The sequence below is a fragment of the Plasmodium gonderi genome (assembly GCF_002157705.1).
Source record: "Plasmodium gonderi DNA, contig: Chr10, whole genome shotgun sequence".
Taxonomy (NCBI): domain Eukaryota; phylum Apicomplexa; class Aconoidasida; order Haemosporida; family Plasmodiidae; genus Plasmodium; species Plasmodium gonderi.
The window spans coordinates 1412508-1484596 of NW_021628935.1; the positions used below are offsets into that span (position 1 = coordinate 1412508).

Here is a 72089-nt window from a genome sequence, read left to right on the forward strand (position 1 = left end):
GTTTTCTCCTTTTTTGAAAAAATAAATACCAAAAATTTATAAAAATTTTCGTTTATTGGGATTTTTGTGGAATGTAGAGAAGTTATATATATATATTCTCTGGGATTGATATTATCTGCTTTTAATGTTATACTCATATATAATATATTTTATTGTTTATGTTTTGTATGTATATTTTTACCGCCAAACATTGTGCCTAGAATTACCAGTGAAAAATACATGGATTAAAGAATTCGCAATTTTTACATATATAGAAAAAAAAAAAAAAAAAAAGCCTTTAATTGATAAAATATCCACGACTTTTTTTTTTTTTATCGCACAAATTAAAGCAATAATGAAGAAAAACACACAATTAATTATTTTTTTCTTACTATCATTATTTACCTACAAAAGTGTAGCTGAAGGGAATATTGATATACCCAATGACAATGATAACACTGTGATTACGAACAATGGAAATAATGGAAATGGAGATGATAACAATGGGCCATCGCACATTGATGGAAACAACAATAATATGAATGATAATGATAATAATGATTCTAAGAAAAAAGAAAATGATTTAACAGGAAATAAGAATGATAAAGAAGACGAAGCAAATGGAAATGACAAGAAAAATGAAAATGCAGATAGTAACAATGCTAAGAACAATTCAGATACAAATGCAAAAAATGATGATGAAAACAAAATGAATGAAGAATCTTTAAAAAAAATTCTTAAAATTGTTGATGAAATTGAAAATATTCAAGCACTACTTGATGGAAACTATAACATTTTTGATAAATACAGCGTAAAATTAGTTGATGAAGATGACGAAGAAACTAATAAAAAGAAATTAATTGGAGAATATGACATTAAAATGTTAAAAAAAATTTTATTATTCAGAGAAAAAATATCAAGAAGTTGTGAAAACAATTATATTAAGAATATACCAAACTTATTTATTAAATGTGCTAATGTGAAAGATCCCAAATTAAGTAAATCTGTAGAAAAAATTAAAAAAGGATTAACTAAAAATAATATGAATATTGAAGACTTCATAATAGGTTTATTAGAAGAATTATTTGAGAAAATAAATGAAAATTTTATACAAGAGGATTCATTTGATTTAAATGATTATTTACCAGATATTGAACTAATTAATTACATACTTACGAATGAAACCCCTGAATTAATTGCTGATCTTTTAAATATAATAGATGCTATAAATTTCAAGTTAGAATCTGGATCCATCGAAAAAATGGTTAACTCAACCCAATCAGGAGCCCATTTAAATAGCAAAATGAAGGAAGACATAATTAATTTATATAAAAATTCTGCAGCCAAATTTTTTAAAATTGGAATTGATAAAAAAACAAAGATGATATATCCAGTACAGGTAACACATAAAAGCATCAACATGAAAGAATTTGCTCTTAATTTCCTTGACAAAAATAATGTATGTGAGCATAAAAAATGTCCATTAAATTCCAACTGCTATGTGATAAATGGTGAAGAAACATGTAGATGTCTCCCAGGATTTATTGCTGTCAACGTAAATAATGATTTTAACTGTGTGAGAGATGATACCATTGACTGTAGCATACATAATGGTGGCTGTGATGAAAATGCCACATGTACACTTATAGACAAAAAAATTGTATGTGAATGCAAGGATAATTTTGAAGGAGATGGAATATATTGCTCCTATAGTATTTTTAATTCCATCAACAGTTTCATTTTCTTAATCATACTGCTTTTGTGTTTATATTTATTTTAGGTGAGTAATTTTCGCAGTTTATGTATATGATTACTCTTTTGTGTACAATTCACACGTATGTAGTTGGGTAATTATTTTACATTTGCGTAGCTGTGTAGTTTTTTTTTTTTTTTTTTTTTTTTTTTTTTTTTTCACCTACATGATATGTACATATATATATATATATAATATATTTTTGTGAAGTGCCTTTTTTAAAAAAATTAAATAAAAATACACTATTATTATTTTTTTCTTTTATTTTTTTGAAGCACCTGCATTACCATAATAGTAACTAATTGCTATTGTACGAGGTTTATGAAACCGCATATATATAGTCTCTTTTTTTCTGCACAAAAGTTGTTATGGATGATTTTATAATTTTACATTTATCTTTGAATTTATTTATTATACGTTATTATTATTTTCCCAAACTTGTACTATGCTTTTAAATGTTCATGTAGGTTTTTTATATTTTACGAATTTTTTCTCGATTTCACCAAATTTCAACTTTGTTGATCACCGTTTAATTGTTCCACTGTAACAGCGCTTATGTGCCAGCCATGGCACCATCCATTGAAATATTGATCATTTTAATATTTAACACCCATTTCCATTTTAAGGACATCATGGTATTATACAACAACATTATATTTACCTCCTTTTTTTTGGAAATGTTACACGATTGTTCAGTTCACACGTTTTTTTATAGAGCATTTAATTGTACACACCACGATAGGTGTTCTTAATTTCGATTTATCTTTTATGATATTATTTTATTTTACCTTATTTGTTTATATATTATTTGTTTATTTATTATTTATTTGTTTATATATTATTTGTTTGTTTATTTAATTATTTGTTTATTTATTTTTATTTTATTATTTTATTTGTTTTGTTTTTTTTTTTGCACTCAAAAGTGTGACTCATTGATACTTCATGGAACCTCACTATATCATACACTTGTAGGGCATATTGTGTTAACAAATTTTTTCAAATTATATTAAAAAATACTAAATCAATTCAGCAAAGGGGAAAAAATAAGAAAACTTGATACCAATGTTGGAAAGTGAGATAATAAAAGAAGAAAAGGAGGGGGAAAGGTGGTTAACACAGGCTAGCATGCCACGAATGTGCAGATTTGTGTAAAGGTTTTAGGATAACTCAGAAATAAGTGTTATAGGGAAGAAGTGCTTTCTTGTTTTATCCCGTTTCTACATTTAACTGTTTTTTTTTTTTTTTTTTTTTTTTTTTTTCCCGCAAAAAAATAAAATAAAATGTCTTTAAGTGCGAAAAATGAAAAAGGAAAAAAGGTATGTACACTAATGCTTAGACCTTGAAATATTCCATGTGCTTTTAAATTTCAAGAAAGAGTGCAAATTTTTTATAAAATTAACTTTTTATCAAGTGTTATGAAGAATTTGTGCAACTTGCTCTTGAGTTAACACAACTTTGTAAAACATGTGTAAATATCTTTTTTATGTAGTAAAATTGTGTTGTAAAAAAAAAACAAAAAAAAGACACAAATAGACAAATGTGAAAAACATGTTACGAATTATTGATTGGTTTCTTAAGCTTATTTTTATCAACTATTAAATGTAGAAAAGGAGGAAAAACTAAAAGAGGAAAAAAAAAAAAAAATTCAATCGGTAAATGTAAAAATCATGTATGTATAAGAGATTATCGCCAATAATGACCTGATAAATTTGTTAAATTTTTTTTTTTTTCTTCATTTCGTTTTTTTTTTTTCTCCATTTCTCAAGTCATAACTATTTTTTTCTCATTTTTATGCGAGATTATATGTTTTTTTTTCTTTATATTGCTGAATACTCTGAAGTTAAAAAATATCTCTTTCCACAAATTACATACTTATTACAATGTGTCTTATGAATTCATTTTACTTTTTCCCTTCATATTTTTGAGTTTTTTTTAAATGATTCAAATATGAATATTACATTAAAAGCATTATATGAGTCGTATATAATTTTTTTTTTTTTTTTCCATTCATATAAATAAACAGAACAAAAATTGCTCCTTATAGAGAAATGAAGGGTGTGTTATGCTTTTTTTTTTTTTTTTTTTTTTTTATTGAACTGTTTACGTATGATTCTGCATAATTTTCTTTATTTCAAAAAAAAAAAAAAAATACATGTCTGTATTTAGTGAATGTGTGTGTGTGCATGCGTGTATAGATATATTTACATACGCATTTTTCTTCAGTTGCTGTCACAGTTGCATTCATTTTTTTTTTTTTTTCTTTTTTTTTACGTTCAATATGAGTAGTAGAATGGTTCACTATTACGTCTTGGAAACAAAACTATTAACTGTTTACTCGTAGAGCTAATCATTTGGATGTCCTACATTTTTTAACGAAATGATTCAAGTTGTAGTGGATAATAATTATTCGATTTGTGCATTCCTGCTTTGACGTTTGTTAATAGTATTTTATTTTTTGTATTTTTTCCTTCTATCTATTCGTTTAATTCGCTGAAGGAGAGGAAGAAGAGAAAAAGTAAGACAATTCATTCTTTGTCTTTTGTGTAAATTGAGATGAACCATGAAATTGTGTAGTTGAGTGTTTTTTTTTTTTTTTTTTTTTTTTTTTGTTAAACATTCTTTTGTCTACTCCTTTGTACGATAATTATTTGGGAAATATTTTTTGATGAACATTTACATGTTAACTGTCCTCTTTTAATCACCTTACAATTAACAACCTCTCCTTCGAACATTTTTTGGTGGTTACATCCCTCCGTTCCTTTTTTACCTTTTTTTTTTTTTTTTTTTTTTTTTACTATGAGTCATTTTGTAAACTATGGGAAACAGTTGCAAGAAAATCATGTACGCCAAACGTAACAGAACACCACCTGACGATTTCAATCAGCGTTTTGATTTCCAAAGCGATAACAACTCAAGTTGGGACAACCCAAGTTACTATAATGAGTTATATATCCGAAATTTTAATTGTGAAAACGAATTTTTAAATAATAATAATAACACCTTATCATTGGACAATGAAGGAAATTTCATGGCAAATAATTCGTTAGTATATATTAATGAATTGTATGATATTTTAGAAAATGAAAATAAAGTGAAGATAAAAAAAGTTGATAACTCAGATATAGAGGAATTTCTTATTATAGAAAAGCATATTAAATTAAAAAGGAAAAAGAAAAAAATTAATCCTTTCAAAAAGAAAAAAGAAAAATTTGGAAAAGATGAAGAAAATAATAAATTACCTTTGCACAAAAGTGATGGTAATGATAAGTATAAATTTGTTGTGCCTTCTTTTCCTGGGGATTCTTCTCAGAATAAAAAAAAAAGTAAAATAAAAGATAGAACACATTCAAAAAACACAGAGTTGGAAACATGGTGTAGTTCTTCAAATGATAATAGATATGATATATTCGAGGAGGACAGAAGGCATATACTGAAACAAAAGCAACAAAAAGAGAAGGCTGGTGCAAAGGGGAGTGATCAGAAGGGTGGAACCAAGGATAGTAATAATGATAAGTCTAAGAATAAAGTTCATAATAATGCTAAGACTAAGGATAAAGTTGATAATAAGGCTAAGGATAAGAATAAAACTGATAATAATGCTAAGGGTAATCCGAACGGTAATACTAACAACCTACGTAATCAGCAGAATATGGATCACGAGTTCAATCTAAGATTTGAAAACAGTGAAGAATTAGATTCCATAAAGGGAAAGGAGCTCAACAATGGAACCAAGAGATTTCGTGAACCATTTCCAGATTAAAAGACGGTTCTATATGAAAAATGAAGGAAAAGAACAGAACGTTTAAGTGTGTAAAACATTTCCCTGTTTCTCTTCATTAAAAGGGATTATGTAATTATAAATATATAATGAATTTTATGTGTGTATTCTAACACTTTTCAGTAGTCCTATACTGTCAGTAGTGGTGAGAGTTAAATGTTTAGAATTTTAAAAATCCTACTTTTTTTTTAAGCTAACTGGTGTTCATTTTTTTTTTTTTTTTTTTTTTTTGAGCTTTAATTTCATCCATGATTTTGTATTTTTTTACACAAACTTATGCGATATTTATTTTTCTATTATTAATTTAAATATTATAAAACATAATAGTATAGATGCTAAAACAATTGGTGACATATTTCAAAGTTAAAAAAAAAAAAGAAAAAAGAGTGTGTTGGGGGATATCATGCTCGAAACGGTAATAATATATGTAACTGTTTGGGTAACCATAATCTTTATAATGAAAAATTAAAAAGAAATTGAAAACTTCAATTAAAAGATATTACGAAAAATAAGACATCTGAATTATGTTATACGTTATTAAAATTAAAGGAGTGTAGAAAGCAAAATGAATGTAATTTTGTGTTATGGTTCATTTAACAAGGAATGTGTGCGTGGGGGTGGATGGGATATTGAACCTTTACACATAGTATAAAATGTATATATATATATATATATTTCCACTGTTAAGAAATATATTCATTATATATATCTTGCGCAGGTTGAAAAGGAGAACAGAGCTTTGGGACCCTTTTGTATACTAATATGTTATTTTATTTTATTTTTTTTTCTATTCAGAAACGGCTCCTTAAAAATATACAAATGATCGTTGTGGTAGGATGGACCGTTTGAAAAAACAGGTTCATACACAAATACTGCAAAACTGATAATTATTCATCTACTAACCTCTTTTTTTTTTTTTTTTTTCTCATATTCCGTTTTTAAATATAACTATTTTATGTCAAAATGTCTATCACAAAAGATTTATTTTGTTTGTTACAGCTTTTTGGAGCGAGGGATGGGACATATTATTTGTTGTTTTTGTGAATTCCATTATTCTTGTAATGTATGTACATATATATATGTGTGTATAGAAGAGTAGGATATTATTTTATGGGGTTTACCCATTCCTAAATTACACGATTGGTCAATTTGTTCGTCATCATATTATGGATATTCCTTCAGGTGTTTCAATGATCTGATAGTTTTCCTTTGTAAATGTATCTGCTTAACGATTTTCTCAACTTCTGTTGGCACACCATGAAAGGAAAATAACCCAAAAAAAATCGGCAAAAAAAACAACAGTAGCTTGATAAATCCTGGGAACAAAAACAAAATTAATTAATGTTAATGGTGTCCAAGTCATCAAAGAAATGAAGAAAACTTTCATTCCAGTATTTGCAATTTTGTCAATAATTTCTGACTTCCTTTGATTTTTTAACATCCCATTATAAAAAAAAAAAATGGTTAAGTGGATTGGTCCAAAAATAAAATTATCAAACATGGTAGGTATAAATGATTTATATAAAAAAGTATTTGGTTTTGATTTTATAAAATTGGCTAAAATTTTCCCGTACCACCATGTCATTAGTGGCCCCTCTAAGGTAAGGCCAATTGTTGACATTCTAAGAGTTCTTAATATATCATATTCATTATTATTACTATGTGCTTCCATCATTTGACAGGCTATATCTGCAATGAAATACAAAGTGCCCGCTATCACACAATTCATTAATAATAGGTGTTTTTCGAATAAATTATTAAATACTTTTGACATTTTTTTGGAATAAATGGAAAAAATTCCTTTCGGAGGACCACCGTTTTTTACACTATAATGTATGTTTTCCATGTTTCGAATGTGTATTTGATTTCCTTCAAAGTGTGTTTTTCCAACATTAGGTATAGCACTATTTTCATCCTGGCATGTGTGTTCAGTAGTTTGATTTACATTTTCGATTATGGCTTCGCTAGTGCTCTCGCTAGGATTGCCGTTTCGTTTGCATTTTTTCTCATTCGTTTTTTTTCTCATTGTGTGCATGTCTTTCCGTACTTCTATTTGGAAATATCTATTCTTGAATCTCATATTTATGATATTATTTGAATTTCTATTGGTGATTACCTGTTCTCGTGTTATTGTGGCTTGACTTGTGAATCTTTGACTTTTCATCCTACCCTTAATTATATTGTTGTGCACCACCCCATCATGTGTGTAATTTGTAATATCAATTTGGTGAGGTGCTTTACATGTATCCCTTTTTAAATAACTGTTTATTGTATGGATTATTTTTTCACCCGTATGTTGACAATCATTTCTTTTTATTTCAAGCGTTTCAAATTGAGCTGAATGTATGTTTGTAGTAAGGGAACCCCTGTTGTTTTTTAACATGACACCTCCACGATTTAGTAATTTTGAATTTGTGCATCTTTCAAAAAAGTATGGCCTTTTAAAATTGTAATCTGTGCGTAAGCAATGTTAGAAATAAAAAAAAAAAGAAATTTTAAATAAAGATATTTGTAAATATGTTCATTAAATATACAATTGGTAACATTAATATAGTTTTTTATAACAGACAGCTGAATAAACATGGATATGTTGAAGATTCATATATTAGTACACATATATAAATGCTAATGATTAGGTGTAGAATAATTGTGGTAAAAGAAAATGGACAAAAAAAAAAAAAAAAATAAAAATAAAATAAATAACGATAATTCGTTTATGCTATGTTGAGCACACAAATTTATAAAATGAATTTCTCCCAATAGACTATTCACACACAAAGAATTATATAGACACATATTCTGTAGTGGGAATATGTAGTGCAAAAACATTTTGTAGAAAATGATGAATTACCTTTAGCTGAGGTATTTACATATTTGAACAAAAAATTAATGTGTTTTCTCTTAATATCCATGTACGCATTTATCAGCATTATTTACTTATATATTTACTTTCTTTTCTTTTTTTGCTAATTAATGTATTCTAATAAGAATGTGTAACAAGCAACAGTTTTTACTTAAGCTTCTTTCATGTATTAGTATTTATATAGGTGTTAAAAAAGTATATTCAATTTTTCTTCTTATTTTCTATATAATTCACGTTGCATGGAAAAACTAATTTCGAATACTTGCCCGTTTTTCTTGCATATAAAAGTTACAAAAAGAGGATTGAAAGCAAAAGCAGAAATGAATGGTGTGAAATTTTATATAAATATAATATGGTATAGTTTCCCCTTATTTTTATATGTTAATTTCCTGTTCTGGTAAAACGTGAATTTCAATGATTCGAAAAAAAGCCATCTTCACTTTTGTTATATTTTTCATTATTTTGTATTAAGCGCATAATGTTGTACTTTTTTTCTTTTTCTTCGTTATGTGACAAAAAAGAGTGTTGTGTTGTAACGTTCCTTTTTTTTTTTTTTTTTTTTTTTTTTTTTTTTTTTTTTTTTTTTTTTTTAGGAGTTTTAAGCATCGGGGTGTGTTTATAATGAATAGGGGAATGTGAAAATTTTATTTTTAAATAATATTTTTTTTTTTTTTTTTTTTTTTTTTTTTTTTTTATAAAAAATTTTTTTTTTTTTTTTTTTTTTTTTTTTTTTTTTTTTTTTTTTTTTTTCTTTATTTTTTTCTTTTCGTATATAGGAGTTTTAAGCATCGGAGTGTGTTCATAATGAATAGGGGAATGTGAAAATGTTACTTTATGAAAAGTTTACTTTACCCACCAAACCGAAAGATGAAGGAAGAGAAGGGAAGAAGTGTTAAAAAAATGATTATCCGTTAAATACTGCTATGCTAAAAAAAAATTTTAAATTGGCAATTTTTTTTTTTTTTTTTTAAAGGAGCTATTTTATACCTCATACTGGGAGTCCTACGAATTGGTTGCCACAAAAGGAGGATTAAAAAAAAAACTTATCGAATTTGAACATTTTTTTTTTTTTTTTTTTGTACACAATAAATGTAGCATTCTTGTTTTTACTTTTTACTTGCATGTGCCTTTTTGAGGACATTACATTTTTGCATTTTATCAAATTATGCATACATTTTTTTGTGAAAAAGAGAAGCATATATGCACATAGCAGTTCGAAAATAGATCCCCTCCTACCACAACACGTTTTATGAGGCATATATGGTTTTACAAACACATCTCTACCATTAAAATGTATGGACGAATTGTTTACATCATTCATTATATGAAGTGAATAATTAATCACAGCGATATCATGGTTTCCAAAAAAAAAAAAGAAGAAAAAAAAGAGATTACAAGAATGTCCCACATATCTCTCTTACCCATTTTCTGGGACTTCATCTGACACGTTCACATTTTTTGTATGAATAATAGAATTTTTTTTTTTTTTTTTACTATCTGATGAATGGTTTCCATGAAAATTCATTTTATGAGTAACCCTAGGGAGAGTCATTTTTTTTAATCTTATTAAGTCTTATTGGGTTTTACATTTGTCTTTATTGTTTTCAAGTTGTGCCTAATTCTGTATATTTTTGCGAAATGGCAAAGGTAAACATGTGAACAACGAGATATTGCTATTAAATGTAATTTGTTAGTAACATATTACTTAAGCAGAAACAGGGAATTGTAGCATGTGCTAAGCATATTTCAAATCGTTAGTGTTTTTGTGTATGTTTTTGCAAGTTAATTGTGATTTGCTCAAAAGTGAATTTTTTTTTTTTTTTTTTCTTCTATGTAAAATTGGCTTTATGATAAAATAAAGGTATTCACTACGTGTTTTAGAACTAATATTCTTTTCAGAACTGACAAAAAAGGAAAGAAAAGGTGCTATATACACTCATAAACGCATATATATATGTACACACATTAACGCATACATATATGTACATTTTTATATACATAAAATATGGCATGACCTTTACATGCATTGATTTTTCTTTTTTCCATATATTTATTTTTTGTTAGAATATAGAATGAATTTGGTTGACTATGAACTTTCCAGCGACGATGAATGTGATGAGGCATCGAGGGAAAATGAAAAAAACTATTGTGACTCATCAAAGGAAGGAAATAAATCCATAGAGAGTCAAAAAATTGAGTGCAATAAAAGTAAAAATAGCATTAACAATAGAGTGCACCACTCTGGTAGTAACAAGACTGATAACGGATGTACAACGGAAACATTTAAGGGGTCCCAAATGTTGAAGTGGGATTCTGAAAAAGAAAATGCATCAGTGGTGGTTAAGACATCAGACTTAAATAAAATGCCTAAGAATGACATTGAAGAGAGAGAGAAACACAAATATGAACGACCTAATTTGGGGAAAAATAATTTGGAGGATCAAAGGAAAAAGGGGAAGCTGAAAGAAGCACCATTCGCCAATAAATCAAAAGATGTAGAATCTGTATTACATCAGGAAAATGACAATGAAGGTGTCTATAAAAAGGAATTAAACTCTGAAGGGAATAGAGAGGATCGGAAGAACATGAAGGATAGGAATATACACACAAGCGGAATATTAGCAGACGAATATACAGACAATAGAACTACGAGACGTGTGAATATCCTAGAAAGTAACAATATTATGAATGTTAATGTTAACGAAGACAATTTTGATGAAATATTTTTCTTGCCTGAAAATGAATATTCAGATTGTGTAAATGAAAAAATTGAGGAATTGTCGAAGCTGTATGAAATCAATTTAACAATTAATAAAAATATAATAAATTCCAATGAATATAAAAATCCTTGCATTTTGGAAAAAATTATGGAGATTTTTCATATTGATGTGTATTCATCTAATTATCCGTTGCATATTTACAACCCCAACGATTTTTTATCAATCGATTTGTTCAACGAAAGAACCGAAGAAACGGATCAGAAGAAAACGAAATGGTCGTAAACATAGAATAAAAAGTTACGCGATTAATAATATTCACAAAGCTGATTTGTATGAGAAATACTTTTGGTAGATGTATTTTCCGTTTATACAGGGATAAACGTTAGATGTTGAAGATGAATATATATATGGTGCGTATGAGGAATCATAAACGTATTAACAAAGAGTAAGACACAAATAGAGTAGATGGTGAATAAATAGATAAACAAATTAAAGGAAACAAAAAAAAAAAAAAAAAAAAAAAAATAGGAACAAATGTGTAAAACAGGATAAATATGGTAATATAGGGGGAGAATAATATAACACACACAATTCATAGTACAGAAAATAAATGAATACAAATGTTGTATATTTGATTAAAGGCAATTTTATCGTTTCACTTTGTAATCTAAAAGAATTTGCAGAATAAATATAATTTAATTATTCATAAAAATATATCTATTATTGTAAATGGTAGAAATGACATCTTTTATGTTATTCAAAAATGGAAAAAAAAAAAAGAAAAGAAAAAATGTTTTACACCGAAAAGGCGTCCAAATAAGCACAAATCCACACTTTATCACAACGCGTGGCCTGCTGTATGTACAGTTTACAACATATCCCATTTTGTGATGACATCATACAGATGGGCATTCTGTTCTAGCTTTTAAAAAGGAGATTATATTAAAAAAAAAGGAAAAAAAAATCTCGATAGTGATGCGGATGGCAATGCCTTCCCTTTTTTTTTTTTTTTTAGTTACATATGTTTCGCATAAGATATGAATCCCTCATATAGTTGGGTTAACACCATAGGAAAGATAATTTGAAATATAGGAAAATTTATCAGGAGAGCCTTGCAAATATTTAAAAAATTCATCAAAATTGTTGACAGCATTTTGAGCTTTTTCCTTTAGTAATTTCTTCTCATTATCCTTATTTCGACATAATATACAATCTTCATTTCCATTTAAACAATAAAAATGATATGAATGATTGCATAAGAAATGAATAATTGGGGCGGATAATACTTCTTTACAAATGGAACAATATGTATTATCAATTATGTGGAAATTGTACTTTTGTTTTAATTTTTGTTTTTTAATTTTATATAATTCTCGTTTATCTCTTAATATTTGTGCATATTTTTTATTTATATTTTGATCCAATTGATTCATATAGGAAATCACAATTTTCTTTATACACCCATAGTTTTTGTTATATTTTTGTAAAATAGATATCAGATGTAACAACGATATGGATGATTTTTTGTTTAATATTTTTATAAATCTGGTTAGGTATTTTTCATCATTTAGTAAAGATAGATAATAAAAAATATAGTTGTGGTATAACGAATTTTTTATTTTTAGGAGATGCATACAAACGTTAAATAAATTTTCCTCAAACTTTTTATTTGTAATATGAAATAAATTCTGAGTTTGTAAAGAATAATTATTACTGTTCTGCAATTCTGCTAGTGCCTTTTGTTCTAATGTAGCTAATGAAATTTGTTTTACGCAGCTCATTCTAAATTTTTTAATCATTTTTTGTGTTTTAAAAAGAAAAGACATATCATACTTGTTCATTTTGTTGGAAATATAAAGAAGCCCTTTGTTGTAATTATAAATAGACAACAGAATGGCAGATAAGAAGGTTATATTTTTATCTTCATTTTTTATCAGTTTATCAATATTGAAGATTAGGGTGTGGTTATTTTTTTCTTTTTTCTTAAATTTTTGTAATAGGATCTGCATAACAGTAACGAATAAAATATAATCGTATTCTCCATTAAAAATGTCAAATTCTATCTTTTTATTACTTACTATATTGACTCTTTCTACTTTATCGATGTCCTGTGTTGATTCGTTTAAGGTATAGTTATAATTTGTTTGTTCATTGTTCATTTGTTCCCTTGCGTGCTGCTCTCGTGTATATTTTGGGGATTCGTTAATTGTATCATTATTCGCTACTGTGTAATTATTTCCTTCTATTATTTCTTTTTTTTTATCAAGGAATTTAAGAATAAAAAGGAAAAGAAAATCTATGTTGTCCAAAAATAGAGGGATAAATATTGTTAAATTTAAGTTATATTTTTTGATAATTTTTTTTAACAAATAGATTGTGAGTTGTGGAAAATATTTAATGAATTTATATCCATATCGAAAGAGTAAAATACATATATTTTCTACATCTAATTTGAATATATATTTTAGGCTTTTTTCATAGTTTTCAAATTTATCAATTAGGATGGAGATGTATGTTAAATGATCTTTATTTTTTTTGGAAATTTTCAAAACTACATTGTAATATCCAACATTTGATAAAAATTTGTATATTTTCTGTAAATTTATTTTGTTTTTATTGTTCTTTATAAAGGAGATAATTTTTTTCTTTTTACATTCCTTTTTATAACAAGAGAGAAGCATCATAGTATGTTCATCATTAAAGAGGTTAATTTCATGCAACTTTTCTAAATATGCGGATAAATATTGATATAATTCTAAATTTAAATATTTATAAATAACATTAGCAGTTTCCAGATATCCTATCGTGTTTATATAATGATGCATAGCCAATTCATATTGCTCCTTTTCAAATAAAAAATCCGCATATATACTATGAACATAACAAAAATTAACACTATGATAATTTTGGTTTAAATTAGAGTATTTTAATAACCAGAGAAAAAGCTTTTTCTTTTTAAATACATGAATAATTTCGTTCATGTTTTTTTCTTTTATAACTGTTTTTATTTGATTTCTACAATTTTTAAAAACCTTATTTAATTTAAACAGTTTTTCAGAATATGTGTGTTGTTTGTCTTCTAGGTTATTATTTTCATCATTTCGTCCATAATCTTTTCGATCTAGAAATATATCATATTTCAAATCACCTTTCATAAGGTTACTATTATTATTGTTGATACTATCATTATACATTTTTAATATGTCAAAATTTTTCGATTTGTTATTTTCTGTATCTTTAAATAAGTTGCTTATGCTATCACTTTTGCTATTTTTTGCATTGTCTATATCTCCAATGGTATTCCATTTCATTTTCAATTGTTCGTAAAAATAAAACTTATCTACTTTTACTTCAGGTTGGTTTATATATTCATCAATAATTAAAAAGAGCAAATTGTTAAAATATACTATATTGGTTATTAAATAATTAAATGTACCTCGAAATACCTGGAGTTTCATTTCTTCATATATCACATATATGTTCACGTAGAATTTTCTACTTACTTCTGTAAGAAGAATTAAATAAAATTTCACAGTAAATAAATTAATTACTTTATTCTCTAGCAAAATACATTCCAGACTTTTATTATTTAGGTCTAATACATATAGCACTTTTAAAACATTGTGGCATATGTATAGGATGTTTATCTCTTCATTATATATGGACAACACGGGTTCATGAAAGGGTGGTATGGCCTTATCATTATTGCTGCTAGATGTTTTGTCTGTGGCGTTTTCATTATCGCTGTTTCTACCAGTGCTACTAGCACTACTGTTTTCATGATAAGTACTTTTCTGAGTGCCATTGTCTAATGTGATGCATTCTATAAATGTAAAGCTAATGATGGAATCCTTTATGAAAAGTCTGTATACATTTATCGAAGACTTTTTCATTACTATAAAAATGTCTTCTTTACACAGAAACATATTTTCATACACATTTTTTTCCTCCTCTTCTAGTAATTCATTTTTAGTGATCGTGTAATCATTATTTATACAGTAAAATAATATTTTATTATTTTCCAAGGTAATTATGTACCGGAGACATTTCGATATTAACGTCTTCTTTATATTTTCGATTTTTTTACTTAGTTGTATTTTTTTCAGCAGGATGAAATTATGTGCCCTGATATTGTAGATGCTACATACTAATGTATTCTTGCTTTTCCTGAAAAGGAAGAAAAAAAGGGAAAAAATTTATAAATATAAATATGAACGTAAATGTAAATACAAATATAAACGTAAATATGAATATAAACGTAAATGTAAATATAAATATGAATATAAACGTAAATGTAAATATAAATGTAAATATAAAGGTATATATAAATGTAAATATAAAGGTATATATAAATGTAAATATAAATAAAAAAATAACGCTAAAATAGAATAACATTAGACAAGTATACAGATGATCGAATTAAATTGTAGCACAAAAATGGGTGTCATTGTGATAATAAAAATATGTTCGTTCTAGTACAGAAACTTGGTTATCTCATTTCATTTTATTTATCATTTAAAAGCTTTATCGAAAATGGGTGGGGAGTTAAGGAGTCACAAACAATCATTATTTAACAAATTGTGGTATACACACAACGCCTGAAATGCACGCTCGAAACTCAAAAAAATTACCCAAGCACAACGAGGTTATTCGTTTTTTCACAAAAACAGAAATCTACAAGTAAGAGATCTGAATTTATGGTAGTTACATTTAAATTTATGGGATCTATAAAAAGCACTTTGTCTACAAACACATTTATGAATTTTTTGCCGTTCGAAAAGTATATTCCTTCATGGCTATTAAGGAAATTTTTTACTTCATCTGAGTGGGGAAAGGAAATATGTGCATTGCAAAATGGGCAATCAGAAAAAGCACTTCAACATACGTTTAAACGTGCTAAACATATGCTTGCATAGGTATATGTGTATGTATATATATATATATATATTAACTCATGCAATGGTAAGTTTTACACATGTAAATGAAAGACGTTGTATATACGTGTAAATGCACAAATGAAGACTCCATTATTTGGAATGCTAATATCACTTTTGTTTTTCAATCCTTCTTCCAATACCTGTATCCTTCGTTTGATCCTTTTCAAAAAGTGGAAGTTTTCGAAAACTGAACATCTTGCTCCTATATATATGCACATATATGTATATATATATATGTGTATACTTTTTTGTTTACATTTTTTTTTTCTCTTTAAGATAACCAGAAAACTTACAGGACAAAAAATTGCTATATTTTTTTTTTTTTAAACACATAAATCTAATTAAATTTTTTTTTTCGAACACTGTTTTATTTTCCTTTTATCATAATTTTCTTGTTCTCTTTTTTTCTTTGTTTTTTCGCTATACCCCGAAGAATTCCACTTATAGACGGTAATTTGCTCTTACTCTAACTGATCTTTAAATATATATTTCTGGACTTATTATATTTGAATGTTCTATGTATAGAAGAATACCATTTTTCTTTCATAATTTAGAAAAAATATATTATTTTATTTTTTTCAGTAAAAATTGTAAAGGAGAAAGTTTCTACTCTGTTGCATACTTTTTATAAAAAGTAGAAATCTGCAACTGGTATGAAAAAAAAAAAAAAAAAAAATATATCATTCAAGAGCAAATATTATGCATAAATAAAAAGAAAAAAACATAGGGATTACTTTTATTATCAATTTGTAATGTTCTATTATATATGAAAATTTTTTTTTTTTTTTTGCTCTTAAAAATATGAGAGTCCTAATGAAAAAAAAAAAAAAAAAAAAAAAAAAAAAAAAAAAGAATCTTCAGCTAGGGGGAAACACGTAATATGTGTATATATATAAGCACATAATAAAAAAAGGAAAAAAAGAATAGAAAACCTATGTGAAAATAAAAATAAAAGAAAAAAAAAAAAAAGAAGAAAATCATGTAATGTTAAGGAAGAGATGACATAACAAACATAAATAGGAGATGGAAGAAAAATCCACAAACTGGTTTTATTCATGTCAAGTTTAATGTAAAAAAAAAAAAAAAAACAAAAACATGTAGGAAATATATATACATACACATATTACATGTATGTACCTAAATTTATGTGTACAACTATGCATAACTATGTGCATATGTAATATTTGAGAAGGAGAAAACAACAAAATGAATGATGCTAAGGAAGGTGTGAAAATAGAATTATTCCGTCTGTCTCCACCCCCTTTAAGCCTGAATATTTGGAACCTTTTTAAGATAAAAGAAATAGGAAACATAAATTGTGAAAAGATTGAAAATAATGATGACTTGAACTTATCAAACGAATTTAGCCTAAGTATGCCATTAAATTCTCGGAAAATATATGTTGGCCAACATTTGAAATCGCAAATTACTATTTCAAATAATTTGAAAAATGATATTCAAATAAGCACAATATATTTGGATGTTATAACAAGCCAAAATACGTTTAACATTTATAGAAATGTGGAACATATCATTGTCTCGTCTAATTCCTTTTTTAATTTTATAACTTCTTTTCTAGTGCATTTTGTTGACATCTTTACGTAAGAATGAGCATAAGGGATGATAATAAAAAGTGCATCATTGATGGTGCAAGACATATCATGTTAAATAATATATGAGTTATGTGTAGAATGAACTGTTCTTCCTATTAGCGTGTTTATATGTGTGTATACATGGTGACATGTTCTGTTTCTTTAGTTGATTGTAAATTCAGTATTTTCCTCATTTGTTCCTTTGTCATGAGTTCACCTTTTTCGATGCGTTTGAGAATTTGTAAATATTTGCTTCGAGAAATATACTTTTTTTTTTTTTTTTTTTTTTTTCTCATTTTTTGTTTCTTCAGAATTAACTGCGCTGTGGAATATGTGCAAGGAAATGAAAAGAAAAAAATGAAAAAGGACTTCAATTTTATATGTAAAAATCCGTTCCAATTGAAGACATTTATATTACATAAGGATGACAAAATATACATAGAGACAATCGTAAAAAATACAGAAGAAGATAATGTGATGTTAAATGATGTCCATTTTAAAGATATAAAATGTAAATTAATAAAAAGTGACGAAAAGTTTAAAACGCATAATGGATTATACTATTTGAAGCAAAATGATGAATATTCCATGATTTTTTGTGTAAATGATGAAGAAAGTAAATTACACATTTTGAAAACCATTAGTGATGAAAATATAACTAATATAGAAATGACTTTTTTCACAAATAATGGTGGTAAAGGGATAAATAATTTATACTTTTTAAAAAAAAATATAATTACTGATAATATTCGAATATACCTGCAGAAAAATGAGCATACTTTTTATGTAGTAAATAAAATGTATAAATTCGAAATTGTGTTTGAGAATAACACAGATAAAAGTTTATTGATAGAAATATTTATTCACAATAATTCAGACATTCATGTAGTTAATAATTTTGTAAAATCCCACACAATTGAGGAGAAAAAAAAAGTATCCCATTTTTTTTACGTTTTATTTGTTAACCCTGGAATTCACTTCTTTAATAAAATTACAATATATAACACAAAAACTAAAAAAAGAATGGATTACATAAACCTGTTTAGGCTCTTCGTTAAGTAGTTCTCATTTTGGAACGTTTACACACACATGTATGTGTGTGTGCGTGTACATATATACGTATATAATAACTCCGTGTTGATATAAGTGTGCCTTTATGCACATGTGACTAAATTAACATACATATTTCTTCATATTCATGCATACTGCTGAATGAACAGTGTAATAAAAACTGGTGGACAATGCGATATACGAAAAAACGAGGGCGTGGTTTTCATATTCGGACAAATAGTTTTTAAAATTACAGCAAAAAAAAAAAAAAGGGAAAAAAGTAAAAGTACATTTTGTATATATATATATATATATATATATATATATAAACACTATAGAATTAATAAAAAATAAGAAGGTCAAAATTTCACTTCTTGGTGTTTTGTTCTAAGACAAAATTGGCTGCATTGCCTACTATTAAATTAATTCTTCGAACTTTGGTTTCTTCTTTGTTTAAAGACAAATTACTGTCATCGCATTCATCCTCGCTAGATGTATAATCATTTAATTGGTCCTTGTTAAAAAAATCGATTTCATTGTAAAATGTATTTTCAAAATAATGTTCATCAAATGTTAAACCGTTGCAATTTTTCTCAAAATAATAATTATTGTATGATTTAACATTCCCCAATTCATTTTCATCAAAATAATAGAAGCTGACATATCCGTCTGAACTTGAGCATGCACATATATTTCCTAAATTATTCCATGATATATCTGTTATTGGACAGAGATGTATATTTTTAACTATACTAATTGGCGTGTCTAAAATTTCACTGTCATAAAAATAGACGCTTCCATCAAAGGTTCCTAAGGAATAAATGAACCTTTCTTCTTTTTTCTCTTTAGTTTCACACTTGTCCAATTCATTTGTTTTTTCGTCATTGCATTTGCCACTGGTGTCCTTTTTTTGGTCAAGATGTGCCTCTGTTTCGTTATCCCCTTCGTCATTTTGGTCATTCTCGTCATTTTGGTCATTCTCGTCATTTTGGTCATTCTCGTCATTTTGGTCATTCTCGTCATTTTGGTCATTCTCGTCATTTTCGCCATTTTCGCCTTTTTCGTCATTCTCGTCATTTTCCTCATTTTCTTCGCTTTCGCCATTTTCGTCATTTTCTCCATTTTCGTCGCGATCTTCCTCCTCTTCCACCTCATCTTCGCATTCCTCTTTTTCCTTCTGCACTTCTTCATTTTTGTCAACGTTGTTGGACAAGGAGTAGTCCCCCGGGGAATCTAAGAAACTATCCTTCATGTCATCATATTGGATATAGCTATCGGATATGGTGCTACTAACATCTTGGCTTACATCATCCGGAGCTTCGGTATCGTTAAATAATAATGTTTTTTCATAATTTAATTTGATCAAGTGATCACAATTTTTTAGCTCATTAATAAATAATGTTTTATCGAAAACTTTTCTTTTTTTATTGGAATCAGTTGTCACGTCTTTTATATTTGAATGTGGATTCAATAAATGCTTGTAGCATCTTTTGAGAATATTATTCTGTGTTCTTAACTTAAATGTATTGCAATTAAACTTTGCTACTAAAAAATGGCTAGTTTGTGAAAAAACTGTAAAAAATGGAATGTTATACCTTACAAATAAGTTTTTATGATATATGTAAAAGCAACTGTATGCTTTTATGTGACTAACTGTTTTTACATTTTCTTCTGGTTTTATGTTTTTATCATGAATTTTATCAACTTGTTCGAATTGAATACCGCTTGGTGTTATTAAAAATTCTCCATTAGGGGAAAAATCAATGCGTCTAAAAAAGGAAGGAAGCATTTCCTCGCTTGAAAATAAGCATCTTTTTAATTTTTTTTCTTCCTCTTCTTCCTCTTCTTCGTCTAGTTGTTCATTTTCTCGTAATTCTTTTTCATTTTTTTGTATGAACTTTTTTTTATTATCACCATCATACTTGTCTTCTTCATCTTCATCTTCTATTCGTGTTCCTTGCATTACTTTATATTTCCCTGTTTCTTTATCAGTATGGTTTTCACCTACTTCTCGGCATTTTTCGTTTGAGGATTCTCCCACAAAATCGTTATGTAAACTTTGCACTTCCCTCCTGCATTCCTTTTTATATGAGGATTGCTCATTCCTGTCTACAACCTTCTCTCCATACTCGTATTCATCATAAGTGATGTATGCTGTGGATCTTTTTTCAAGTTGATCAGCTTTTATATTTCTTATCGAATTTTCTAGTTTCCATGATTTTCCATCTATTTTCTTTTTCCATACTTTGAGTGTCTGATCAGCACTAAGGGATGCTAAATACTCGTTATTCATATCTAATGTTATTCCTTGAATAATTCCAGCATGACCTTCTAAAACTTTTACTTTACAATTAGAATTTTTAACAAATTCGATTATGTTAATGTTGTTATCTTCATTTCCTATATATAGGGTATCATTGTTTGACCAAATGATAGTATTAATAACTCCACTGCATCTAAATGATCCTACTATATTCCACCATTCTTTATAGTCTAAAAAGCTTGTATCATATCCCAATGGTATGTTCTTTGGTTTTTTGCTCTTTTCCCAAATGTATAAAAACTTATCTTCCCCACCACTGGCTATGTATCTACCATTTTTATTAAAACGCACACAATTTATTTCTCCGTTATGCCCAATAAATCTGCTTAGACATTTTACTATCAAATCATCCTTTATGTATATGCGCCACAAGTGTACAAATTCATCGGCACCACATGTAGCTATATTAAACTTAATGGCTCTTTTTTTTTTTTCCCCTTTCATTCTTTTTTTCTCTTCTTCGTCATCACTTTCACTCTCTACACCTTCTTCCTCATTTTTTAAGGTTGTTGGAATATTATTTTCTTGGAGGGATCTATAAATAGCTGTGCTATTCACTGAATTGTGATCAATGTGGGTATTATTTTCCTTTGTTCTACTGTTTTCATTAGGGTCTTCTAAGGTATCACTAATTTCCTCACTAATACGGGCAAAACTTTCATGATTATGGTGGTTTATCAGATTGTTATTGTTGTTATTATTTATTAAGTGATTTATTTCGTTCTCATTTTTTACTAAGCCATTAAAATGGATGGAAAATGAGGGAATATTACCATTTTTATTTTCTTCTTCCTTTTGTATCACAAAATGTGTGTCACATTTATTCTCTTTGTCTTTTATGAATTTTTTAAATAATTCATATTTCTTACTTAACTTTTTCACACTGTAATAGTTGGGATATGGTTGTATATCAACAGAATAAATTCGATCACTTCTTTTGTTATCTTTACTATGCCATAATATTTGAGGTAAAAAAACGCGTGGCATTTTTCTTGAGAAATAAGAACAAAAAAATTAAAATAAAAAATAAAATAAAATAACAAAAATGTGAAAAAAATATGAACAAATATAAATGGGGCACGTATATAAGGTTGGCATAAAATGTTGAAGCAAAAGGGAAAAGTGAAAAAATGAAAGAATGTGTAAAAAAAAAAAAAAAAAAAAAAAAATGCAAAAAAAGGGAAATGGTTATCAAGTAATGATGCACTTGAAACTGCGATGATCTAAAAGGGAAATAAAAAAAAAGTAAGAAACAAAAACGGGTAAATGAGGTGAGGTGTAAATTGAAATTTAAATTCAGGGGAAAATAAAAGCGTGGGGAAATTAAACGAAATCTTCGTATAACTTGTTAACAAAAAAAAAAAAAAAAATAATAATAAAATAAATAATACAATATAATATAGTAAATTTTTTTTTAAAAAGTAAGATACATTATTTAATTTATACTTATGAGCGCTAAGATATATCATGGTCTAAAAAAAAAAAATAAGCTCTATTAATAAAAAGGTTATTCAAATAGGGAACATATTACTTTCTGTGAAATTTTTGAAGCTAGTGAACTAATTCTCAAGTTACTAAAAGTGAATGTGTAATTTAAAAGTACTATAATGGCATCTTTATTTTTTAATGGTAAAAGTGAAATAAGTAAATGAGATGAGTTTAATAAATTAAATGAAAAAATTAAGTGAAATAAAAAAGGAGAGAGACTAACAGATAAGAGAGAAAAAAAAAAAAAAAAAAAAAAAAAAAAAGAAAAAAATATTATGTTATAAATTGCGAAAGAATAAAAAAATGTTTACTTATGTACACTCATATATATGGAGGTATATTCCTTCTTATATATGTTCACGTATGTGTATAGTACGTTAAAAATAAAATGGTTATGAAATGAATTCTTTAAAAAGAAAAAACAAGAACTTAAAGTTTTTTATAAAAATATTTAAACTGCAGCAATGTCTATATGTAAAAAAAAGAAAATAAGAGAAAAAAAAAAAAAAAAAAAAAAAAAGAATACAGGGATGTTTAAAACACACTTTTTTTATGCAAAAAAGAGAAAAAGATATGCATGAAATACAAAAAGGGTAAATCTCATAAACTCTTCATCATATATTTGTGCATAAGCATGTATATCTTATGAATGAATGTACATATATGCACATATATATATTATAATTATGAATGTATACAATCCTGAGCACTCATTACGTATGTGCATCGCCTTACACTTAGACTTTCTCCTCAATATATTTTATTAGGCCTCTTTCTATTTGGAATATTTTCTCAAGAAGGAGACAATTTTTAAAAATAGAATATCAATTATGAGAAAAGATTAAAAGTAGCTATATAAAAAAAAAAAAAAAAAAGAGGAGGTGAAAAACTATAGTAGTAGTAACCATATTTATAATAATAGGGGCTTATGTTTACATATGTGTATGCTATATGTAGTATCATATGTATTTATATACACACGTATATAGTGAGCACATAATGTTTTATTATTTTATTGCCAATCACTAATTTTTTTCACTTCTTTTTTGTAATTGTCTTGGCAAATGAAAGAGCGACGAAAAGAAAAAAAGAAAAGAAAATATGCATTTACTTTAATACCATTAATAAAAAAAAAAAAAAAAAAAAAAAAGAATTATAATTATACACTATCACATGTCTTGACACATTTAAAATACATTTAACACGTTTTCTAAAATTTGAAAAAAAAAATTTACACATATATTTTTATTACATGTTACAATATTTTTAAGGATAAATTATTGAGCACATTACAAAAGTGACAGGTTTAGAAAATTATCTTTAGATGGTTTCAGCTATTTGTGTCAACAAACAGACTAATACAGCACGTATATGTGTGTATATTTTCTTCTTACAGAAGCTTTAAATTTTCCATAAAGATGCTTACTTGGCTCTGTCTGAAAATTCTTTTATTTTAGTATCTCACACTATGTCATGCGTCATAAAACACAAAGCTCATTAGGGTTAACTAAAAGAGAATAGAAAAAAAAAAAAAAGAAAAAAGAAAAAAGAAAAAAGAAAGAATAAAATAAATGAATAAACTAAACGTATACACGTTTATATGTACAATTATGCATATCCACCTTACTTGTCTTTTGCTTAAGTTATATCCAATGCTGTAAAATTATAACTCTACAATTATTTCATCAATAAGAATATTTCTGTTAGTATATTCCATATTCAAATATTTTATATATGTATATTTGTGCCTATAGTTGTTTATTTCTTCACAACTCTTGATATATAAATAGATGCGAATAAATAAGGAAAAAAGGTGAGAAAATAATGTTGTCCAACAATTTCGTAATTCATTAAAAATACATATACAACTTACATAGATATGTTAAAGTAGAAAAAAAAAAAAAAAAAAGGAGAAGAAAAGAAAAGAGAAAGAGAAAGAGAAAGAGAGAAATAGATTATCTCCTTGTACTACTAGTAAAATGATCCAACATGAAATGCTATTCGAGAGAACAATAAAGTTAACACAAATCGTTGTGCAAAAAAAGTACTGAATTATTTATGTCATTCAAATGTATTGGGGAAATTATTATTTAAATTATCTATTTCTATATTCTTTCTTTTTGTGTTAACAGTAAGTGGTGTTCAAAAAAAAAATATATAAGTAATCACAAATTTATGTACCCTTGTTATATCTTAAATAATTCCATGCTTGAAAATGAAATAAATGAAATAGAGGTAGAATATATATTAAGTGCGAATATGTACATGTACACATATAGATATCCCTTAAGTCTGCATGAAAAGAAAAGTGAGAAAAAAAAAAAGCATTCCATGGTATATTTATTAAAACTGCAAATGAAACTTTAAGTAGGGATAATTTATAAAGTACTTTGTCTATTTTTTTGAAATATACATTTGTTGTGAACAGCATGTCTGTGTATTTTCTTGAATACTCTAGGGAAATAGGAAAGTGTTGAATTATTAAATTTTTTAAAAACATAGAAAAATCTTAATGCAAAGGGGGAAATAAAATAAAGCAAAATAAAAGTTAATAGGATAATATGAAATGACGAATTGTCAGTGTGCTTTACATTTTTGTAAAAAAAATAAGACGAGACTAAAATTTGAACGTAGAATAGCCATGTTCGATTATATTTAACTAGTAAAGAAAAAAAAATTGTTTTTTTTTTTTTTTTTTTTTTTTTTTTTTTTTTTTTTTTTTTTGAATTAGTAAAAAATGAATGAAGAAGAAGATTTTTCTTGCTACTTTAACTTCTTAGTATGTGGTCTTCATTTGTCTAAAAAGTATAACCTAAAATTTCAAAGAAGATTATATGAAGACCTTTTAGATATGCACTACTATAAAGGAAGGGTAAAAAATTTTGTATTCCCTGAAGAGTCTTATTTAAAGTATGATAACTTGAAAGGGTTATATAATTATACAAAAGGAAAATGCCAAGATGGTAACTATGAAAATATGGTTAAATATGGTTACATTTATTCATGTTATAAATTGAAGAAGGAAAAGAGAAAAAACATACTTTTAATGTTGATAGATGAGGAGTTCATAAAATATAGATGCAACAACAATATACACGAAAAATATGAGAAAAAGGATATACACATTTATAAAAAAAGTTTTTATGATATAAAAAAACTTCCAGGATATAGTGCTGGTTATTATATTATGGGGAAATTATACGAAAAAGAAGCTAAAAGTGAATGGATAAATAATGAAAGAAAAAAGAAATTAATAGATACAGCATTTTGTTGTTATTATTTATGTTATAAATCCTGTCCTTTTCTCGTATGTGCTCTTAAAAAGTTGCTAAAACTGCACGGAAATTTCTATTCTAATGTTATGTACGTGGAAGAAGTAGAAAAGTTTTCAAAATTGTACAACTTTGGAATTCCTCTTTACCAACTGAAGACGTATGGGTCCTTTAAAAGGGGAAATAGTGAGAGAAAAATGGAAGAAGAGGAGGATGAAGTGGGAAAATGGGATGAGAAAGAAATGAAAGGGAGAGAAGAGAGAGAAAAAAACGAAGAAGAATGGGAAGAAGATGGAGATACGCAGTACTGCGAAGAGAACGAAGATGGATATTGCGATGAGGTCGTTGATAGGTGCAGAGAAGAGTTGGTACAAGTACACATCGAGGGAACCCATGATGTTCAATATGATGAGAAAAGAATACTCAATATAGAGAGAACATTCGATATAGGTGACATAATTTTTGAACTATTAGAATTTAGAAAGGAGGAGAATAGCATAGTTGTACAGGATGCAGATTTTATATTAAGATTAGTAGAAGAAGAGGAAATGAGAAAGTTCTTTGCAGAATGGGAAAATTTATTCGAAAGGGATATATACGCTATGATAGGGGATAAAGAATGTGATTTTATTTCAGAAAAAGGAATATTAAATTTATCGACAGTAGGAAAATTCTACCATTACTTTTACATAAATGAGTTTAGAAAATGTTTAGAGTTAATAGATAAGTGGGAAGATAAGCCAATTTTTAGCTTATGCACGTTATATCTTAAAGGTTTATGCAACTTTTTACTTAGGAATTATGAAAAGGCAATTTTTTTTTTTGAAAGAATTCATGATATTGAATTTTTTTATACGAAACATTTACCATTTTTGTCAACTTGCTATTGGCATGAAAAAGAGATTGACAAAATAGAACACATTTTATTAAGTTATGAGAAGAAAGAAATAAATGAAGATTTTTTATGTCTTATAGGAAATTATTTTTCTTTAAAAAATAACAAAAAATTATCTGCAGACTTTTTTAGAAAAGCAATTAAATTAAATAAATTTTATGAATATGCTTATATTCTTTATTCTTGTGAAATGAAATATTTGGGAAAAATACGTAAAGCAGCTTTAGCGTTATCCAAATGTTTACAAATAAATGCATGCAATTTTAAGGCTCATTTATTATTAAGCACTATATTATTTGAAGAAAGAAATTATGAATTGGCAAATGTTCATCTGAGTTTATGTCTTAAGTTAAATAATAGCGATGCACTTGTATGTATATATTGTGCATCTATATACAATCATCAGCAAAAGTATGAAACTGCTTTGTTATGTTTAGAGCATGCACAAAAAAATGATTATGAAGGAGTTGATTTATATATTATGCAAGGTGTTATATTTTTAAAAATGAAAAGAAACCAAGATGCTTTGAATAGTTTTTTAAAAGCTCAAAAAATCAACCCACTTTGTAGCTATATTAAAATGTTAATAGCATTTACATTAGTTTTAGAAAAAAATTTCGATAAATCGAAAAGAATGATAAAAGAATTAATTCTCCAAAATTCAAATAATATAAACAGAAATTTCTTGAAGGATATGTATAAATGTTGTAATTTAAAAACAGTTCCAAATGAGTGTATATTAAATAAAATAGAACTATTTCTTAGGGAAGGCAGCTTTTTGGAATACTTAAATATAGTAGATAATTCTTGTCAACTGTGATAACGATAAGGAGGATCAGGAAAATCGCAACAAAAAGAAGTACTTTACGATTACAAGGTGAGAAGAACATGCACATATATATATACATAATTAATATATGGAGAATGTCAAATTGGAAATATGAAAGAGGGAAAATGCACACACATAGACATATATGCACTAATAATTCGGATACTTCAAATGAGTGGAACAATTTGTTTTTTTTAGTTAAACATGTTGTACTAATAAGACATACATAAAGGGAACGAGCGAAATGAAAGTATCCCTAAAAGTACACAATCTTAGGAATAGATAAAAACATGAAAAGTAAGATATACAACAAGAGTTTTATGGAACTAGCGCACACAAATGGGCACATATATTTCTGTATAATATAATGGAATATAGAACAAAAAAAAAAAAAAAACTGAAAAAATAACTGTAATAATAGCATGAAAAAAAAAAAAAAAAAAGAGGCCAAAAAAAGTGGACAAATTCTACACTTCTGTAACAATTTTAAAACAGCACAGAAATACGGAAATTAATAAATCCGTAATTTTTGCATTTTTCATAAAAAACAAAGCAAAATGTTCTGATAAAATAGAAAAATGATGTGGATTCATTTAGATGTTTAAAATTTGTTTTAAATATAATTTATAAAAATAACAAAAAAGGGGAACAAGTGTGCGTTTGTACATACGCAAATATATGTCGTGCACACATTTTTATGCACACATGTATGAACATTAATTTGAGAAACTGGGAAGTTTGATAAAGCGGATTCCTTAAAATGACAAAACATTGTTAGAGTGCTATTTTTACATTTTTCTTTTCTTAAATTGGATATTTTTAGAATGAGTAAACGGTTAATGGTATTTTTTTTTCGTCAATACTTTGAGTAAAATTATGTCGAAATTTCGGTTATGCTAAAAAATTTACTCATTGTAAATATGTGTGGTCAAGTAGTGCAGCAACTTTTGTTTGTTCGTATTTTTTTTTTTATGTAAATATCATAAAATATTGTGGATATATTTACATTTACTCTATTTTAATTGTTAAAAATAGTAATAATTTTTGTGAAAGTTGAGATTTTTTTATTTGTATTTATTATTATCCATCAGCACCGTAATTGCAGAAGTGTTGTGCATAAAAATATTTTGTCTACGGCATCGTCTACTTAGTGGTTGCAGTATTGCATTAGTTGCATTTAAAAAAAAATGCATTTGCACTTACATTAGTGTCTATGCATTCCTATGAACACATATAACAGTGAAGCGATAAAAAGAAAAAAAGAAAAATTAATAATTATTCTACACATTTTACACATTTAATTAAAGTTTTGTAACTGCAAATAATTAAAAAAAAATAGTAAAGTTTGTTATGCACTTAAAGTGCAAAGAGGAGTTATTTTTGTTTAATTAATGCACGAAGTAGACACCATTTCCATTTTTTTTTTTTTTTTTTTTTCGTTTTCATTTGTTCTACAGCTTTTAACTTGTTAGTAAATATTTACAACATTTTTTTAAATATTTGAGATTATTTATAATACGTCAGGAGGAAAAAAAAAAAATATAATAATAAAATAAAAATAAAATAATAACAATAATAAATATGTAAATAAATAAACAAATTTATAAATATGTATATTTATTTATATATATATATGTACGCAAAAAATAAAATGAATGATATCAAAAATATGTACCGTTAGTTTGTTATTACCATTTTTGATTAGTATTTTTTTTTATTTTCTACGCTTTTTCTAACAGACATCCAATTTCAATTTGAATATTTTAATTTTTAGTGAAGTAAATTTTTAATTTTTCTCAACATTAATTTTGTAAAAAACATTGAATTATATACATTAATACGTGTGAATGTAAATACACATACGATATATGCATGTGTATACAGATATAATATATTTATGAATGTATGAATATAAACATCAATATAACACCCTTGTGAGAGCGTGTGAAAATTTTTTCTTTGGTGGAAAAAAAAGGTTAAGGGAATTTTTTTTTTTTTTTGCCCCTTATTTATAAACACATTAGACAAAAAAAGTTTCATAATTTTTTATGGTTAAATTCATCTGAAAGAGAAAGACAAGATGAGAGCAATAATTTTTACTTCATTCCTTATCTCACTATTTTTTAAGAATGTTGTGTATGGATACAATTGTACAAAAGAATTGTACAATATAAATCTTAAGGATTTGTCAGTTTCTACTATGGTTACAACGCATACAAGTGCACGTAAAGTTTTAGGTAATTGGGTTTATTTCTTTTTTAGCCATTTTTCTAACCCAAATGACGCTATAAAATATATAGAAGACACCAATATTCATGTTTTAGATAATAAAGATCAATCATGCTTTGTAAGAGCTTTTACTATATTTTTAATTCATAGTTATGCTAATGATATAAAAGCCATGTCAAATACGGAAAATTATGAAACCTTTTTCAAAAATTTATTAAAAGACGTTAATGAAGACTTTAGAAATGATTTTCTTTCTATTTTTACAAGTCAAACACTTTTGAGTTATATTGATGGGATATTACCAAGTGAGCAAGATATTCTGAATTTGAAAAATGATGCCTATGTTATTAAAAATTTTATTTCTAAATCGAACAGAAAAACACACGCTACTTATCATAGCAGCCCTCTTCCACTTTTCACATCATATGGTTCAAGATTGTTTAGAAGTAATTATTTACCAAAAGAAGATCTATCTATTAGTATGAATGAGATACTTATTGCACGTGATTTCAACTTTTTATCTTTTATTGGTGTTTCTGACATGTATTACAATTCTGATATAACCCTTCCTGCAAGAGGTACTTCGGCAGTTATTGATCATAGAAAAAAATTAGGATTTAGGAAACGTAGTAGTTCTCTCCTTTTATATGGACCCCACAATAATAACCCTGCTTTTTCATATTGTGAAAAAGATGGAAAAGAAGAATATTTTGGATCTGTAGATGATTTATTACCTTCCTTTTTTTCAATTATAAAAACGAAAATGGTTTATGGGCACAGGAAATTTTTAAGAGAGTTTGATTATTCCTTAATCCACAAAAGCTACAGTGTACCTAACTTAAAAGGTTTAAGATTTATTAAAAATCTTTTCAAGAAAAAAAACTTAGAAAATTTTGTAGGCATGTATAGTGATCTTATGTCTACAGAATTAGATTTCTTAACTGAGGATTTCGCAGAGTTGTTTGACATTACTATGAATTGTCACGCGCGTGAGTTTTTCGGTCGTGCGGGAAATAACTACTACGCTCTTAAAGGAAGAAACATAGAATCGTAAACATATTTTTTTTTTTGTGTTTTTTTTTTTTTTTTTTTTGTTCTTTTTTTGTTTTATCATAGTGCTTTATTAGCTTTTAGATTTGTGCTTGTGTGCTTTGTCTTTGTGAATTTTTTCTAAAAAAATTATGCATACGTATGTGTGCACATATACATGAGCACAAGTGTACTTCAGTTAATTTTTTTTTGCAAGATTGCTTTCTGAAAAGAAAGGTGAAATATGTTTTATTTCATTTCTTTATAAAAGTTCTTTATACTTTTTTATCGAAATTTGTTTAGGACAAATTGAAAATGTGCTTTTTGAAATTTTTTAAAAGAATAAACTATACTATTTTCATATGCGCTTGTGGTTATATAGTTGCTTTAAGAAAAACTTTAAAACCTTCAATAGGATTATATTATTATACAAGTATAATTTTAGTTTATTTCGTGTTTTTTTTTTTTTTTTTTTTTTTTTTACATTAACTATTCCAACTTTGTAACTTTTGCGTTGTTCAAAATATTTAGGTGTTCATATTTTTGTTGTCTATAATATAGTTGGTAAAAATAAGAAATGAATTATGGTTTTCATTTACGGAACAACAAATGTGTTTATACATACTTTATGAATATTAACTGTTGAATTAAAAGAATGATTTAGTAAAAGAATGGGATAAATGCCCAAAAGGCAAAAAACGAGAAAAAAACAATTTGAAGAAGATTTATATACCAAAAAATTGAGAAACCACGAACACACATAAGCATGTATGCGCATGTATATACATACATTTATACATTTTTAAGAACTAAAACAACATAATTTAAAATTTTTGTGATATACATTCATTTGCGGACGTACTAGAAAAAAGCAATAACACAAAAACAAATAATTTATAATCCTCATTGAGGAAATACTCTAAAAAAAAACGACAACGAAATAGAAAAGTGTAGAAATTCATATTTTAATAATTGTATACGAAAAATAATAAACAATATAAAAGATGGTGTGTATTTGTTTTATGTCCCGTGTGAAAGGACTACTACATTTCAATACATAAAATATGTAGATATAAAAAAAACAGAAACAAATGATGCACAGTGCAAGCCTACTTTGCAGCATTGGGGCACACACGTACAACCGACTTAAGGGTGATTGTCATATTTTTATTTTAATGGTGTCTGTGACAAATGTTTTCTCAGATGGTAATTCTATTTCAATTTTTAGTTTTTTTTTTTTTTTTTTTTTTTTCTTTTTAATTTCATTTTCTTTAATAACTATTTTTTTCTTTCTTTTGTCCCATAATGTTTTTTTTCATAATTTTTTTTTTGAAATTGTTTTTCAACTCGTCTTTTGTTTTAATCACTATAGGGTTCCACGTTTGCACAACGTTGGAAAAACGTTACTTCCAATTATACAAGTTCAAGAGAAAGTTGAGAGATAAATATTCAAACTCTATCTTATTATATCCCTTTCTGTTTTTTTGGAATCATATATATTTTAATAATAATTTTGTAAATAGCGTTGCCTAATGAATTCGTTATCCTTATCTCCTATGTAAAATGTTACTTGTTGTGGTTTATTATTATTTTTTTTTGTAAATATGCAAAAACATAACATTTTTATTAACGCATGTAATGTTTTTTTTTTTTTTTTTTTCTTTTCTATTTTCTTTTGGGTAAAAATATATGTAAAGTAAGAAATGCTTTGGGGATCTCCAGATTCGTATAAGACTCTAGTTTTATCGCTTTCTGGAATTGTAAAAGGTTTGTCTATGTTTTCCACGTTTAAAGAAATTATTTGATTTGAACTTTTAGTCCTTTTTAAACCCTCTTTTTCTGCTAGATTGCGTATTCTTTTGACCGTTCTATCTTTGTGTTTTGCCAACTTGTCTCGTAATGCAATAATTCTATATTTTCTACTTGTTTTTTTGAACACTACATTGTATTGATTGTGCAGTTCATTTATTTTTTCTTCTCTCCTCTTGTGTACATTGCCTAACACAATTTTATAAATTTCATTTTTCTGAATATTGGGGCGAAGTTTATTCTGTGTTTGGTGTGTATACATATATAGAGAGAGAGAAAGAGTGAACGAGAGAAAAAAAAAAAAAAAAAGAAGATTATATTATTACACTTCTATTAATTACATTGTTTTCATGTCAAGATGTAGGTTTAATGTGTGAAGCAAATATTAAGTTTAAAGTGAACTTTTTTTTTTTTTTTTTTTTTTATCTTACTTGAAAACGGAACACATAAATTACAATCAAAATGATTGGAAGGAATTTTATCTTGTGTAAGGGGAAAACATTGAACAAATAATGGAACATTTGTCTTGAAGGGCATTTTTTATAATATAGTCTATTAGTCGTTCCTAATTTAGATGTGTTGTTACCCCTAGTTTTGGAAGCGAGTATTGATTTTGAAGTAGCTACCATGTTGTTGTTCCTTATGGTAGTAATGTGTTCTACTTCTTTATTTAATTCATTCTTATGATTCCATAATTTAGAAGAGTCGTGATGTTTATCATTCATTTCATGTGATTTTTTTAAAATTAAACGGTGAATTTAAATATGGTAACTACTCTCATTTTAATTTTCATTTTAATAGCGGTTTAGGTATTATTGCGGGGGAAAAAGATTAAAAAGTGTGCATCATTGAGTTAAGGTATGTAATTTCTAAAAAGCTAAATGCTATAAATCATAAATTTAACTATAAAAAGGGATATAACTACGAAAAAAACTTAAAAAAGGTCAAGGAAATCAAAAAAGTCTAAAAAATCAATAAAGTCAAAAAAATCAATAAAGTCAAAAAAATCAAGGTCAAGAAAATAAAAACAAACTATAAATATGACCAAAAATATGTAAATTCAAGAAACGCTTGAAAAAATCAATCCAAAGATTATTTAAACACGTGAACAAAATTAAAAGCAATTCATTTTGGTTTAAACATCTTGAAATTAAGGGATTGTCAAAATGTTAAATAACAACAAACATTAATGAAGGATTAAGAATGTTTAACAAAATAATGATGAAAATTATGCTAAACAAGCATGTTATTGATTACTTATATATGAAGCAAAAAAGTAGATAGATATTTTTAGTTTCTTTTTTAATTATTCTTCTTATAACTTGAAGATTTTTAAAAGAACACACGAAGCACTGCAATTTAACAGCTCAAAAATAATTGTGCTTATAAATTGATTGTTGTGCTATGTGAAACAAGTTTATTAAGCTTTTTTTTTTTTTTTTTTTTTTTTTTTTCTTCCCCATCTTTATATATAAACAAATTTTACATATATATGTTGAAATATTGAAATAATACATGTATTTTTTTTTTTTTTTCACAGGCTATTTAAATCTTAACACATATTTATCCCTTTTTTTAGAGTTTATATTTATAATTATTGATGCGCTTGAGCTAAAGAAAAAGCTTTCATATATTGCCGCATTTTGTTGAAACGTGAAACTTTAAACTTTTTCAAACAAAATCGAAAAATTATTTTCATTGAAACCCTTTTTTTTGCATAGAACATATTTGTTTGTGCTTTAACTGTGAAAAAAAATAGCTTTGTGAGGATAAAACATGTATATATACTCCTATGTAAATGAATATATATAATTTAGCTCTCAAAGTGCAGTTAGCACATTACAAGAATTGAACAAATTATAATGTTTTAATACATCAAATGAAAAAACAAGATGGAAAATAAAGGAATAAATGAAAGGCTTCTATCTATGATATATGCATGAATATACAGACTTTTGTTATATGTAATGTGCACTTTTTATGTTTTTTAATTAAATTATTTTAATTTAATCAGTGTCCATATATAACAATGTTTTAACAAGGGCATTATGAAATTTGAACGTGGAGGCACAGATAATATTTAGAATGTGCCATTATTAGAACAGATGATAATTGGAAGTGTGTAATATATATATATATATATTTTTTTTTTTTTTTTTTGCACGCACGATGCCTATTGCAGATTTTATATTTTCTAACAATAATCTATTTTGAAATAACAATGAAACAAGGCTGGTCATAATAAACATTAGAAAAAAAGGGAAATTGTAGGCTTCATAAAGAGGCTTAAATCCATTCTTCCATTAAACCCCAAAAAAAGGAACGAAAAGGGAAAAAAAAAAAAAAAAAAAAAAAATTCTGCATTTTTCGTATGGGTATAAGTTCTTTTAACATGTCTATAAAGAAATTCAGTATGTACAAATAGAAAAAACATGTTTTACTTTCTAAGTTTTTAAAGAAAATGTCGAATATTTTATATTATTTTTTTTATATAAAAATAAAACAGCATAATGAAAAGTATCAAAATAGGGTAATAATAAAGTAAATGTAGATATCTTTTTAAACATTCTTTTATTATATCTCTTAAACAAGTCACTACACTTTGATTTTATGTAATTCAATAGTTTTATATTTTCATTTTTTGTACTCTTTAGTAATTACTATGTGTATAAATCCTTTTTTTTTTTATACTACTTTTTTTTTTTTTTTTTTTCCAATGTAAATATAACAACAAAGTTGGGAAACGCTTATAAGAATTTTTTTTAATTAAACATTTGAGCAGATTAATTTTTTTTTTGAATATTTTATTCAAGCAATAATTTCCCCACACACACTCCAACTCATTTTAATATAATACTTTTTTATGCTCTTTATTTTTAAAATGTTGATCTTAATGAATTACAAATTTTAAATTAAAACAACGGTTAAATAACCAAACGGAAGTGGTTGAAGAAAAATGTAAATTTGTCTTAGTACGCATGTGCATATAATACGGTTTAAAATTGAAATAAACAGTCTAGTGATACAAGGAAAATGCTTTAATTTGATTTTATTATATATACATTTTTTTTTTTTTTTTAAATTTATATATAAAAAACAAGTTTTCTTATAGCTATGATGGAAATAATTGAAAGAAACTATAATGTTAAAAAAAATGATTTGAAATATTAATGTTTAGAGGGTAAGTTTACAAAATGACATTTTAAAAACAGCCAACTTGTAAGATTGTTTTCGTAGTATATTTAAATGAGTTTTGCATATCTGTGTGTTTGCATACAATTGGGAAAGATGTTCTGTACCTTAATACAGGAACTTTAAAAAAAAAAAAAAAAAAAAAGGCGCTTTTTTATTATGCTAATCAAAAACAAATGTTCTTTCATAGTAATATATAGGATATAAAAAAAGAAAAGAAAAAATACATATAATATTATTTTATGAAGTATAATTCACATTAGCATATTAAAATATTAAACTACAGAACAAATGATTCCTGATCAACTGTTGTATATATTTTATTTTTTAAAAATGTCAACATAATAAATCCGGGGCATACAACATTGTTCACTTATATATATAGTATTTATAATAGTGAAAATTTTCAATGATATTCTTACATTACATATATTTATTATTTCTTACATGGCATGCTATTTTAAATATATGTTTGTAAAATGTTTTCAGTTATGTGTAATCGTAAAAAAAAAAAACATAAATTCCATTTTCTTGAAACATATTTTGTTTTTTCTAATACATATTTGTTGTGTACATGAAAAAGTTCATATATAATTCAAAAAGTATACTTCTTTTTTTTCTCACAATGCCCATGACATTAAAATAATTAAAAAAATTTAAATAAAATGAGAAATCAACATAATAAAGGAATTACTAAACACAATAAATATATATATGTATATATATAAACATCAAATAAAAACAAATTAGAAAAGCACGTACTTAAAACAAAATGTATTTCTATTGGGTGTATAAATAAAAAAAAAAAAAAGTAAAGGCACGAATAATGAACTCGTAGAAAATAATGAAAGTCAATCATATATGTTCTCTCTCAATATTTATTTTATGTTCTTATATAATATATTTAAGAGGAAAATTGGAGGTTTTGTCATTTTTCGTAAATGTTTTTACGTTTTTTTTTTTTTTTTTTTTTTTTTTTATCTTCCCTGTACTTTAATTCTTTGTCTTTTCATTATATACATGCATATCTCCTTCTTCCTTGGTCAATATTTTTTTCTCTTTTTTTTCCTTTTGTTTTAAATGTTTGAAAAGTGATAAAAATTCAAAATATAATAGTTTCTTTTTCATATTATTATTTTCATGGGATCAGTTATATTTTGTTAAAATATGTTTCGTTCTTTTCTCCCTTTTTTTATAATTATCTCGTTTTACTAGTTATTTTCCTTGGATTTTGATTTTAATTCCTTTTTGATTTTTTCTTCTTTTGACTGTTTTTTGTTACTTGAGACACTTTTGAAGTAACTGTAAAACAATGCAACATTAATGATTAGTAATCCAATAAGTAATAAAACTAAGTAGTTATTTTGAACTAAATGAATCATTCCCTTCATGTAGCTTCCGAAAAATTGCAATTTGTATAATGGAGATATCATAGAAGATGATGGACCAATATCTATTGATTTTCCAAGTGCTTCTTGTTGTTGTTTATAAGCAGCCAATCTACGTTGATAACATGGTGAATTTTCAATAGCTTCTCTTAGTTTTCTTATGGATTCTTCACTAAACATTTCATCTAAATCAGGTGGTGGTAAAATTGGTTCTTCAGGTGGATTTCCTCCCTCAGCACCTAAATCCTCTAATCCTGCATTGTCTTCAGCATTGAATTCTGGAACAGCATCTACTTCTGGGAGATCTTGAATATCACCTGTATCTACAACTTCTGGGAGCTCTTGAAATTCTGGTGCATCTACAACTTCTGGGAGCTCTTGAAATTCTTGTGCATCTACGTCTGGCAGATCTTGAACATCAACTGCACCTAAATCAGCCAAATCGTCATGAACATTATCTTCAAAGTTAGGTATGTTTTCAAGTGTATCCTCAGAAAAAACATTTTCATCTAAAAGAGGTTCTACATCAGGAACTGGATCGAAATCTCCCAAATGTTCCATTCCTTCTTCAATAGATGGCTGAATATCATGTGGAACATGGCTTTCAAGACTATCCTCAAATCCTTCAATGGGATTAGCGTCTATTGGAAATTGATCTTGATCCATTTTTTATAATATGTTGATTCTACGATTGATATATATTTAATTTATGGTATATATATTTAATAATATATGTAATTTTTTGCCCTGGATGCTATTCTTAAATAGTGCAGCGTTATATATTCCTAAAATTTATAATTAAAAAAAAAAAAAAACACATAGATATAAAATAAGGAAAATTAAAATAATTTGCATACATGTTTTACAATCATATTTTACAACGGCATATGTAGTACTGATAATGATTATTTTTTATAAATAATACATTAATAATGCGTACCTTTTTGGGATTAGTCGTGATTTGAAAGTAATAAGGGACTGAAAAAATGTTTGAGAAAAAGAATGGTTTTGGTTGCTTTCTTATTATTCCTACAATTTAGATATGTTCTAAAAATATGTTATAGTACTTCTAATGATTGTTTGTCATGGATGATCTAATTAAAAAGAAAATATAATTAAGGAAAAGAGAGAAAAATGAAGTTAAAAATAATCATTTAATTAGTAAGAATAGATCCTGATGTATTTGTAAATATTTATTTTAGTAAAGAAAAAATAAAATTCTCATGTAGAATGAAAAGTTTTCATTTATTTTGTACGAATTAAATAATTTTTCAGTGGAATCAATTAAAAAAGATACATATCATGCAAATATTATAAATTAATTTAATAAAAATACATAATATTATTTTATATTTTGAAAATAATTTAAACTTTTTTTATATAAAATTTACCTGGTAATATTTATGGGCTTATCACAAAAAGTAGTTCTTTTTTTATTTTATTCCTAAAATAATTTAGAAAAAATAGTTTTTAAAATACATTTAAAAAAAAATAAAATAAAATAATAGTTTAAAAATTAATTTTTTATAAACTTTAAAAAATGTAATTTTTTTAAAATATTATTTTAAGTTTTTTTATAAAAAAAAATAATTATATAATACGTTATTGTTTTTATAACAAATAATTCTATGAAATAATGTTTAAAAAATTACAAATTGGGCACTTAATTCTATTTTTTTTTCTAATTATGTATATATTTTATCTGTTTTTATTTAAGATAAAGGATAATGAATTGTATATGTAAGATGTTACATTGAATTATGCACATGTAGAAACGTAATTTATTTTAAAATTTAAAAAGGGGCTTTTGATTTTCTTGTTTTTAAAAAAAAAATTTTCATTTTTTTATTTTGTATTCTACATATTTATTTTTTTTATGCAAGGAAAATGCGTCATTTATTAGTATGAAAAAATAAAAAAATAAAATTTATTCTTTCTTTAAAAAATTTATTTATTTTAGCACTTTTTTTATAAACATTTGTATTTATTAATAATACATGTAGATAGAGCAATTACGGTGATGGAGGGCATAATTTATAGCGCATGATGGCATAACTTTTTTTTTTAATTTAAATGCATTGGGTAGGGCGGCTATTTTTTATAATTACTGCATGTAAAATAGATTCTTTTATATTTTTTTTAAACTGTTTTTATATTAGATCTATTTTTAATAAAAAAATGCATATGAAGAAAAAAAAAAAATTATTATATATATACTATATGTATATTTCTTTGTAATAAGGCTAGTAGATTAACGTATTAAACTTTCCCTAATTAAGAAATCCATTATTTAAGAAAAATCTTTTCCCTGTTCGGTAGAAAAGACATTTTTTCATTGATCATTAAAAAGAAAAAGGTATTATATATTCTTGATGTTTTTATTTTTTATTATTTAACTCGAATCTTAACATGAAGGGAGGGGTCCGTACGCAAAATCGGTCTTGTTAGTCGTTCAAATTGATGAATGAAATTTTTGCAATAGAAAGGGGGGAGGTGGATATATATTTAGTTGTGATGTATAATATAGATGTGATTATTTAAATTTAAGTATTTTAAATTAATATGAATATATATATATTTTTACCTATATATTTTGTTAAGGTGAATAGAATAATTGTACGAGGAGAGAAAAGTAATTCTAGGATAGAATTAGGCTGCGTAACTGAAAAAACTATTAGACGTTAAAAATGTAGTGTATTTATATTTTATCTTATTCTGTAATTCCATATATATATATATATATATATATATATATATATATATATTATAATAAATCGAATTTAACCGTGGGCTACTTATTCTGCATACATGATTGCATACTTTTACATAAGAGGAAGTCTAAATTTTGTACGCATTTTGTTTTAAGCATTAATTATCTTAAACCTTTTTATTTTTCTTTTTGATTTCCCACAGTGGTGAGAGGATTGTATATATTATCTATGCTGTATTGCAGGACAAAATTTTATTCATATTTTATTGGTTATATATATTTAAATATAGAGAAGTTATTACTTATGTATAGAATGAACTAAGTTGAGTTTACGAATTAAAAGGTGAATAAATGTATTTTAATCTGTTGTGGAGTTGTTCGTTCCTACGTGCAGTTTTGCTGGTAACAATTGTATCAAGTACATTATTCTCATTTTTTATTGAAAAGGTTTCGAATAAATAATAAAAAAAAAACAACAAATAAATAGGCCATCATTAATTTGCCATAAAAAAGGGGGAATTAATTACTCTTAAAATTTGAAGGGTGCATAAAAATTTAAATCCATTTTTTTCATATTTTAGTTTGATAAAAAATATCATATTTGTTATGGGACTCATAAAAATATATTAAAAAAGGTAACAATATGTGTGTTCATTTGAATACAAATTTGTGTTTTTTTAAATAATATATCATTTGGATGTATCTCATGAGTATATCAATTTTATGATGAAGGATAAATGAAAAGAGATAGATAGCTCATCATTTTATTAGAAAATAAATTGGAATTTTTAATAAGAATAAAGGGTTCTCCGCATTAATATAAGAATAATAAGTAAACAAAACCTTCCTATGCTTTTTTTTTTTTGTATGAAATAAAAGTGTAGTTTATTTAAGTAAAACTATATAAGATTCTTACCATTTCTTCCTTTTTTCAAATGTTTGATTTATGCATAACACACACATCTGCATGGATGCATTTATAATTAATTTTTGAACTAAGCGACTATGATAAAATAGGCTTAAGTGTTTTTGTAGGGTTTAAGGAAGGAGTTTAAAAAAAAAAAAAAAAAAAATACAAAAATTTCAAAAGTAAAAAAAGTGGAATAAACGGGAAAATAAAATGATTGTTTTAGTAACTCTGAAAACATTTATTTACATTTCTACAGAATAGGAAATACTTAAAAACAAGACTAAAAACTAACAAATAAGGAGGTAATTAGAAAACCGAGATGTCATAAAATTTGCATTCATATTTGACAACATGGGGTTCCCATTTTTTTTTTTTTTTTTTAACATCTTGGATCTTTTGACATGGTGTGTAAATCCTTCATACATTGTTATTTATTTGTATGATTGATTTTTTTTTTTTTTTTAATGACATAATGAAGTGATATTTTGGAGGATCATAGTTAAGCGGGGCGAGAGCGAATTATTTTTTTCTTTAAAGGTATACACTTTATCATATATATGCTCTTTCGACTGTTTGTCTTTTTTTAAATTTTTCTGTGAATTAAAAAAAAAAAAATAAAAAAAAAAATTATACTGCTGTTCTGTATAACAATTTTTTAAAACAAGTAAAAAAAATAACGTCTGAGATGTGAATGAAAATTTTATAATTGACTTTTTTTTGGAAATCATCTCCTCATTTAAAAGAAAATAGGCAACTATTTTTATTTTTTTTATAATTTGAATTTAATTGAACTGTACCTATGTTTTGATTTTATATTTTATAAATACTGCATCATAATTAACAGAATCATAGGTCTATATATTTTTCAAAACAACTTCACCTAAAAAAGAACAACGTAAGGTAATTTGGTCTTTTTTATAAAAAAAAAATAAGCATGTATGTTATACATTAACATTTATTCATTTTAATTTAATGAGAATAATGTACAGAATGCTATTTATATTTCTGTGTTTTCCTTTCTGTTAACTTCCGTATGCTTCAATTAAAGAACAACTCTGGCAAATAAAAAGAACATTTGTGGGTATATAAGGAAAATTTCTTTTTTTTTTTTTTTTTTTTTTTTTTTCATAGGAATCTTTATTATTAATTTTCAAGTTATTACAAGGACACATTTTACTTTTATTCACTTTGTTATTATTAAAATAAAAGGTTTTGAGAATAAATGCATAAAATAATTTACTATACATTCTTTTAAATGTTTTTTAAAACTAAAGAAAATAATACCTCATATTTATTATTACCTAATTTTCTAGAAGTTCTGAGACAAGTGAATTGTGTCACCCTTTTAAAATATTTTATTTTTCTTTCACTATTGTCATTGTTTGAATTTTTAAATTGAGTACCCCTGTTTAAATGCAGACACGGATGTAAACTTATTTTCTATAGATAATATGCACATTGTTTTCTATTTATTTTTATTCTTTTCATAGAATCACTCTTTTGTCTAATGTAAACTCCTCAAGGATGTTATTTCAGTGGCTTGAGAAGAAAATCACGAAAAATAAGATTTAATCACATAGTTCTAATGCATTATATGCAACTTTTTTAGTATAAGGGTGATAGATTAAATCGCCTCTTTTCACTGTTGCAACAGAATGTGTATATTTATATATTCCGTGTGTATATTATGCTTTACTGGTAGAAATTTGGTGGATGGTTAATCTTAGTTATACAATAATTTTATTAAATTTAATTATCTCAAAGGATATGACTGTAAAAAAAAAAAAAAAAAAACCTTTGTTTTTTATAATAATTCTTAAAATTACATTTTATATTCTATACTTTTTATAATTTTATTTTCTAAGAACACTTTATGTATCTATGTTTGTCATGAAGAGAATTCACTTTAAAAAATCACAAATGTGAAATTTTTCACGAAGAAAAAATTTTATATTAAACATATTCAAGATTTAGAACATGAAAGAAAAATGTACATGTGTATGTATATGTACATATATATATGAATAAAATAAGGGGTGTTTTAAATTACATTTGCTTCACCCTTTTTTGAAACAATATGTGTAAGATGCATTTCGTATGAAACATTACAATTTATGGACAATAGGGGTGTAAAAATGACGTCTAATTTTTATTCATTAAAAAATTAAGATAAATATAAGTGAAATAGTTATAATAAAAACGTTTAAGGGAAGAACAGAAAATTTTTTACTAGGAAATTGAGAGCACCGGCTTTATCCTAAAGGCAAGTAATCATTTTCTTGTACTTTTTAAATGGAACAAAAGAAAACATGTTTTTATTATATCAAAATGAAAAATTATAAATGTATAAAATAATGATTTGCTTAGAAAAGCGGATGATAGTAAAAAAAAATTGGAAAATGTAGAGTATATCCAAGTGATAGAAGACATAGCTGAATCTATAGGATCATAATGATTTATATAACTTCGAAAATAAAAATAGAACAACAAAACAATCCAAAAAAAAAAAGTATATATATATATATACGCTTACATGGACAATATAATCCTAACATATAAATTTTTTGTTTTCATGAATTACAAATTATTGTATGGAAAATAGGTATGGAGGTAAAAGTTTTTTTATTTTAAAGTATAAATAATAGAAAATTGAATCTTTAATAGTTAATTTTTAATATTTAAAAATATTTCTTAAGAAAATTAAAATCAATTATTCTTGTATTCATCATAAAAGACAAATAATTGATGTGCGCAGCATGAATTTGAAGTTCACAAAAAAAATTATTGTAAAACTCATACTGAAACATTATTACTAAGCGCACAAATAAATAAACAAACAGTGATAACTTACATATAAATATAAATGGCATTGCATATGGGTATATGACACACAAATAGTAATGTAAATAAGTAATATGCAAATGCAAATATATGCAGATTGATAGTCATAGATATATATATATATATAAAAATTAATGGAAATCAATATAAAAAAAAAAAAAAAAAGATTAAGAATAAGAGAATATTGACAAATAAAAAAAAAAAAAAAATTAAATAAAAACTAATAACTGTTTCTATAGTAACAACTAGTAAGTATACAGTTGTTAATAGAGGAAATTTCTGAACAATGATAATTGTTAAAGTATATCTATTTTTTATTATAAAAATATAAAGAAAACTAAAATAATTTTTTAAAAGAATTTCATTTTTTTGAAATTAAAAATATTTTTTGTGAATAAATAATAATAGTGCCCATTTTAGCAAATTTCATCTCCCTGGATGGATATGTATAATATACGTAAACTTTTTGGTATTATTTTCCTTGGCATTTTTTGTTTATAATTAGAAATATCATTCATGTATTATGAAAAAGTACTATTTTATTATATATATATATTTTTTTTATATCACATTTCTGTGCTCAATATTATATTATTGGAGCTTTTCCTATTATTAATTTTTTCTTTTTTTTTTTTCTCCTACATATCAAAATTCTGTTTTTAACACAGCAGAAAAGATTGTTTGGAAAATATAATGCTTTTTTATAAATAAGTAAAAATCATTTAATGATTATTACACTTCTCCATTTTTATGACATTTTGTTCATGTTTACTAATTTCACATTTCCTAGATGTTTCCTTTGCACGTGAACCAATATGGCAATTGAATCATGGAATGGGAAATCAGAAAATGTATATCTATCATCTCTTCTGCATTTACGGTTTGCTAATTTAATTAAATAAATTTCTGTTAATTAGGTCCATATTATGTTGATGTCCTTTTAAGGTCTTTTATCCAAACATTCCATTGTTTTTTTGCTATCCAGTTGTTAATAAAGTGGTCAAGCATAGAAAAAAATATTGTTTTTTTATCTTCTTTCCATTTGTGCCATATTTCATTCTTAACTTCTATTAATGCCTTATCTTTAATATGAACCCATTTCTGCCAATCACTAGCTTCACTACGTCTAATCATCTTCCATTTGTACCAATCTAGTTTTTCTTTTCTAAATGATGGTTTTTTATTTGAATATTCCCATTTTAGCCAATATTGATATTGATCACATTTTCGTTCACTCAATAACCAATCCATGATTTTGTTATCTTTCCATTGTTCCCAATCCTTCAGTAACCATAAATTATATTCGGTTCTTGTTCTGTCTATCCATTTATCCAAATCCAGCATCATAATAGATTCTCCATCTTTTTCAATCCATTTAACCCATTTTGATTCTTTCCATTTTAATGATTTTTTATAAATATCAAAAGAATGGTCTTCCAACAATTCTTTGTTATAATGCATCCATTTAAATTGAAAATTTTCTATAAATTGATTAAATTCCACATCTTTTTGCTTAAACCATTTAATTCTTTCCTTGTGTAAGTACGCATTATAGCGTGACCATTCATTCTTCAATTCATTCATCCATCTCTCCCATTCAGGATTTATTGGAAGTCCGTCTTCATCTTTATCCCCTTTTTTATGTCTGAATCGAACAATAAGATCAGTGTTTACAAACTTGCTCCAAAGATTCTTAAAGCAACCTATTAAAGGTATGTCCTTTTGATCAAGCCATTCTTTGTAATCTGTTAGTATAAGTTTTTTTCTTTCTATTTTATTTAATTCATCGGATGATGCTTTTGGCATTTCTTTTTCTGTATGCTTTTTTGAAGCCTCATCATTCAATTCTAATTTGGGCATGCCATTTTCATCATATTCAATAGGTTTACCCTCCTCACGGCCTTCTTCTTCCATGTCATTTTCTTTATTAAAATCATGTAACCTGTCTTTGCTGTCTCGTTTTATACCTTCTCCATCCTTATAATCATGACTCTTTCCTTCTTCTCCTTCTACTTCTTCTTTTTCTCCTTCTTCTTTTTCTCCTTCTTCTTTTTCTCCTTCTTCTTTTTCTCCTTCTTCTTTTTCTCCTTCTTCTTTTTCTCCTTCTTCTTTTTCTCCTTCTTCTCCTTCTACTTCTAGTTCTTCTTCTTTTTCTTCTTCTTTTTCTCCTTCTTCTCCTTCTACTTCTTCTTCTTTTTCTCCTTCTTCTCCTTCTACTTCTTCTTCTTTTTCTCCTTCTTCTCCTTCTACTTCTTCTTCTTTTTCTCCTTCTTCTTTTTCTCCTTCTTCTTTTTCTCCTTCTTTTTCTCCTTCTTCTTTTTCTCCTCCTTCTTTTTCTCCTTCATCATCTTCTTTCATGCTACCTTCTCCTTCTTCATTATAATCTTGTTCCTTTTCTTCTTTCATTTTTTCTTCTTCTTTTAATGATTCTTTGGAATTACTTAATTTATATACTCCAACTGAAATATTTTTTTCAGAGAACTTCGAACCCGTTTCCACCTTTGCTTCGTCATGTTCCAATGATTGGCTTTCCGTTTTTTCGCCAGCTTCTAAAGTTGGGCTTTCGATTTTTTCTCCAACTTCTAACGTTGGAAGCTCAGTTTTTTCGCCAGCTTCTAACGTTGGGCTTTTTGCTTTTTCACCATCTTCTAACGTTGAGATTTTTGATTTTTCACCATCTTCTAACGTTGGACTTTCTGTTTTTTCGCCAACCTCTAACGTTGGACTTTCTGTTTTTTCTCCAGCCTCTAACGTTGGACTTTCGGTTTCTTCTTCACTTTCCAATATTTGGCTTTCGGTTTTTTCTCCACCTATGGATGATAGAACTTCTGTTTTTTCTTCATTTTTCTTTGTTTCTCCTTTAATGAAACTCTTCCATTCAGCACCAAATGCACTCTCTGAATTTTCTGTTGCCTTCTCACCTTTTTCGGCATCTTCAATTGAATCTCCTTTTAACTCAGGTTCATCTTTCTGTGGTTCTTCTTTAATGGTATATTTAAATTCGCTAGTTTCACTATTTGAAACTTCAGTTATCTTTTCATTTTTTTTCGAATCATCAATTTTTTCTTTTTTCAATTTGTCCTCATCCTCTTTTGTTTCTTCTTTTACGGAAACGTTATAACCAGTATATTTATTTTCTTCAGCTTCAGGTGCTTTGTTCTTTTTTTCATCATGTCCAAATGGTTTGCTTTCCAATTTTTTATTATCTTTCTTTTTCTCATCTTTTACGGAAACTTTGAAATTATTTTTTGGATCTTCAAATTTCTTCTTTTTTTCTTTATCATCTTCTTTATCCGAGTCACTTGGAACACCTTGAATGGATGATTGATAACCTTTCCTCGATTGTTCTCTTAATGCAACACTCCAATCACTAAATCTCTTTCGCTTGTATTGAAATGGGTCATATGGTTTATTATCATTTTCAAAAGATTTATTGGAAACAGTGTAATTGGGAGTTTTGTTCGATTTTTCTTTTTCCTTTTCCTTTTCCTTTTCTTTCTCCTTTTCCTTTTCCTTTTCTTTTTCCTTTTCCTTTTCCTTTTCCTTTTCTTTTTCCTTTTCTTTTTCTTTTTCTGATTGTTGATCGTCTTCACTCAATTCTTTTTTCCACTCGTCCATTTTCTTATTTATACTCACATCCATTTTTCTTTTATTTTGATCAGCGTTTCTTTGTGATCTTCTAAGAATTTCTAAATTAGTTTTTTTATCTGGATCCATTTTAGTTGGAGTAGTTTGTTTACGTTCCTGGTTTTTGTCAAATTGATTATGTGCTTTATATTTTCCTGCTGTAGTAGCTTTGGATTTTTCTTCATCTTTTGCTGATTTATTTAAAAATCCACTTCCGTAAGATTTTTCCATTTTTTCTTCATTTTGTAACTTTTTAGATTGTTGAGATTTTTTATAATCTACTGTTGAATATTTATCACTTTTGTTGGAAGTACTTTTCTGCTGTTCCATCTTTTTACTTGTGTAGTGGGAATCATCATCCGAATGATATTCATGGTCTACATTATTATTTTTACCATAATAGTAAAGTTCTACACTCCTTTCCTTATTTTTGTTTTTCCCCCGTTCTATATCTTCATCTTTTATTTCATCTTTTCTCATTCTATCCATTTCATTTTCTTCTTCTATCATTTCTTCCTCTTGCATTTCACCTCTTTTCATTTGACCCTTTTTCATCTCTTCATTTTTGATTAAATCTCCTTTGTCTTGAAAATTCTCTTTTACATACATGTTTCTCTGTGTTGGAGATACCTTTTGTGACTTTTTTCCATATTCTATTGTACGTTTTTCCATCACTTTTCCACTTTTCAATTTTATAGTTTCATGTCCCCGAGTATCTTTAACATCATCGTAATCATCATCAGCTTCTTTTACTTCACTTGGCTCTAATGTTGTTTTCATAATATCACTGTTATCACTTGATCTATTCCCATTATTATAGGAACGATTAAATTTGTATTCTAAAGCTTTCTTCAAAATTTGTAATTCTCTATCTTTTGCTCGAAACCATTTATTTTTTTCATCTTCCATTGATTTACTCAATTTTTCTGATTCGAGATTTTTTTCCTGAAACCATTGATCTCTTTTGTTTGCCAAGTCATTATTAAAAGTGTGCCAGTCTTGCTCAAACTGATTCACAAATAAACGCCATGCGCTATTATCTCTATGTCTTGCTATTTCTACTAATTCTTGAGAATCTTCTTTCAGTTCTTCTACTTTAACTCTACCATGGTTGTTATTGCTTCTCCTATGTTTTTGAGAATACTAAAATGGGACGTGCAAAAAGGTTGAAGAAAATGTAAAGGGGCGTAATTAATTTTTTGCGAAAAATTATAAGGGGTTTCAGGGTAGTAAAGTGTGATACATGAATAAAACAGAATGTATAAGCTTCATATTCAGTTTGCATTATAAAAAAAAAAAAAAAAAATGTATCCTTACTTCACTACATTTAGTTAGAGGAAGAACCACATATGACAAAAAGAATAATATCATGTAAACACATGATGAAACTCGTTTTCTTCTTGTATTATTTAACTCATTGTCCTTATATTTTTTTGTTATACTTGAACGATGGGATGATTTTGCTTTATGCTCTTTCATATTTTACTTCTACTTCGCTGGTAGTTTTCATATATATTTTAGTTATTATAAAATGTGTTTTTGTAAATAACAAAAAAATAACTATAATTTTTAATATACTTTATTTTTTTTTTATCTATAGTATTTTTTGCCTATATTATACATTGCTTTCATTTTAGTATTCATTGTAAAGGATGAAGAAAACATGTAGAAAAAAATATGGACAAAAATAAGTACAGAACTGAAAATAAAATACAAATAATTTTACATTAAAATATTTGATCACTCAGTAAGACTGCTGATTTAGATGCTTAAACGTATGATAATCTAATCTAATCTAATGTATATATTAATAGTTTTAAATAATAATACATATACAAATGATATTATTAAATAAAACCTTTTCCCATTGACATATTTTTGAGAATGAAGAGAAAAATTGATTTAAAGATATAAAAATATATAACCGTTTATGGTTTTATTTATAAAATAAAAAGGAATTTTCTTTCCTATATTTTACTGTAATTATTTTTTTTTTTAATTTTTAGTTTATGCATTTTTTTTATTTTAACAAAGTATCATTTTTTCATAAAGAAAAAAAGGAACAAATTAAAAAAATATATAAATGTAAAATAAATGTATAATATATATTATGTAAATTTATAGAACCCTGTTTTTAATCAAAAAGATGTTGATTTCTATTAAAAATATATAGTTTTTTATTTTATTTAATTTTTAAATTTATTCACAAGTATTAAAAATTAATTTTAAGGACATATTATATTATGTATGCATACATATATCTAGATAACATTTTTCGGGAACGAGAAATATTTTTCCCGTTACAACAAATTTATTTTTCGTGATATTTCTTTACATATTCCCAAAGCACTAAAAAAGATGATAATAAATGGATCCGTTAAAAGAATTAAAAAAAAAATAATTTTAAATTTACTTTGAAATAAAATAAAAAAATGGGGGTATATATATGACAAGATGGAATAGTAATTTCCTAGAATTTAAAAAATTACAGTTGCTATAAAAATAAATGATTTTTATATTTAAAATGTTTAATAATTATTTTCACCCCCTTTTTTTTTTTTTTTCTTCTTTATATTATACTTTTTTTTTTATTTAAATTAAATATGTAAATAAAATTAGAACTTTTATAGGATTGTGCTTTTTTTATTTTTTATTTATTATTACATTATTCAAATATTTTTTCTCTTTTTCGACATTTTTATAATTTATTTTCGTATTTTTTTTTTTTTTTTTTGTGCGCATTCATTTATTTTGTTCTTCATTTATTATTTTTTTTTTCTTTCTTTTTTTTTTGTTTGTTGCGCATTTCATGCATATTATTTTATTCCTTTTATGTCCTTTAAATGTTTTTTCTTTAATTTAATAATTTTTGCTATTTCGGTCTTTTTTTTTTTCACTTTATATGCATGAATCTTTTTTTTATTCCTTGTAACCTAATTGACAAATAGTCGTGTTTTATACACAAATAAAAGGCAAAAAAAAGTTGGGAGAAAATTATTGGACGAAAATAATTTTACTTTGAAGCTCGTTAATTCCCTGGAGGTATTGAAGCATTTAATAAATGCAAAACATTCATTTATGAAAGCGCATTTTTTTACTTTTAAATTTATAATTACATTCTTTTAATGTCTTAATTGTGAGAAAGAGCATATTGACCATGAGGTTGTGAAAAAAAAAAAAAAAAAAGTACAAAATTAAAAGTGGAAATTTTTTTTTTAACGAAATATATGTAAAGACCAAAAATTTAAATTGTACATTACTGATTTATGCATGTGTATATACTGTAGTGGAAACTTAACAGGAAGTGCCAATTGATTATGGATATGAACCAAAATATGCGAAATAAGATAAAATTAGAGGAAAAGGAAATGTATGTAATGAACATTTCCAATTTTAAAATAAATATAATAAAATACAAAAGGAATTCTGGGTTCATCGTTAAGCATCAATTTTATTTTGCAATTATCATTTCTCTAAAAATTACTTATAAAACTTCAGAAGTTCTACATGTAAAAAAGGCTTAATTGAAACATAATAATTTCAAAATTTTACTATTATGAAAATAGGTTCATTTTTCTTTGTGATACATTTGAATCGTGGATAATTAGTGTTATGAAAATGTGAAATAGTTCAAAAATGTCTTGTGGGGAGAGACAGTGTTGCTTTAAAAAAGTAAAATAAAATAACGGAAGAAAAATTAATTAAATAGGATACATGTATGAATAAATACGTATAATCATAGCAATTCACATTTCTGTTTTTTTTGAATATTTTATTGAACTGAAAGAACAAAATATGAAAAATTTTATTGATTTACGCATTCTAACAGAGCTATTAGTGGCATAATTATACTTATAAGCGAATGAACAACAATGATCAAACAAATTACACTTGTGTAAATTATTGTGTAAGTGTTATGAAATGGTAAAAGAATTATTTATAAACTGATCGACGGGAGCTAGATGCATATTTTCATTAAATTAAAATAGTATATTTTTATTTTATTAAATATTTAAAAAAAAAAAAAAAAAGCTATAGAAAGGATGCACATATTGTTTTATTGGGATATATTATTGAATAGTGTAAACTACACTATTGTTGGTAACATAAAATTGGGGTTGCTAATCTTATTTCTTATTATACTTATTATGCTCTTCGTTTTATTTGTTCTTGACGTACTCTTGATTAAAAACGGGAAATGACACATATACTAATGTATAACAAATGCTTCTAAGTGAATTGAATTTAGAATTAAAGAAATATATGGAAGAAAAAAGAAAAAAAGAAAACGTCAGTAGGATGGAAATAAATGGAATGTTTCTAAAAAAAATAATATTTATCTGTTTCGCCATTAATATGTGACTAATTACATAATACTTGAAGCCCAAAAGTTTATATTATTATAAATTAAATTGGTATAAAAATTAAAAAAAAAAAAATTACAAAAATTAATAGGTTTAAAGTATTCAATAAAATATAGTTTTTACATGGTGATTAATCAATGTTATTTGTAATTAAGGACCATGATTATGAAAAAATTTTGAGTATATGTTAATTGTCTGTTCTATTTCTTAGTAAGTTTCATAAGAGTGATGAGGAAGCTATGTTTATATGGCATTAGTTGTTTATGTATATATGCATTTTCTAGAGGTATAACCACATCTGCATACACAAAAAAAAAAAATAGACATTGAATGAGACATTCAAATTTGTTTTCAATAAATTATACACTTGTGTCTAAAGAATTAGGCACCATATCTGTGGGAATTAGAAATATGTTCAAAACAATTTAATGTACAATGCACAATAAAAGCAATTAATCAAAAATTCTAACAATTAAGTTAATTCATAAGTATCCTTCTCTTCTGTTATTTCTTGTGCTATGTTTGCAACTAACAATGCCAATAAAAATAAAAGTATTTTTCATGTTTTGAAAAAACGTAACATAAAAGGTTTAGGGAAGAATACCTGTTTAGTTGTTTTGCACAAATTAATTAGTATATACTAAAAATGTGTTCGTTTAAAATTTTGATATTATGTAAGCAACGCACATTATTATTTCTGTATTAAAATAGACTTTTAGAACATTTTTTTTTTAATGATTAGTATTTATTAAAAGAAGAGGCATAATATAAGCATTTGCAATTCTGGATTTCCAGTACGCAGCATTATTTTGGTTTTGGTTATTACACTTGTATTTTTTCTTTTTTCTTTTGTTATTACTTCTTATTATCGTATGATTAATTAAATGTTTTGCATATGCATTCAAAAAGAAATTAAAAAAAAAAAATTGTCAATCATTAAAGTTAAAGAAAAAGGGAAAAAACTTTAAGGACTATTTAAAAAATATAAGGACGAAAATTAGACAAAATAGATCAATAAGTGAAGCATACAAAGGAATAATATAATCATTGGATATCCAGTAATATCATGATATAGTCCTTTTACTGTTACAGGCATCAATTAATAGATGAGTTTAAATTAGTATGCAGCGGCAAATCTATGGGGATATAAGAAATTTTCATAAAATGATGAAGTAAGTAGAAGTGATTTTATGCATAAAACTTATATTTCCCCTTTCAGACAGACGTACTCATATGGAGTATCATAGTAGAAATGTCTACATGAGTCTCCGATAAGATGGTATATATATAATAGATAATATAATTAAAAAATAGGAGGGAAAATACATAAAACATATGTTAAATAAAAAAACAAAACAATGATTATATAGAAAAAGACGTATATTATTAGTAGAACAAATGAACGAAAGTTATCTATGCATACGACAAATGAGAACGAAAAAAAAAAAAAAAAAAAAAAAAAAAGAGAAGAGAAGAAATTAATAAAGACATATTTTTTGTTTTTTCATAAACATAGATAAGTTAGTGTAGTTTTCCTTGAATAAGAATGATAATAAAATTTAATAATTGGAAAAAGACCTTAAAATGTAGAATAAAGCTTACACAATTGTGAAAAAAAGTAATAATTAATTCATCTATGTGAATAGTTATTTTATTTATAATTAAAACAAACGAATATTTAGTTTTCAAAAAAAGGAGCATTAAAACATAAAAAAAAAAAAAAAAAGGGAAGAAAAGAATTGTTCTTGAATGTATATTTTTATCTCTAATAATGGCAAATAAATAATAACCCAAATGTATGTTTAAAGCAAAAATAATTTATTAAAATTATGAGGTGGTGTATATGAAATAGGATTAAACAAAGCATTTGGGATAAAAAAACAAATAAAAACACATTATTAAAATATACTGCACACACATATATATTTATACAAATATATTCCCATTTTGGGAAAGAAAATATTTTCATACAGGATGTGTAAAGAGTTATATATATATTAAATTTTTTCAACAGTAATACTAAGGATTTATAAGGCTAACTTTGTATAATCCCATTATTTTATGTTTTTATTACTAGACATAAAACTTCTAAAAAATTTACTAATTGAATTGCATTTTTTAACCTTAATAAAATAGTAAGATGAAACTGCAATGCTTAGTAAAATAACTGGACATGTAACTGTAGATCCATATTGTAAGGCTATAAGTAAAAATACAGTTATTAGTAAGGCAACTGGTGGGAGAAGTATTTTATGTCTACTTGTGTAATGTAAAAATTTTTTAAAAATGCTCTTATGCTTAATTGAACAGTCTTCAGCTGTGGAATCATGTTTCAAAGAACGTAACAATTTTACCTCAAATTGTGCATCCATTTCTTTAAAAAAATTAACCAAATTAAATGGAGTATTTTTTATTCTCGGCTTGCTATGACATTTTAACAACTCTGGATATGTTTGCTTATTTTGATTAGGTTTTATTATGTGATTATTATCATATTCTGTTATGTCAAGTGAATTATTACTACTACAACTGTTACCTAATGAGTCATCTGATTTATCAAGGCTATCGTCATAAATGAAAGAATTATAAGAATTTTCAATATTTTTAAGATGTTTTTGTGGATTCCTTTTTTTTTGAAAACTTTTATCATTACCATTTTCTACAACGTTTATTAATTCCCTTTTTACAAATCCATAATTTCTCACGTCTCTTATGTCTGTTTCACTTCTCAAGAGTCTACCTATTCTTATGCTGAATGATGCATTGCTAAGTTTTTTTGTATTATCCCATGTTTTACAAAGTGTAGATAACTAAAAATTAGGAACATGAATTATTTATAACAAATGGAGACATATTAACTTTTATTATTAATAATACGATTCTTTTTAAATGAAAATATAAAGCAAATAAAACGAGTTGAATCATCTTTTTTTTTCTTTTAAGTATAATTATATTAGTAATACATACTTCATTTGTATGTTGGAATGTCCATATTAAAAAGGTATACGCAAAAATTTTAACAAAAAGAAGCATTTTTTTTATCCTTTCACAAAATATTTATTTAATAGCATTATATAATTTGTAATAAAAATAAACATTATATCTAAGTAATTTTTTCTGTAACAAAATTACATATCGTGACATTAAGCTTTTTTTTTTTTTTTTTTGCGTATCTGTTTTGACTTTTTTACAAAAATTGATATTATTGTTTTTACAAATTTTCCACAATTTCACGTAATTATATATAATATACATATAAATTTTAAAAACGGTAAAACAAACAAAATAAAAATATTTTAAAAAATGTCTTACGTGAAATTGTAATTGGTTAATGGAATTTTCACATTTAGGATAACCTTTACAAAGCGAGAAAAAAACAGTAAAATATATATAAAAAAGGATGAATAGAAACGGAACTACAATTTATTATTTCAATTATACCAATATATATAATTCATGCGAGAAAAAGCATTAATGCTGCATATTAATATAAACCACTTTTGTTTTAATCATTAGAATATGCACTATCAGCAAAAACAATAAAGCGGAACCTTATAATTACTATCCACATAAATTAAATGGAAGATTTTTTTTATTTTTAAATATCATTTTTGGTATTAAATAAGATAAACTTTTTACAATGTATCCTATGCCTGGTCGTACAGGATAGGATTTAATTATTGTTTCTTATAAGAAATAGTAAGAAAAAAAAAAAAAAAAAAAAAAAAAAGGAAAGGAAAGGAATAAAAGCTTAAAACATATAATGTAAGAGATGGAAAATAATTTTAGAAATTAATTCCTTCTTGTTGCAGATTACATAGTTATACTATCATTTCATGGTAAATACATTTTTTAAAAGTAAAATAGCTAAATGATAGAATAGGACAAAATAACATTACAACTTTGTATAACTATTACTTTTGTTTTTGCAGTAATTATGTAAAAGGAAAAAAAAAAAAAATTTTTTTTTTGATTTATTTTGTTTTTTTAAATAATTTAGTAGTAATACAATCCTTAGATGAGACAGTTCCGTCTGAGCAATCATAGTAATGTTGATAAATTCAAAAATGAAAAAGTGTGCATGAAATGAATAAAGGTTCATGCAAAACGCTAGTTACAATAAAACGCTTCTTCTCATAACACGCTTTGTTTATACATAATGAAAATACAAAGAACAGATAACAATAATAAACAATTTATTTAAAATAAAAAAAAAAAATTAGTAAACTGATGTAAATATCCATATATACAACAAATGAATATAAAATAACATTGGTGCAACATATATGTACACATGTTATAAACATTTTTTCTACATTGTACAACCAATCATCCACCCCCATTAGAACAACTAAAATGTTCAATTAAAAGAGCAATTCTTTTAATTAAGAAATGCTAATAATAAATTCTACAAAACATTGTAAAATATATTATTATATTAAAATTAAATCTTTTTTTTTTTTTTTTTTTTTTAATGAAATTGTTTCTCTTTTAAACAGTGTCTATTTACAACTTGTAAACTACACACACGAATGTATAGTTTACTATTTGTAGCCACAAAAAATTCAATTTGAAATAATATATATTTATTAATAATCTATAGAATTAATGTTTTATTTTATTAATATTTAAATAAAAAGTTGGGAAAAAAATAAAATTTCTATGGAATTAATAACTAAAAAAAAAAAAAAAAAAAACAGAAAAAATGCTTAAAAAAAACACATTTCTATTTGTCAAAGAAAGCGAGAAAAAAAAATAAAATAAAATAAAACAAACAAATAATTATTTAAGTGCAAACAAAGAAACTACAATTTTTTAATAGGGAAAGACGAAACTCTTGTTAAACAGAGTTATTTAAACATAAGTACAAGGATAACGCAATTAACATATGACATATAGTAGAAGTGCACATACGCATACTATCTTAATATATAAAAATGTTGAATTAGACTCATATGATTTCTCTAAATTTCAAATGATCATAAAATATATTTAATAATACGTTATGACTCATTAGTTTAGGTATTCATATTATCTTGTAATTCTTTATATTTAGTGTTGTTAGTGCACTTGATATATTTGTAACTCACATATATTAAAGCGCATAAAAGCATGGTAGCTGTTGAAGCAATACTAAAATGATCAAAATTAAATAAATAAACCACCAATGTGTAAAGGCTATAAGAAAAAAGTGGATAAATAACTATTAAATAACTCTTAAATTTTTTGAAGAGTAACTTAACAGTGTTATCATCTATCATATCATCAGAAGCCAATACCTTCATCAAAGACTTTTCGTATTTTACATCTAATTTCTTCATATAATTACCTGTCCATGTGAAAACCGGTTTTATTAGTCCATAATATTTTTTAGTTGTTAATATTTCTTTCTTTAATGGTTTTAATACTTTTTCACCATCAACATAAGATTTCAATAAGTGAGATAGTTTTTCGCAATTCGGTTTAAAAATATTTTTTAATATATCGCCTGGTTCATCGTCATATCTAAAGTCGTCATCGGAGACATCACTAAAATAACCTTCTAACTTTTCTTCCCCTTTCTCATTAATAATTTTACTAGTGGTACCATCATAATCTGAACTATAATCATATTTTGATGTGTCCTCTTCTTTTAGTTTTTCAAAATAATCAAAAATTTTAAATAGATTCCATTTTTTAAAATTACTACAAAATTTTGATTGATTTGTTATCTTTTCAATGCTATTAAAATTGTCCTCTGAACTAGGTAATTTTTCTCCATCATTACTATCAGATTCTAATGATGCTTCTAACTTTTCATCGAGATTTCCAAATCCTGATAACCATAATCCTTTTTTATCATAATTATAAAACATCAGTGAACATAATGATTTGTTCATCTTTTTAATCAATTTCTGTGGCATGGGTACATTTTCAAAAATCTCATCATTTAATACTTCATTAAATCTTTTTTCAAAATCTTCATCATTTTCATTTAATATATCTAGTAACTTTTCTTTTAAAATTTTATACTTTTCTTTGGGTTCTGACACTAATTCAACTTTTAACAATCTACTTGCTTTTGTATTATAATCCTTATTTGAGTAAATATTGTTATTTCTACTCCATGACTTACCACAGGTTTCAGCAAACTAAGGATTAGATAGATAAAAAAAAAAAAATTCCAAAGAAGCATATAAATGTTTGTATATATAAATAAAACAAAAAAAAAAAAAAAAAAAAAAAAAATTAAAAGGGTAAAAAACACAAAAACACATACGTAAAGAATATCACAATGTTTTAAAGTATGAATAATTTTAATTTTTCTTTACGTGTCCTACATCAGACGGAAATATATAAGCTAATATTAAAACAGCAAAGGCAAAATATTTAACACAGATGAAACTATTTGTCTTTTCCTTCATATTCATGCTTTATTTATGTTCTCTTAATTATTGTTGCATTATTAGTGTTTTTTAATCATAATGGATTGTTATTATACATATTCTTTTAAGTGCTTAGTAGTTATTAGGATTGCATGGATAAATTTTCTCATTTTCTATATTTATCTATTGCTTATTAATTCAAAAAATACTTTAAATTTTATAATTCAGTATTTAAATATATATTTTAAAGAACATATGAGAAATACAAAAAGTGGGGGAAACATTTTAAATAAAATCGTATTAAGAAAGAAAGGGAAAAAGAGTAAATTACAAATACATGGGTTTTCTTTAAACATTATTTGTAAAAATAAAAATTCTAGCGCAATGGTTTTGCATAAGATTTATTAAAAATACATTATATTATATATATCTATCTTTTTTTTTTTTTTTAATTATAGCAATTTAGAATTTAGAAATTCGTTATATTTTAAACAGTATATATATAAACTTATGCATGCATAAATATATAATTTTTACATTTATGTATGTATCACATCATTATAAGGAAATTATTGTTGTGGCAGCAAGTTTAGTATGTAAATCATTGGAAATAAAATTAAAATATAAACAAAAAGAATCTACGCATATTTTGCGTATTGGCCATTTTTATTTTTTGTGAGGGCAAGAAGAAAATATTTTTAGAAAAAAAATGCTTTTTTTGCCTTTGTATTGCAGTGATTAAAATTTTAAAATTAGTAACGCAGTGCCGTGTAAAAAGTTTTAACACAATGTCAATATCTCCAAATTTCATTTAAGTTGAAAATAATAATTAAAGTGATGAATATGTGTATGGATAGCAATATTTACTTTTGAATGTAAATGCATATAACGCTTTTGTTCTATCGTAAAAACAATCATTAACCAAGGTATCATTTTTATATATGCCTTTATTATATTATGAATTATGAATATATATATTTTTTTTTTATTATAAAATAAATTTATATTAAAAAAAATTAACAGCATGGTTAATGAAATGGTTAACAAGGACCCTGTTTTAAACGTTGCGCTATTATGAAGGTTAAATAAAACTTAAATGAACTTTTTATTTTACTAAAATTGAAGAAAATACATTTTTATGAATAGTGATGCTTATTAGTGAACGACGTACACAGGAGAGAGAGTTGTATGATATATTTTATTTTTATATAAACCCAGCAGTGTCATAATACACTAAATAGTTAAAACCAGAATTTTGAATATTTATTTTAAAATGTGTTTTTTTTTTTTTTTTTTTTTAAACATCTCTTATTTTTGAAATAAAAAAAAAAATATAACTGTATGATTGAATAAAATCAAGAAATATTTTTTGCATCTTTTAAAAATACAATAATAATTTATAATGTTTTGTTTCCCTACATGTGCTATTGTCTAAAACATTTTAATATGGTGCAATATTTCTTCATGTACGTTGTGTAATAAAAAGATTAACAGAAAAATATTGTAAAGAGGATAATGAGCAGTTTCTTTTCTTTAATTTTAATTAATAAATGAATAAAAAAAATAAATTATATTCCCTTATAAAGAAAAATGTATCCTTTTCAATAACAAAATAAGGAGTTATTATTTCAAATCATCAATACTAAACATGTTATAGCATTATAAAAAGTTACTAAATGGTGTTGCTTTTTTGCTCGTTTATTATTATTATTCTTTAATTTCCTTAAGCAAAATGTGGTAATATAATTTTGTGTTATTGTTTTTGTATAAATTCGGTTATCAACACATACCTGAAGAATTTCAGCATTTGTTTAACCTCTTTTGTGTAACTAAAATGGCTTTTAGATAATTTGAGTTCTGTTTCTTATTACACATGTTAATACATACATAGTTGTATGCAAAAAAGATGCATATACTGCACTAACATTACAGTATGGCATATAAAAATGAAAAAATTATATAAGTGCGAAGATATATTTAAAAAACGTTTATATGACATAATAAAAGATTATAAACTAATAAAATAAAAAAAAAAGTGGGCGCTTTTAGTTCCTGAACACTTAGCATAAATTACCATATTTAGCACGTATTCATAATAATAATTACTTATCATACATAGTTATTAAATATACATTGAAAAAATTTTAAATAGACAGAACACTGAGAACTGTACATTTAGAAGCAGTGGAATATAGGAGGGTATCAAATTTTATAGATTATATAGATTAAGTAGTATACAAATATTAAATAATAGTAAAAGGTGTATAATAAATTACACATATTCTTATGCATATCCTTCGTTAATAAACTTAAAGGAACAACAAAAAAAAAAAGTTAATATTAATTTTTATTAAAAATAGAATACTCAAACTTGCAATCGTGTGTTCTAATAATCACTATTTATGTAACAAATTACATCTTTTTTATGATTGAGCTAGATGTAATGAAATTGGTAAAAAGGATAAAGATTTTAACTTTCAATACATTTGTTTTAGCTAATAGAATATTTAAATTTTCTTGAATTAATGAACACATCATTCTGAGAAATTCCTAATTAACGGTATAAATGATGAATATATATACATAATAATTTGCAAAAATGTGATATATTTATAGGGAAAAAAATATATTTTTTTGCAGAAACTCCTAGTTCTAATAACATTTCTAGAATTATGCTTTTAAGTATATTGAATAAAATATGTAAAACAAATAAGAAAAAAAATGATATACTCAAAATTACAAAAAACAAAATATTTTTACTTGATAAATAGTTTGAGCACAAAATATTGTAGTTGTAATACTGTAATATGGTATTATATAAATAATTTTTAATATTGTAAAATCCTAGTTTATTGGAAAAAATACGTAGTTTAACAGCCTTCGGTAAGAATACAGATGTGTGCCATTTCATAACAATTACTTAGGAAGCAAAATGTTGTGTTTTAGCTGATAACATATGTAATTTTAAAAATAGGAAAAAGTTTTCTGTAGTTTCAAAAAATTAAAAAAAGAAAAAAGAAATTTATTATTTACGTGTGGATATTAAATATTATTCTATTTTATTATTTTTTTTTAATTCTTAAATCCGTGAATAAAAATCTACAATAAGCATTACAGAGTAATTTTGAGTGTTTTATTTTACTAAATCTTAATGTTGACTTTTTTTTTTTTTTAATACATTACATTGAATAATTAAAATTTTATAAATGGGCTTCTGGCTAGTTGATATTCTTTATTATACATTTTTAAGTTAATTTACTTTTGAGACTCCCTAATGTGAATTTACTTAAAAAAAAACTCATGTGTACATATTTTAACATATGAGAATACATTATTTGTTTATTTTAAAAAGTGTAAAAACATAATGAAAAAGTATAGACAAATTTGTATAACTGCATGAAGGAGTGACAGACTAAAATCACATTTCATTCATGAGAGCTTGTGGACATTTATACAGTACATGTAAATTATTTCATTATTTTTAGAACTAATAACAAAATAAGAGAATACCTAAAAAAGAATAATAACAAAATATGTATTTTTGAATATAAGTTAACAGCATTACAATGTTATGCGATTAATAATTGTTTTATTAGTAAAATCATTGAAGGAAAAAAAAAAAAAATGTTAATATATATTGTTACTTCTCATCATGTAGAAAGAATGTAAAGGATGTATTTGTGTTGATTAATGTCTTAAATAAATTTTTTTTTTCATTTCATTTTTTTTCTCGAAATTTTGAATACACCTATATATTATTATCTATTTATTCACACAATTTTTCACTATTTCCTGATTATAATTACATCTATATAAAATTATTTGTTTTTATTTTTTCATTTTCAAGGTTTGTAAACATTTATATTAATTTCGAGGCAAAAAAACTCATTTATAAAAAAATATATACACCTAAGCGAGTTATTATTTGTAAAGCTACTTATTGGTAAAAATATCATAACTTTTAATTAATTAAATGTTATTATGGATATCATTATTTTGCAAAAAAAAAAAAAAAAAAAAACAAAGGAAAAAATGATAAAACTTTTAATACTAATATAACACTGTACAATTTGTATGGTTTAAAATAAACGTTGTAAATATACATTGAATTAGGTTAAATTGGACTTTAGTTTTGCATGTGTAAATATAATAATAATAATGTAAAATTATTCAAATGTATTCGAGAAAAAAGCATTCCTATTGAATTTAATTAAATGATAAACTAGAGTTGTGCTTTGTTTCTATTGCATGTATGTGATAATTCTTAAGAATAATAAATAGAATTAAAGAAGGAATTTAATAAAAGAAGCCAAGTTTGAAATAGAATATATGAAGTATCCCTTTCACAAATGAAAGAAAAAAGTTCTAAATCCAAATTTGGTTCTGTAAAGCGTGCACATATGCAGAGAAGTCTATATGAATATTTATGAGAGAACGTTTTCTTTATTTTTTACTTTATTTACATATGAAGTCGAGCTTACTAGGATTTATTTTATTCTAAAATTGTTTTTTTTTCCTGCTTATGCCATTTGCGTATTGCAGGATGAATTACGTTTTGTTTCATTCATTAATGGGTAATAAACCTTATAATTTTACTAAGTCTATTATATATCTTATTAAGTTTGTCAATTTTACTTTTTTGTCATTTTATCATAACTTGTTATATGTAAAGTTATTCTATTGTTACTTAATTTTTTTTTTTTATAATGTACTATATATTTTGTTCGTTTTTGGATATTTATGAATCATTTTCATAATTACTACTACCATGATACAATATCATGTAATAGTGAACTACCTATAAAATGCAATAAGCTTGAAGGGAAACATCAGGATAACTTATTTTTTTAACAACAATGGTTTATTATTAATCACGAATGAATGGATAATAAAAAACACAATATGCATTATTATGTAAATTCACGGTTTAAATTCAAACGTTAGATTTTCCTTTTTGAGACACAGTGTTGATATAGTGGGCAATGAAATGGCTATATTGAAGGATGCAGATAATTATTATGTTTATAAGGATAACTGAATAGAGAGTTTTAATAATAGGGGATATTTAGTATATGGAATAGACTTAAAAGGTCATGGAAAATCCGATAGATGGAGAAATCTAGAGGTTAATATAAGGCATTTTGGTTATCTGGTGTGTGATATAATAGAGTATATTAACAATATTCGAGATAATTTATGTAAAAATGAAAAATCAAGAATTGGATCGTCTTCTAATGATATGAAAAGAAATATAAAAACAATCCCCACTCAAATATTTGGTCAATCCGTGGGAGAAAATATTGCATCAAGGACACTATAGTTAATGGGAAAGGCGAAAGAAGTCAATAAACAAAAAATTAAATATTATAGGATGTATTTCGTTATCATGGATAATTTCTGTTGAATGACCAATTGCTTCATCAGGTTCATATTCGTATAAATTCTTTTTTTTGTTTTTTACAAAACTTTTTTCATTTTCCTTTCTCAAGCTTAGACTTATAAATAATATGCGTTATATAAAGTGTAAAATTATGCATGATCTTTATACATACGATAAAATGAGGTACAATAAAGGAATAACAATCAGATTTGCATGTGAGTTGCTAAAGACAATGAGTAACTTAGATAGAGATATGCGATATGCCCGTCAGGACATTCCTATTTTATTTGTTAAATACAAAGATGATACTTTATGTCATTATAGGGATGTCATATCCTTTTTCAAGAGACTAAAAAATGATAACAAGGAATTGCATATTCTAGAAAATATGGAGCGGGGAAATGAAACTGTTTTAAGTAAAACCATGAATTCGCTTTCAAAATTAACAAGTGAAATAAAGAACACTAATTTAAATAAAAAATGATATCTCACTTTTTATAAGTGCATTATTAGGGCTACATTTTTTATTGTAAAAACAAAAAAAAAAAAAATAGTATAATAAATTGTCTCTGATATATGCACCATATGTCTGTGTGTCCACAATTACCAAGATATACAAATATAATGCGTGTATTGCCATTGTGTTGCATTCATTGTTTGAATTTGAACTTTTTTTTTTTTTTTTTTTACTTGATTAATAATTTTATGAACTCATGTTATTTATAAAATTGTATATTTTTTCTTATTTTCCTTATAATTACACATGTAAAGGTAGAATTCACTTTATATTTGAAAGTTATTTTATCCTTCTATGCCATTATATAAAAATGTGAAACAACAAATATATTTTTACATCTTATTAATATCTAAAGTTCAATAAAGAACATATTGACCATAATTCTCATGTCTGTTGACGGTTTCATTAATAGGCTATAATAACGTAATAACTAATATGATGTATTGATTCCTATAACTGTGCAGTTTCATATTGCGTAATAAATAGAAATTGTCCCTAATAATGGAAAAACATTATGTAGAAAAAGTTTTAAAACATAGTATATAAAAATTTATATTTTATGTTTTATATAATAAATAAAAAAACAAAAAGTGAATAACATTATGAGTGAAAAATTTAACTTTGGTGTTACATTTTTTTTTGCTTTCCAAAAAAATTATAATTTTTTTTTTTTTTTTTGTACTAGAAAAACATTAAAATGCACATGCATGCATACATATTATAGGTTAAGCTTTTTCACGTATACTCTTTTTATTTGTACACATATTTTGGGAATTATATAAAATTTAGATTAAATTTCCAATTAATACACATTTATGTTTCTTAAACATCTATCCATCTTCCTATAATTTAAAAATAGAAAATTTACATTAACTGTAAATATAAAATAGTTTACAATTACTTACATTGTTTATTTTATTAGGGTGCTGATATATAGCATTTTTTTCGCATACAAAAATATATTGCTTAAAATACTGTCTTTTATCCTTAAAATGTTTAAAAAAAATTTTAACCCATGAAAGACTATTTTTTTAGTAAAAATATATATATATATATATATACATCTTACACATATAACAATATTCTTCATACAAATATGAGATTTAATCCAATAGTACTATAAAAATTTTTTCTGTTTCCCATACATTAAACGACTAAAAATAGTATCTCAATATATCAATTTTAAGGATGATTCGTTTATATATTATATATATATATATGCATTATGTGCACACTTTTTTTTTTGGTATTTCACATTGCCGTAGTGGTTCATATGCATTTTTATATGGATAAACATTAGTGTGATAACAAAATAAAATATAAGGTAACACCTTTGTTTTTCATTTTTTTTTTTTTTATCATAAGTGTATTTCATCAATTAATATTTAATACGTGATTAATCTCTTTTTGTTACTTTTTTATATAAATGCCAACAACAAAAAACAATATCTAAAGTGTTATGTATTTTTTTTTTTTTTTGAAAAAAGGATATAAATTGCTAATTTATGTCATTTGATGGTGTATAATTAAAAAAAAAAAAAAAATTTAGTGAAACCTAATGAAATGAATAATTAACACATTCATTTTAATTATATGTTTACTATACACGCTATTATTTATTTATTATATATATATTTTTTTTTTTTCATATATAAAAAAAATAATAAAATTTTTCTAATTAATAAGAAAATATGTGTCTGTCGATTATTAAGGTTATTTTTCTTTTTTTACCTTTTTTATTTTCTATTTTTATTATATAACATTGTTCCGCATCAATGAGTTGGATTAAAATATGTATATATGTGGTTTAAGCAAAAAAAAAAAAAATAAAATAAAATAAAAAGCAAGAAGTAATAATAACGCTTACATGAAAAGTGATTTTAATGTTGAAACCCAGTAAGAGTCTTATTTTTAGTGCGCTAGCGCAGAAATTTGTGAAAAATGATGAGATTCTTCGATTAAAATACTATTTTATTACTGTAAATATACCTAATACCCCAAATGTATTAAAAAATAAAGAATACGTATGCACCCATTTTAAAATATTATACATACCACAATTATACTTAAAAAATTGTAGCGTTTTTAAATGTATGTTAAGAAAAGTATATATAAATAATTTTATTCTATTTTTATGAACACTTTTTTTTTATTACTTGGCTAATAACTCAATTTTTTCCCTATTATTATTTATAAATAATATTTAATGTTATTTAATCATTATATTTATATATTTTCTTTCTATAATATTTGTTGCAAATGTGATATATATAATAGCATTATCACTTTATTAAATAAGTGCAAAATGGGATAATATTATATTATAGCATTTACCTTTTTAAAGGCATTTTTCGTTGAGGATAAAATTATGTCAAATTTATCTAATTTTTTATTTAAAAATGTTCATTATTCTGTTTCATTTTTACTCATTTTATTTTTGAATGTTTCTTAAAGATATACTAATTTTGATGATTAATTGAAATTTAATGAAAGTAAAAAATTACAAAAAAAAAAAAAGTTTTGTAATTTTTACAAAATATTTGAAAGTATTCATTTTAATAAAATTAATGAATAATAATATATATCCTGATAATATTATTTACCAAGCACTAATTTGCAAAATTTTTTTAAACATTAAAATTTCGTGAAAATTTTTTTTTTTGAATTAATTTGTTATTTATGATACATGCTGAATATTACTAAAAAATATAATATTTTAATTTATTTTTATGTGGTAAAAACATATTAATATGTGATCATGGAAATATACAGTACTCTTGATTCTGTAATACATAAGCATACTAATAAATGTACGACTAAACATAACATCATTGTAAGGGATGAATGTTATTAAGGAAATGTTATAAAGAATAAAAGAAATGTGCACCAGATTTATTAAAATTCTCATATTTATCCTCATATATATTTTTTTATATTCTGATAATGTAAGATTTTGTAAAAAAATAAAAAGATAATATGTGAAATCCATTGATCACTCTAACGTTATATTTATGTATATGTTATATGAATATGTATGAGTATATATAGACATGTGTATGTGTACATATCTATATTTTTTTTTAATACACGTAATTTACAAATTTCTACACTTTTTTGTGTATAACGAATTTTTTAGATTTCCTCTGCTAATTATTCTGAGGAGAACAAGAAGCAAGATGTAATTATAGATTCATCTTATAGAACGACATTAGATCAAGCTAACAGGGAAACGAAGTCACTTCTATGTAAGGAAGGAGAAGAATCGAAAAAGTTAAAGGAATATTTTCACGACCACAATGCTGACACAAATAAGTTATCATTGAACAACATCCAGGATGTTCTGTTTGGAGATGATGCGAGCAGGCAGTGTATATTAAATGTATTAAAGCAGTTGATATTAGGGAAGCCGCAAATAATAGAAAAATTATTTAAAAATTTTGTAAAAGCTCTAATAAATAATAAACAAATACAAGAATCAAAATTGATCGAATTAAAAGAGTTTTTGTCTTCAAATGATCATTTGAAATCAGAAAATGTATTAAAAGCATTGAAAGATAATTTGGTGGACAATCCATTTATAAAGGAATTGATGTCAAATGAATTAGAAGATATTTTGTTAGGTAGCAAACTAAATAATGAATACATATTAAAAGTTTTGAAGAAAAATTTGTTAAGTGATACATTGATAGGGTTGTCTATGCTGAAAGAACTAGAAAATATTATATTACAAAATAAATTAGTAAATGAATCTAAATTAAGAGATTTAAAAAAAATCCTTCTAAGTAATGAACCAATAACTGAAAGTCAATTAGATGAACTAAAATCATTGCTATCTGTTATAATACAAGGTCATTCTAATTTAAAAGGTACTGTACCAGTACCCAAAGTGAACTATTCAAATAGAAGAGAAATAAAGAGAAAACCTATTTTATTAGAAAAAAATGATTTTGAACATAAATTTGAGGCAAAGGAAAAATATGAATCATTACATAAAAACAATTTTATTAAAGAAGACGATGTATTAAGGCTTCATAGAAAACAGTTACAAAAAGACGATGATATAAATAAAATTGGTATGACAAAGACAAATGAAATAGGGGAAAAAAATGAATATTTAAAGAAAGGTGGTTTCAAACAGGAAAGCGATTTATTTAAATTATATGAATCTATAAAAAGAGATGAAGTAAACGATAGGTCCAATATATTAAAAAAAGATGTTTTTATTGATAAAATTGAAACATCTAAAATAAATGAAGCAACAGAAATCGATTCTATGAAAAAATGTGGTCAAACATATGAAAATAATTTATTTAAGTTACATGATCCTTTAAATGAATATGTACCTGCAAAGAAAGATGATATAACAAAAAAATTTGAATTGTTACAAAATGAAGATCATATAATAAAAGATGAAGCATTTATAAAAAGAAAAGTATCACAGGGAGATGTATTAACAAGGAAAAGGTCTGTAATAGAGAAAGGGAAGCTCCAAATAAAAGATGATTTTGTGAGTGTAAATAGGAGAATAAGAGAAAAGGATAAATCCTTAAAAAAAAATGATTCTGCGAATAGAGGAGATGCAATTAATAAGAAGAAATTATTTAGAAAAGATGGTACTATGAATACAGTTGATATAACTCGTAAAAGGACAATACTGAAGAATGATGATATTAGAAGCACAGCTGACGTTATCCCTAAAAGAAAATCTTTGGATAAAAATGATTCGTCCAATAAAGGAAACATAATATATAAAAGGAAAACAGCAAGAAAAGATGATTCTTTGAACACAGTTGATGTTGTTCCCAAGATAAATAAATTGAGGAAAGATGATTCTCTGAGTTCAGTTGATGCTATTGCCAGGGAAAAACCGATGAGAAAAGATGATTTTATGAGTTCTGTTGATGTGATTCGCAAAAAGAAACTATCTAGAATAGATAATTCATTGAGTTCAATCGATGCTACATCTAAGAAAAAAACGCTGAGAAAAGATGATATTATGAGTTCTGTTGATGTGATTCGCAAAAAGAAACTATCTAGAATAGATAATTCATTGAGTTCAATCGATGCTACATCTAGGAAAAAACCACTGAGAAAAGGTGAAATTATGAGTTCTGTTGATGTAATTCGTAAAAAGAAACTGTCTGGAAAAGACGATTCACTGAGTTCAGTAAATGCTACATTTAAGGAAAAACCACTGAGAAAAGGTGAAATTATGAGTTCTGTTGATGTAATTCGTAAAAAGAAATTACCTGGAAAAGATGATTCACTGAGTTCAGTTGATGTTATTTCTAAGGGAAAACCACCGAAAAAAGGTGAAATTATGAGTTCTGTTGATGTAATTCGTAAAAAGAAATTACCTGGAAAAGATGATTCACTGAGTTCAGTTGATGCAACATCTAAGGAAAAGCCATTGGAAGAAGTTAATTCTGTGCCTTTAAATAACAAGAGAGACAAGAATGCCAAGAAAGAACATGAAGACTCAGGCTATTCTTCGATGAACGGTGATCGAATAAGCAAAGCAGTTTTGCCAGAAAAAGATAGTTCAATGGAAGAAATTTACCTAGAAAGTAAAAATAGTTTGCATACAAAATTTCATTCCATGGAGAAGAGTTATGTATCAAAGAAAAAGGAATTACTATCAGTTTCTGATTCTAAGAATATAGATAATTTAAAAAAAAGAAGGAAATCACTGATAGAGGATAATTCAAAATCAGAAGTTTACATAAAGTCTGACAGCGATATCCATAAAAATGTTCATCCTATGAAAAAAGGGGAATTTATATCGAAAGATGTTCCTGTGAAGCATCGTGAGATTTTAAGAGAAGATAAATTGTTATCAGAAGATGATTCCGTTAAGAAAAGTGAAACTACAGACGACCCGAAATTGGTTATAGATGATAGTTCTATGGATAAAAGTAATAAGTCAGAATCAGTGAAATTGTTGAAAAATAATAATTTTGCAATAATAAGTAATATATTGAACCGAAATAAAATGTTGGAAGATGAAATATTAAAGAACAAAGTTTATTTAACATGCGCTAAAAGTTTGCATAAAAAAATTCAATTCATAAATAAAAGTGGTTTATTGAATAATTACAGATTACCCCCTAAAGAAGATCCAGAAGATAGTATATATATAATTGATCAAAATAGTTTATATAGAAAAATTAATTCCTTAAATAACGATGATTTAATAGATAAATGTAAGTTATCGACGAGTGAAGATTATAAGAACAAATTATATATAACATGCAAACATCGTCTATTTAACATTATTCACGCAGAAAAAAAGGAGTTAGAAGAAGTAGATGAAGTTTTACGAAAAAAGGATCCGCCTAAAGAAAAGGAACTTATAAAAGAAGACACATTACCAAAAAAAAAAAAATGTACCATATATATATATATGACCGATAAAAAGAAAGATAAAGATCCTGAAACGTTAGAAAAAGATTGGGTTATATATAAACATATTAAAGATAATAATGTAAAGGTAGAATTATTAAAGGATATAGATACTATGACTAAAATTGATGTAGCAGCAGTAGATTCAGTGTATAGAAAGACCGAAGAAACTCTTGTCAAAAATGTTATAAATCCACCAAAAGTTGCAAACAAACCTAGGAATGTAAAGGAAATTGTAAAAAAAGTGGCCATGCATGGTATCCCCGCAACACTTGCAGTAATAGCAATACCATTTCTTGCCGTGAAGCATATTGAGGTATCTGGTAAAGATATTTTTATGGAAGCTGGAGCAGCAGCACTATCCACTGGAACAAATGCAATGCAATCTTTTGCACCTGAACTTGGAGCATATGCTGGACAGTGTGTAGGTGAAGCTTTTGGTTCTGTACTAGAAGCATTAGAGACCGGTAATATTTGGAGCATGTTTACAAGTTTTAGCCAGAGGGCAGCATTGTGTACAAGCAAAATTGCAATGAAAACTGCATCGGTTGCAATTAAGGCTGCATCCAAAGCTGTAGATACTTCTATAGAAGTTGGTACAGAACATGCATTGATTCAAATCACATTCCCTTTGTTAATTGGTATTTGTGTTATAATAATTATAGAAGTTCTTTACCAAATATTCTTATATCTAGATAATAGAGGTAAACTGGATTTTATTGATGATTGTAAGAGAAAATTCAGGCGTTACGTAATTAAAAAAAAGTACAATCTTAATAGACCAAAAATTAACCTGGAAAATTATAACTACTAAATTTTTTCTTATATATATATTAAGTTTTATCAACACACGGTGACGTGTTTAAATATTTATATTATGGATAATAAAATATTTATTTAATATTTAAATAAAATTTGTTTAATGTTTTAGATATTTCAGAAAATGTATATTTTTTATGTGTTTACATATATTATATATCTATTACAACGTTTATTCTCTTTTATGTGTGTGTTGAGTAATTTTTTGCAAACATAAATTAATGTTACACAGTCTTATATGTGTTACAAATATATGTATATATAAATGCATACACGCATACATACATACATGCATACGTGCAAAAACATATGTATGTAAATTATTTGTGTACAAAAATATTTTGTTAAATGCGTATTGTTTAATTGACATTTCATATTATTTATTTAAATTCTTCTTCTGTGGTAGTTTATACACAAATTAAAATATATGTAATTATACACATGTTGATTATTGTGGTATAATTATTTTGACAAATAATGTCTTAGATTATTTTGTCGAAGTAATGACACCGAATATTCTGATTTGTAAAAAATTGGTCCAATTAATTATTTTATCATATTTCTTAAATATTGCTTAAATATTTATTAAACTTATTACACATATAATAACAGTTAATTACTTCATTAAAATGAAGCACCAACTTGTATTATGTAAACCTTAATGAAAAAAAATTAACGCGTATGTTATATACACATATAATAAAACATTTTTAAGCTCAGCATTTTAACTGAGATGATATTTGAATATGCATATGAGGATCTGAATAAAATAGTGTTTCTTAAAAAGTTGTTAGAAATGTACTTATCTGTATTCTCCTATTGGTTCTTTTGGGTCTATAATATTTTATTAGTTTTTATGCTGTGTTTTATTTAGTTGATGTATATTATTTGTCTTTTTGTTATATTTAAAATACAGTATTCATAACACAAAAACTAAGTTATTATATTTTTTTCGCTCACGCACGTGATTAAACTTGTAAATTAGCAGATATTAATTATATGAATATATTATTATTGTTCCATGCATC

The 72089-nt window shown here is 25.2% G+C and overlaps 15 protein-coding genes across 15 annotated transcripts, besides 1 other annotated feature; 7 read left to right on the plus strand and 8 right to left on the minus strand.

Moving 5' to 3' along the window:
- Positions 1-334: 334 nt before the first annotated feature.
- PGO_103000 (merozoite surface protein 8) lies at positions 335-1759 on the plus strand (the record flags this gene model as incomplete). The annotated part of the gene is made up of 1 exon (XM_028688329.1): positions 335-1759. The coding sequence occupies one exon, from the start codon at positions 335-337 to the stop codon at positions 1757-1759; it is 1425 nt and encodes a 474-aa protein (XP_028544130.1).
- A 2788-nt stretch (positions 1760-4547) lies between these two features.
- PGO_103010 (hypothetical protein, conserved) lies at positions 4548-5492 on the plus strand (the record flags this gene model as incomplete). Its single annotated transcript, XM_028688330.1, has 1 exon — positions 4548-5492. One exon carries the CDS (start codon positions 4548-4550, stop codon positions 5490-5492), a length of 945 nt encoding a protein of 314 aa, XP_028544131.1.
- A 1255-nt stretch (positions 5493-6747) lies between these two features.
- Positions 6748-8440, minus strand: PGO_103020 (hypothetical protein, conserved; the record flags this gene model as incomplete). Its single annotated transcript, XM_028688331.1, has 2 exons — positions 6748-7964; positions 8362-8440. 2 exons carry the CDS (start codon positions 8438-8440, stop codon positions 6748-6750), a joined length of 1296 nt encoding a protein of 431 aa, XP_028544132.1.
- A 2005-nt stretch (positions 8441-10445) lies between these two features.
- On the plus strand, positions 10446-11375 carry PGO_103030 (hypothetical protein, conserved; the record flags this gene model as incomplete). The annotated part of the gene is made up of 1 exon (XM_028688332.1): positions 10446-11375. One exon carries the CDS (start codon positions 10446-10448, stop codon positions 11373-11375), a length of 930 nt encoding a protein of 309 aa, XP_028544133.1.
- Positions 11376-12139: 764 nt separating this feature from the next.
- On the minus strand, positions 12140-16225 carry PGO_103040 (vacuolar protein sorting-associated protein 11; the record flags this gene model as incomplete). Its single annotated transcript, XM_028688333.1, has 3 exons — positions 12140-15260; positions 15725-15914; positions 16171-16225. 3 exons carry the CDS (start codon positions 16223-16225, stop codon positions 12140-12142), a joined length of 3366 nt encoding a protein of 1121 aa, XP_028544134.1.
- A 1011-nt stretch (positions 16226-17236) lies between these two features.
- On the plus strand, positions 17237-18684 carry PGO_103050 (hypothetical protein, conserved; the record flags this gene model as incomplete). The annotated part of the gene is made up of 2 exons (XM_028688334.1): positions 17237-17631; positions 17934-18684. The coding sequence occupies 2 exons, from the start codon at positions 17237-17239 to the stop codon at positions 18682-18684; spliced, it is 1146 nt and encodes a 381-aa protein (XP_028544135.1).
- A 355-nt stretch (positions 18685-19039) lies between these two features.
- PGO_103060 (hypothetical protein, conserved) lies at positions 19040-21982 on the minus strand (the record flags this gene model as incomplete). The annotated part of the gene is made up of 1 exon (XM_028688335.1): positions 19040-21982. The coding sequence occupies one exon, from the start codon at positions 21980-21982 to the stop codon at positions 19040-19042; it is 2943 nt and encodes a 980-aa protein (XP_028544136.1).
- A 3238-nt stretch (positions 21983-25220) lies between these two features.
- Positions 25221-27470, plus strand: PGO_103070 (hypothetical protein; the record flags this gene model as incomplete). The annotated part of the gene is made up of 1 exon (XM_028688336.1): positions 25221-27470. One exon carries the CDS (start codon positions 25221-25223, stop codon positions 27468-27470), a length of 2250 nt encoding a protein of 749 aa, XP_028544137.1.
- Positions 27471-29559: 2089 nt separating this feature from the next.
- Positions 29560-30762, plus strand: PGO_103080 (rhoptry-associated protein 2; the record flags this gene model as incomplete). The annotated part of the gene is made up of 1 exon (XM_028688337.1): positions 29560-30762. One exon carries the CDS (start codon positions 29560-29562, stop codon positions 30760-30762), a length of 1203 nt encoding a protein of 400 aa, XP_028544138.1.
- A 1476-nt stretch (positions 30763-32238) lies between these two features.
- On the minus strand, positions 32239-33271 carry PGO_103090 (Plasmodium exported protein, unknown function; the record flags this gene model as incomplete). Its single annotated transcript, XM_028688338.1, has 2 exons — positions 32239-32787; positions 32978-33271. 2 exons carry the CDS (start codon positions 33269-33271, stop codon positions 32239-32241), a joined length of 843 nt encoding a protein of 280 aa, XP_028544139.1.
- A 3678-nt stretch (positions 33272-36949) lies between these two features.
- PGO_103100 (skeleton-binding protein 1) lies at positions 36950-37792 on the minus strand (the record flags this gene model as incomplete). Its single annotated transcript, XM_028688339.1, has 1 exon — positions 36950-37792. One exon carries the CDS (start codon positions 37790-37792, stop codon positions 36950-36952), a length of 843 nt encoding a protein of 280 aa, XP_028544140.1.
- Positions 37793-44511: 6719 nt separating this feature from the next.
- PGO_103110 (tryptophan-rich antigen) lies at positions 44512-48693 on the minus strand (the record flags this gene model as incomplete). The annotated part of the gene is made up of 2 exons (XM_028688340.1): positions 44512-48357; positions 48532-48693. The coding sequence occupies 2 exons, from the start codon at positions 48691-48693 to the stop codon at positions 44512-44514; spliced, it is 4008 nt and encodes a 1335-aa protein (XP_028544141.1).
- A 4939-nt stretch (positions 48694-53632) lies between these two features.
- On the minus strand, positions 53633-54611 carry PGO_103120 (Plasmodium exported protein, unknown function; the record flags this gene model as incomplete). Its single annotated transcript, XM_028688341.1, has 2 exons — positions 53633-54388; positions 54546-54611. 2 exons carry the CDS (start codon positions 54609-54611, stop codon positions 53633-53635), a joined length of 822 nt encoding a protein of 273 aa, XP_028544142.1.
- A 1985-nt stretch (positions 54612-56596) lies between these two features.
- Positions 56597-57988, minus strand: PGO_103130 (Plasmodium exported protein; the record flags this gene model as incomplete). Its single annotated transcript, XM_028688342.1, has 2 exons — positions 56597-57709; positions 57899-57988. The coding sequence occupies 2 exons, from the start codon at positions 57986-57988 to the stop codon at positions 56597-56599; spliced, it is 1203 nt and encodes a 400-aa protein (XP_028544143.1).
- Positions 57989-62711: 4723 nt separating this feature from the next.
- Positions 62712-63807: a sequence feature (PST-A protein;~frameshift;~nonsense mutation produce stop codon).
- Positions 63808-66719: 2912 nt separating this feature from the next.
- PGO_103150 (Plasmodium exported protein, unknown function) lies at positions 66720-71056 on the plus strand (the record flags this gene model as incomplete). The annotated part of the gene is made up of 2 exons (XM_028688343.1): positions 66720-66785; positions 66977-71056. 2 exons carry the CDS (start codon positions 66720-66722, stop codon positions 71054-71056), a joined length of 4146 nt encoding a protein of 1381 aa, XP_028544144.1.
- Between the last annotated feature and the right edge of the window lie 1033 nt (positions 71057-72089).